The sequence below is a fragment of the Centropristis striata genome, chromosome 13, assembly GCF_030273125.1.
Source record: "Centropristis striata isolate RG_2023a ecotype Rhode Island chromosome 13, C.striata_1.0, whole genome shotgun sequence".
NCBI lineage: Eukaryota > Metazoa > Chordata > Actinopteri > Perciformes > Serranidae > Centropristis > Centropristis striata.
In genome coordinates this window covers 946499-1009438 of record NC_081529.1, presented here as the reverse complement: position 1 = coordinate 1009438, position 62940 = coordinate 946499, and the positions used below count along the sequence as shown (strand labels likewise).

At 37.3% G+C, this 62940-nt stretch overlaps 1 protein-coding gene across 1 annotated transcript; it reads right to left on the bottom strand.

Moving 5' to 3' along the window:
- Positions 1-2559: 2559 nt before the first annotated feature.
- On the bottom strand, positions 2560-61192 carry LOC131983733 (vesicle-fusing ATPase). The gene is made up of 20 exons (XM_059348520.1): positions 61087-61192; positions 31595-31680; positions 26226-26325; positions 25480-25519; positions 25113-25279; positions 24850-24957; positions 23414-23489; positions 19638-19793; positions 18536-18735; positions 17549-17714; positions 16325-16399; positions 16002-16189; positions 14680-14775; positions 13797-13953; positions 11921-12054; positions 10028-10174; positions 8756-8890; positions 7653-7766; positions 6261-6316; positions 2560-3201 (listed from the first exon to the last, which is right to left on the bottom strand). Exons 1-20 carry the CDS (start codon positions 61096-61098, stop codon positions 3180-3182), a joined length of 2235 nt encoding a protein of 744 aa, XP_059204503.1. The 5' UTR covers positions 61099-61192; the 3' UTR covers positions 2560-3179.
- Between the last annotated feature and the right edge of the window lie 1748 nt (positions 61193-62940).

Sequence of the window (62940 nt, the reverse complement as noted above, 5' to 3'; positions counted from 1 at the left end):
CAGTTTTCTGTTTATCTCGGCAAGATAAGACAATTTTTTACTTTTTTTTGGCCTTACAACATGCATAACCTTTAACCAGATAGATTGGGAAACTAATTTATATGCAGGAGATGTAAAAAACGGAATCTTATTGAATCCCTAAAGTAATTTATTGGTTTTCCGTCAGTAGTTTTTCTGCTGTGTCACTTTTGTGCCTTATTTCGGTGCGAGAAGCGCGTTTGGCACAGTGTGGCCTCAAAACATGCAGAACTTTTAACCAGATAGAGTGGGAAACTAATGCAGTATGCAGTTGTATGCAGGAAATTCTTATTGAGTTAAGAATTATTTAACCCTTTGATGCACAACATGGTCTAAAGTGACCCGATATGTATGAGTGTTTATGTTTCATTTCTTTGCAATAAATTATTTACATCATTCAGTATTCCAGGTTTTCCTCAATTAGTTTGTTTTTGATCATCATACATCCTAATTTTTATGTTTTCCTTTATTCATTTTTTTAATAAAATTCCTTTTTGTGTCACTACTCTTCTAATGCACAACATGGTTGAAAAATGACCATAAATGACCCATATCCATTTTTTTAGCTATGTAGCTTGCTAAGCTAACTACTTAGATAACTTCTTGGCTAAGTAGCTAGCTTAGCAAGCTACTTAGCCAAGTAGTTAGCTTTGTAATAATACAACAACTTTTTTTCTTCATAAAGTATGAGAGGCAAAATGGAAGTAATGAATTGTTGTAGGAATACTTGGAATATTTAATCATAAAATAAGTTGATATCAAAAGATAGAGCACAGAAACACACAGCAAGCATTAAATAACATGGGAAAGGCTAGAAAACAGCTCTTAAATTAAACTCTTATCAGCTGTTTTTGTTGTTATCATTATATTTGTCCAAACAAATGAACCTTTAGTTGTACCAGGCATTAAATGAACAAGAAGAAATTGAAGAAAAGGGTTGTGTAATACATTTTCCATGACTGTATATTCAACAATCCAACAATAAATAAAGGTGACCAGGCAAGCAGCTGCAAGTTTTTTCCTGTGCATCTGTGCTTTTTATTGCAATAATACATCTGCATGTTGATATATATTTACATATACACACACACACACACTCACACATACACACACACACACACACATTGTCAATGGTTGGAACAAAACAAGAACAATAAGCACTGAACACGTGACATGAGAAAAACCCACAAGTTAACCACCGACTGTCTAAACCTGGATTCACATTCACACAAACACACAAAAACACACGCATGCTCACATTCAAAAGCACGTTCTGCAACCACACACACACACACACATACACACACACACTCTGACACATGCAGCGTTTAGTTCCTCACACATGCACACGAGCCGATACAAACTCGAGTTTCCACGAAGAACCGCTGAGAGAAGTACCTAAAGGTTTTTAGAGTCAATGTTAAAGGTTGAGAATATTTTTAACTTTAACACTGATGATGCTGTACACTGTAAATTGTAATAAGTTCACTTTACTTAAAAAAAGTTAGGAAACCGATTGCCTCAAAATCTCCAAGTAAAGTAGCTAATTCATTTCAAGGTGTCATAGCTAAAAATAACTGTGTTTAGACAACTCAGATAATGGCAGTAAACTTGAGTATAGTTAACTCAAAATCATTAGTTAGGTTACTTACTTACGCTCTGAATTTAGAGTATCCTCAACAATGTATGTAACCACAATATTTTAAGTTTTGTTTTTGAGTTTGCTCAACTCTGAATTTCTCTGGCACGATTGTAAAGCCGCTATGAAATGTCAGCTAATGTTGCGACCACAATTTTGAGTTAGCTTTGATACGCTAATGGCTACTCTTGTAGCTGTAACAAGCAGCGCCGCTAGCATCAGTTAGCCGCTAGCATCAGTTAGCCACTAGCATTGGCTTTTTTGCAGTGTGTATTTAAGGTAAACTTCAATAGTTTTCAGCCTGGACCCCATTTTCCATGTATTTATGTTCAGAACAAAAAAATTTAATTATTAAACTTCGTTTTCCATTCAAACTGTTGTCTTTTCTCTATTAGTTTCAATAACTTATCACTTTTGGTTCAGCTTACTTGAACATATCAAGGCAATCGGTTTCCTGATATTTTGCTAGTAATGTGCACACTTAAACTTGTAAGGATAACTTATTTTTATGAGTACTGAGTTAACTATACTCAAGTTTACTGCCATTATCTGAGTTGTCTAAACACAGTTATTTTTAGCTATGACACCTTGAAATGAATTAGCTACTTTACTTGGAGATTTTGAGGCAATCGGTTTCCTAACTTTTTTTCAGTAAAGTGAACTTATTACAATTTCCAGTGTAGCTACAATAGCTAACTGAACTGTACTGTACACAACACAGACAGACAGGCCATAAAATCCAACATTTACTTTCACTATTACACTAACCTGGTAAAGTCAACATCTCTGGATCAATAGGGAAGAATCATACTGATATAGTACGAAATAGACTTGAGACTGATTATTTAAATATTCTCATACTGCATTTTGTCTATATATACTATTTACAGAACATGAACAAATTACATACTGTATGTTTAAAGGGTTTACATTTACACAAGGAACAGCTTTTTTTTTATTTCTTTTTTTTTTACAGCCACTACATAGTCACTAAAAGCCTCTCATTCATAGATTCATGTCTTAAATATTCAGATCGGGATGTATTCTGTATTCTGTATATTCTGCTTGTATTTGTGAGAATACATATAATACTAACAATAACTATTTTTAGCAGGACGAAGGATATGCAACAAATACAACAAATACTATAGCTGAAAACATACATGTCTTTTTTTTTTTGGTCATTTTTTACGCACGATGCACAAAACCGCACTTTTTACAATCACCTATTGCAATTTCTTTACAGATAACAGATTTTTTTTGAACAGTACGACTTCCCGTAGTTTGCTGTGATATGTCAGTTAGTAAACTTGGTGGTGATGAGGAGGAAACAGTGATTTTGCCTGTGGAAACATGCTGAGATGGAGGACTAGTGTCCCCTCTCTTTGACCAGGTGTTTATTTAAATAGACGGATGGATCAGCAGGTGGTCGGACAAGAGGAAGATCTTCGTTTCTTCTCCTCCTCTTCCTCATTTCGTCCCATGTGTGGTTTGTTGCTGGTTGCGTTGCTCTCTAGTTGCTCTACTCGTAGAAGCTGCGATCACTAGAAAGAGGAAAAAACAGAGTTGTGTCACTTTCCTGTCGGTTGTGTTGTGTTAACCAAGGTTATTATAGTTAACGAAAACTAACGAAATAACCAAAACTAGAATCGAAAAAACATTTTCGTTAACTGAAATAAAAATAAAAACGAGAGTTTTTAAAAAAACGATAACTAACTGACAAAACTAACTAAAATTATAGTGAAAATGTCCTTAGTTTTCGTTTTTGTCAACTTTTTTTATACATAATTCAGTGTTTCTGGGGCTAAGATGGATAAACCAAAGGAAATGAAAGCACATACCCATTACAAAAAAACTAAAACTAACACTAAAACTAATAAAAACTAAACTAAAACTAAGCATTTTCAAAAACTAAAAACTAAACTAAAACTAGCAAACTCACTCTAAAAACTAACTAACTAAAATTATAGTGAAAATGTCCTTAGTTTTCGTTTTTTCATTCATAATTCAGTGTATTTATTAGAACATGCAACACATGGTGAATATGTTTACTGAGACTGGGATGTTTACACTAGAACCAAAATACAAAACACCCAGAACTGTAAGAGTTAATAACCTTATTGGGGCTAAGATGGATAAAACCAAAGGAAATAAAGGAAACATTTATTATGAACTCTTTGATTCTCGCACCCAACACATAGCCCATTACAAAAAAACTAAAACTAACACTAAAACTAATAAAAACTAAACTAAAACTAAGCATTTTCAAAAACTGAAAACTAAACTAAAACTAGAAAACTCACTCTAAAAACTAACTAAAACTAACTGAATTTGAAAACAAAAATTCACAACGAAATTAAAACTAAAACTAATGAAAAATACAAAACTATTATAACCTTGGTGTTTACAGACCCTTTTTTTTAGACGGGCCCTCTTTAGTGACCCTCAACAAACTGTGTGTACTCACACAACACCAGCACAACGCTGAGCGGTGTCTTGAGAAAAATAAAAGAGGATGAGCAGGATTTAACCGGCTACAAAACAAGAAGAGAGCCACAATATAACACCATTACTCAGTTAACTTTTGATATACTGCACTCTTCATTCTTTGTCTTAAAGATTGTCATAATACCATACTTTACCATGTCACATTCAGGTAATATTTTGAGAAAAAAGTTGCAAATTTACTGGATTAAAGTGGCAAAAAAAGTCTCAGATTTACGAGAAAAAAGTGGGAAAAAAGCAACTTTTTTCTTGCCGATTCACCACTTTAAATCTCATAAATCTGCACATTTTTTTCTCGTAGATTTGCCACTTTAATCTCCTAAACTTTTTTCGCAAAATATTATTTTCATATGGTTTTTTTTTTACACATTCTGGCTGTATGTAATATCTTCCAATATTCTCTTGGGTTGAAATTTGGAATCTGCAAGTATTTCAATGAGTGTCCTATTAAGGGTTAAAGTGGTGAATCTGGGAGAAAAAAGAAGCTTTTTTTAACACTATATACCACTATAATTACACAGCAGAATCATTCATATTTTAAAGTGCATACAACTGAGCTATGAGTCATACATTTGCTTGCAGCATTAAAACAAAAATGAAGGGTAAAAAATGCAATGCTTGCATGACATTTAGAATGTCATCTTATGTAAATACAATAAATGACAATGTTTAACAAATAAAAGTGATGATGTCAGCTCTATGGGGCGGGGTTTATCATGTAAGATAAGGACACATTTTACATGTCCATGTCAAAAAATCAGCACATACATTCACTTAGCAACCTCCGTTTGTTTACAGCAAACACTGGACTCTCAGTGCACAGTTAGCGATGCCGGTTTGTTTACGATCAGCGGGGACACCATGTGATTACGTCAGAGTTTGTTGTGTTAGCAACAAATGTGGAGCCACGGCATGAACGCACACGCTGTATGTTTTTGCTCTTTTTTATTTTTCACTAAAGATCGTCTGATCATGAAAGGAAAGGTCTCGCTTCATTATTTTTAGTCAAGAAGTATTTTCTTCTACATACAGTAAGTGTCCCGGTTTGCAGAGCCAGCCCATTAAGGCATAAGCAAACTAAGCAACTGCTTAGGGCCCCGTGGCCACTAGGGGGCCCCCAAGAGCAATTCAAAACAATATTTTTTATTTTATTTAAAAATGCCAAGATAAAGGTATGTTGTCTTGGTAATGGATTGTTTATCAAAGAGATTTGTGTAGCTCTTAATAGCAAATTAGCTAGTTGTTTTTGCATCCAGCTACTATATATAGTTTGCTGCACATTGCAGTTGCAGTTTTTTTTAAGCCAAAAATAATAAACCAGATGAAACTTTTACTAAATTATATATAACATAGGTTTTTTTTTATATAATATTTTACCATTTGGATGTGTAAATCAACCCTAGCTCGCTCTTCTCGTTGAATGTGCTACATTTTGAGATTAAAAACCATATTTTGTGACACCCTGGACATCATTTATTCATTGGTATTATTTGTATTATTGCATTGGGCCACCCCCATTAATGTGTAAAGACATATCAGGCAGACAATAGGATCATGTAAACAACACTGACAGAGCCACAATGAGTTTATAGGTGTGTGAATGATCAACTATGAAAGGGGCGACTGAAACCAAATCCGAGAGCAGTAAGAACAAAAATCTCTAAATGCTAACCTAATAGCTAACTGCTACGCTACAGGTTCTGTGCTCTTCTACTCCACTAGTCTCATTCTTTGCTGTTGACCTTACCAGATACAGCAAAGCGACCGACAGCTTAAATTCTGATTTGATCGCCTTCGTTCACCCTGGTGATGGCAAAATAAAGCTGTTAAAGTCAACAGTTAGTGAGGGATTGTTTGTGTGGAAATACAAAATTGGAGTCTTCAAGATCAATATGTTTTCTTGTGTGACATTATTGAGCTGTGATGATGATGATGATGCTTAAGGACAAAACATACAATATACACATCATAAGAAGATGAGCAGACAGGGTAATAGAGGGAGGTAAAGGATGAGCATCAGGATAAAAGGAGGGTGTGACTTGATGAAAGCTGTTCAAGCAATAAAAAGTTTTTCATCTTTGCAGAGCGTTGTACTCACGCCCCCTCGTCTTTCAGCAGAGACAGGAACTTGGACACTCTGTATTCTTGTTCCATCTAGTAAAAAAAGGGAGAGGGAGAGAGAGATTGAATATTCTGTTGACGGTAAAAGCATTTAATAGTTAAATTATCATCAGTCAGTATGGCTGATATCAGAAATCTCCTGAATCTGTCTAAACAGAAGCTTTACTCACCTTAAAGGAATAGTTCAACATTTCAGGAAATATACTTTTACTTCTGAATACTTCTTGCACCTCTGGTGGCTGTAATGCATCTCTAAGATGGTTGGCCAACCACCAATAAACACTAAAGAAGAAGAAGCAAAGCGCTACGCTAACCTCTTTCCAAAATACTAAATGTTGCCATAATGGTGCATTTTTCATTCTTTTTCTATTAAACCCGTCTTGTTAAAATACAAAATAACTTCCTAGGAAACAAACACAGCCAACCTGCACCATGCACATATGTCAACACTTTGATGACAATACTGACATCACCTTTACACTTATCTGGTAAATACATTTACCATCGGTAGGTAGTTAGCTTAGCTTAGCATTTAGAGTAAAACAGAGGAAAACAGCCAGCCAGGCTCCATCTTATGAAAGAAAATCCACTTATCACCACCTCTTATACTCAATAAATAACCTGTTAATTGTCAATGAAGTGAGGAAGTCACCCTCTTGTCCACTTCAAGCTAGCGATGGGCGTTTGGAAGAAATCTGCCAACATGCGTATCTATAACGTTAACGATCAATTCATCGATTCATCGCTGCATGCATACATGAGCAAAATTAAAGACATATATACAGCACTATGCAAAAGCCTGTTTTGATAACAGACGGTTTTATTTTGAAAGGACGAAAAGACACTTGATCCTGTCAATCAATCAGTCAGTTTTTGATTGAATTAAACTTAGTAATTCATGCTAGCAAGGTTTGATACAGTAAGATAGTTTTGCTCCAACAATCCTCTTGTATTTCGGTGTTTTTTATAATTGTTATTGCAACTTTCAGTTTGCAAACTGTAGCTTTATCCAACTTAATTCTCAGCTCATTGGTTTATTGATGTACGGCTGCAGAACTGAACTACGATTAAAAATTCCACGTGATCGACCAAGTTCTTAACAACCATTAATCAATCATCGATTAATTATTCCCATCCCTACTTAAAGCTGCAAAAAACCAATATGGTGACGGCCAAAATGCCAAAAGTAAAAAGTTCTACACTCTGTGGTAATGACATTAAGTTTGTCTCAGCAATCCAAAAACGAATGTTTTCCAATGAACCATGTTATTTCCTGTTTTCTTCTCCTCTTCTCTGTGTGTCTGTTGTGTAAAATCAAACAAATCCCATCACAGTTTATGTTCAACGAGCTGCTGCTCTGCTTTGGTACCTGCAGCGACATCTCGATGAGCACCAGCAGCTTCTTGATGCCGATCCAGACTCTCTTCCCTTTGAGCTGCTGAGCGATGCCGGCCCGCTCTTTATCTGTGAAGCTCCCCAGCAGCTGCAAAGAGAAAGAAGGAAGGAGATATTTAATGCCAAATTCAAAACCTCCCACCAAAAAGCAAGAAGAAGAACCTCCTGTGAAGCTTTCTCTTAATTATATTTAAGCTGTTTACATGTGTTCCGTACCTGTTAATGTAGTTTTTTCCCTCACAAACACAAAGACACAGAGGCTTCAAGGCTGTGTGGTGCATGAATGTGTGCTTTGGATTGGGGGATGGTTATAAACACTGCACCATTCATCTGTGTGTCTTTGTAAGAGCTGAGAATTGTGAGCAGCTTTCCCTTTAACCCTTTGATACACAACATATTAACACCCCTTAATAGACAACATGGGTCATTCATTCCCTTCATGTTATTTAATGCTGCTGTGTGTTTCTGTGCTCTATCTTTTGATATCAACTTATTTTATGATTGAATACTCCAAGTAGTCTTTAAATATCTTGTTTTTGATAACAACTGATCATTATTTCCATTTTGCCTCTCATACTTTATGAAGAAAAAAGTTTTTTGTATTATTATGTAGCTAACTACTTGGCTAAGTAGCTTGCTAAGCTAACTACTTAGCCAAGAAGTTAGCTAAATAGTTAGTGTAACAAGATACTTGGCTAACTACTTAGCCAAGAAGTTAGCTAAGTAGGTAGCTTAGCAAGCTACTTAGCTAAAAAAAAATGGATACGGGTAATTTTCGACCCATGTTCTGCATTAGAAGGCGAGTGACACAAAAAGGGATTTTATTCAAAAATTAATAATGGAAGACATCAAAATTAGGATGTATGATGACCAAAAACAAACTAATTGAGGAAAACCTGGAATACTGAATGATGAAAATAATTAATTGCAAAGATAAAGAACATAAAAACTGTCGGGTCACTTTAGACCATGTTGTGCATCAAAGGGTTAAGTAACCAGGTGTTTACTACATTACTGCAGTGAATACCTGTGTGTGTGTGTGTGTGTGTTTGTGTGTGTGTGTGTGTGTGTTCATACCTCTAAAGCGTCCACCAGCTGCTCCCCGGTGGAGATGTTGGGGATGTGGATGGTGGTGCTGAAGGCGTCCAACATCTCCATCTCCTGCAGGACGTCCTTCCTGCTGGTGGTGCCGATGATCAGCAGCTTCCGGCCCTGCAGGAGGAAAAAATGCAAGCAAAAACAACTCAAACAAAGCGAGTCTCATGCTGAGTAAAAAAAAACAAAACAGTAAATAAAAGTGGGTTTTAAAATTAATCTCAATTTTAAAATTAATCTTAATTTTAAAAAACCACAAAGCACAAATAAAAACAAAAAATAAAACAGAGCAAAGGCTCATGTTGAGTTAAAAGCCAGTGAATAAAAACGGGTTTTAAGATTTCTTTTAAAAGCGGACAGTGAGGAGGCCTGATGTGCAAAGGTAAATTGTTCCAAAGGCTGGGAGCAGCGACAGAGAGATCAAGATGTTTTGGCTTCAGTCTTGGTGGCCTTCCATCTCTATATACAGTCTTTGAATTATATATTAATCGTAGGGAAAAAAAACGATATACAGCATAGTATTGCGATGTATTTGCGTGGCAATATTATATCGATTCATGGCCACCAAGTATCGATATTTAGCATATTTTAGCCGTTTTTTTTTCTTTTTTCGGAGGCCGTAGCAGGCTCACTTTTCACAGAATAAACTGGAGATACTGGTATCATATAAAACCTGAAGATCTCAGGACTCTAGGCATCTCATATGTCAGGATATCGTGTCTGGAAGTATCGAAATAAAACAGCAAAGTTAGGCTTTTTTATGTTGAATTGAAAAAAATTCAGAGCAGTGAAGCTTAAAGTTGAGGACAGTTTGAGAAAATGCCGCAGTTGTCATCCATACATGTTTGATATCAGTTCAGTTTAATAAATAAGACTGAAGTGAGATGAAGAGACTGAGAATTTTCTCTTATTTGACAAAAAAGTTCTTGATTGAATTTAGTTTTGTGGACACAGTATGCAGTTAAACAGTTAAATCGCAATATATTATATCTCAATACTCAAGTATGGGGATAAAATCATATTGTGGGGCCTCTGGGGATTCACACCTCTGTCTGTCCTGGGATTCAAACAGTCAACCCTCCAGTTACAAGCCCGGTTCCTGACCTCCAGGCCAAGGACCGCCCACTGTCTGAACCTGCAGTTATGTTGTGATGTATCAGATCAGTCCGATCAGCTGCAGCGTCCAATCAATAACCTAAACTAAGCAGCAGGAGATGGATCCAGTATGTGTATAAGGTGCAGAGGAAGCCTGACCTTGGGGGGAGCTTTCTTCAGCAGCACCAGGAGAGCCTGAAGCACCAGGTTGGAGAAACGAGGCCCGATGGGGACGTAGTCCAGCAGACGCTCGATGTCATCCACCACCACACAGCTGAGCTGAGACTTATAGGCATCATCAAAGACCTGAAGAAGAGGAGGGACACACCATTAACCTTCATCTGGACAAGAACTAGATCTGGTAACTTCAGTACACTGCAAAAAAAAACAACTTGTATCTTTTGGCCTAAAACAGTGATTTAAGTTGATAAAATTTGGAAATATAAATGATTGACATTTAGGGCAATAATGTAAGTTAGCACAACAAAGGAAGCCAGTTGTCTGCTCAAAAACAAGTTGGTGAGTTGTTGTTACTTATATCTTTAAGTTGGGGTTCACAACAAGGGACAATAGTTCTGATAATAGTTAATATAATAATAATAGTTAATAATAATAGATAATAATAATAGTTCTTATTTCTTTGTTGGGAAATTCGGGAAAGTGGTGAAATTCGGTCATTCGGAAGGCTAGCGGCTAACTGATGCTAGTGGCTAACTGATGCTAGCGGCTAACTGATGCTAGTGGCTAACTGATGCTAGCGGCTAACTGAAGCTAGAGGCTAACTGATGCTAGCGGCTAACTGATGCTAGCTACTAACTGATGCTAGCGGCTAACTGATGCTAGCGGCTAACTGATGCTAGCGGCTAACTGAAGCTAGCGACTAACTGATGCTAGTGGCTAACTTATGCTAGCGACTAACTGATGCTAGCGGCTAACTGACACTAGCGGCTAACTGAAGCTAGCGGCTAACTGATGCTAACGGCGCTGCTTGTTACAGCTACAAGAGTAGCCATTAGCGTATCAATGCTAACTCAAAATTGTGGTCACAACATTAGCTGACATTTCATAGCGGCGTTACAATCGTGCCAGAGAAATTCAGAGTTGAGCAAACTCAAAAACAGAACTTAAAATATTTAGTTTAATTGTCCAACTTTTAAATTTTATCGAAGTTTGTTGCCTTGAAATTTTGAGTTCACCCAACTTTTCTTTTTTTGCAGTGTGGATATCTAAACTGGGTCCCCATGTCTCTCTGTTTGGTCGTAGAACCACATGGATTTCTTCCAGATAATCAGCAAAGATCAGACTACCAATCAGTAGGATAATGATATAATAATATTAACTTTATTGACCTGGACCTCCAATGTAAAAATGAAAAATTTAGAAAAAAATCAGAAAGAAACAGTCGTGCAAACACAGTTACTCTTCAATGACTTTGCAAATTTACGAGATTAAAGTGGCAAGTCGACAAGAAACAAATGTGCAGATTTAAGAGATTTAAAGTGGCAAATCTGTGCAAAAAAAGTTGCAGATTTACGAGAAAAAAATGGGGGAAAAAAACGTTTTTCTCGCAGATTCACCACTTTAAATCTCATAAATCAGCGACTTTTTTTCTCATAGATTTGACACTTTTTTTTACATACATGACAGCAGAGGCAATTAAATACTTCACACAGACTGAATAATATATAGAAATAGAGGCAAAAATAAACTAAAATAAATAAAATAAAATAAAAAACAAATAAAATAAAGATACAGGTAGAAGTAAAACAAACACAAGAATAGATTTGCCACTTTAATCTCGTAAACTTCTTTCTAAAAATCCGTATGTTTTTTTTTTACACATTGTGGCTGTATGTAATATCCTCCAATATTCTCTAGGGTTGAAATTTGGAATCTGCAAGTATTTCAATGAGTGTCCTATTAAGGGTTAAAGAAATGGACAAAGGAAAGACAGACAGACAGAAAAAATGGATGCATCAGCCTTTGTTTAAATGCAAATGTAGCTGATTGTTTGCTGGTGTGTTTCAGGGTTAAACACGCTGCAGCACGTACCTTTTTGATTGCCTGGCACTTGGAGATCTCTGAGTGTCCAATCATCTTGTCTGGAGAGCAGATCTTAATGAAGGGGAACTGCGAGTCCTCTGCAATCTGAGCTGCCAGGGCTGTCTTCCCACAGTGGGGAGGACCTGGGGGGGTGAGTCAAGACCAGTTTACTGTCTGCACATGTTTAATGTGTGCAGTTATTCAGTGGGATGAATGAAAGCTGACTCATTTATTGCAAATTAGCTTTTCTATTTATTTGAATGCTTTTCACTTGACCTGGTATTTATGGAAGATTCCAGTTTTCTTTGAAACTGGGATATTTCAGATGAATGGTTATTATGTTTCTATGACCTCTAGACCAGTAGTTCTCAACCTTTTTGAGTCGCGACCCCCAATTTAACATGCATGTTGTCCATGACCCCCGCTCACTGAACACAATCTCACACGCACAGTTCAGATCACCCAAAAAAGAAACAAAATGACCAAAAAAGACACAAATTGACCAAAAGAATTGATGAAATTAAGCAAAAAAGGACTCAAATTGACCAAAAAAGACACAAAATTACCACAAAAAGATACAAAATGACCAAAAAGACACAAAATGACCAAAAAAAGACACAAAATGACCAAAAAAAGACACAAAATGACCAAAAAAAGACACAAAATGTCCAAAAAAAAGACACAAAATGACCAAAAAAGACACAAAATTACCACAAAAAGATACAAAATGACCAAAAAGACACAAAATGACCAAAAAAAGACACAAAATGACCAAAAAAAGACACAAAATGTCCAAAAAAGACACAAAATGACCAAAAAAAGACACAAAATGTCCAAAAAAGACACAAAATGACCAAAAAAGAAGAAACAAAATGATCAAAAAAGACACATAATGACCAAAACAGAAACAAATGACCAAAAAAAGGAAACAAAATGACCAAAAAAGACACAAAATGACCAAAAAAAGACACAAAATGACCCAAAAAAGAAACAAAATTACCAAAAAGACAAAACGACAAAAAACAACAACACAAAAAGACCAAAAAAAGAAACAAAGTTACCAAAAAAGACACAAATTGACCCCAAAATGACAAAAAAAAAAGACATTAAGTGACCAAAAAGACTAAAACACATGAACACATGAACACTTTAACACAGTGGAGACAGAGCTGACTTCCAAAATGATTTGGCGACCCCCAGAAATCATCTCGCGACCCCAATTGGGGTCCCGACCCCAAGGTTGAGAATAGCTGCTCTAGAGGCCCAATAGCCAGTTCTCACAGGTCTGGAATATCACACAAACTCCAGATATTGGATTCAATCTTGTAGAAAGTCAGAAAATATCAGCAATTTTGTAAAAAAAAACACTGAAAACACCAAAATATATTTAACCCTCCTGTTTGTTTCTCAGGATCAGTAATAATGTTCGTCATGTCATGTTTCAGTAGTAGCAGTAGTAGTAAGTGTCAGAAACTAAAAAATCCCAGTAAACATTGTTTATATTTCATTATTAACTCTATTACTAACCATCTCAACCAATATTTAGTGAATGGTGTTCTTTACCTCTAACAGATCATGGTCCAATGAAGATAATTCAATCGTTTTTTATAAAAAAAATCCACATTAAAACTTTTTTCATGCACATTGGAAAGACCTTCATATAAAATACAATGGTTTTACTTGACATTGATTTGCTTTAAATTTTATTTTACATTTTTATTTTTTTTATTTTCATGAAAAAATACTTTTATTTCTTATTTTTAAACTTTGAAACGGTCAATTTGCCCTGCAACATAACAGGAGGGTTAAGAACCTTTTTCATGTTGCTAAATGGTGAATGTAATGTATGTAATGTTATTTATGCATCATGTTTCTGGTGTCTCACCCTCCAGTAACACGGCCACCAGCGGTGTGCGGTCGCTGTTCTTGGTCTGCTGCACCAGCAGCTCTCCATCATCCAGGACGTGAGTGACCGGGTCGCCCCATTTAATGATGCCGTTCATGATGTAGCTGGAATAATCCTCCTGGTTTGTTCCAAACGCCTGCAGAAAAACATCAGGAATGTGTTACTTTAGGTCAGGGCTGTCAAACTCAAATACACAGTGGGCCAAAATGTAAAACTTGGACAAAGTCGCGTGCCAACATTGATATTTATTGAAAAAATTGACCTAAACAAGTTCAAACGAAATGGAACAAGCAAAGCTTGATATAACTTAATATTGCAAACATGCAAAATCGAATATCAAATAAAACAAACAAACACATCAACGGCATTAATTTCTTTAATAAAATTTAAATAAAAATCGTATGTCCCTTTTATTTTATATGCGGCCTTCTTTAAATTTAAATTTAACAGTAATCTTTTTCCACAGGCTAAAAATAAATGTAAGAATAAAATAACAATAATAAACCAAATGACTAATAATAATATCCTTCAATGAATGTGCAGCCATTCAAGCCTTGGACTAGCAAGAAAAAGTGCATAAAGACACTTTAATTGTTGCTCAGTTTGCTCCACACTGATCTACTGTGTTCAAGCCAGAACACCAGCAGAGCATTCTGGGATTTGTAGTATTATTTGCGCTGTATAATACCGGCGGGCCAGCTCTGGTTGTCATTTGGTATTTCCTTGCGGGCCAAATATAATTATACTGCGGGCCAAATTTGGCCCACGGGCCAGAGTTTGACACCTCTGGGCTAAACGAAAGGCACTTCCAATAAAATCCTGGTGTAAACGGGGCCTGAGTGTAAAAGCAGCTGCTACTTACAGGTTTGATGTCGTTGTTGAGGGATCCCATGAAGTCAGCTCTGGTCACCTGCAGCTTCTCTGCTCTCTCCATGTCCACCTCCACTGTAGAGGTGGCCTGCAGCACAACACACAGCTTCAGGTTTATGGCTCCAATGAAGCCTTAAAGACTTAAGACTTCAAGTATCTCATGCAGAATGTAAGCAGTGGTTTACATTTTGAACAGATAGCATTCATGTTAATACCATAATGAGGTTTCATTTAAAGAAAAACTGTCTTATCACTTTAGGACTAAAGACCAAGGTTATTATAGTTAACGAAAACTAACAAAATAACGAAAACTAGAATTGGAAAAACATTTTCGTTAACTGAAATAAAAATAGAGTTTTTTCAAAAACGATAACTAACTGAAACTGTATTGTGTGGTTACAAAACTAACTAAAATTATAGTGAAAATGTCCTTAGTTTTCCTCTTTGTCAACTTTTTTCATTCATAATTCAGTGTTTCTATTTGAACATGCAACACATGGTGAATATGTTTACTGAGACTGGGATGTTTACACTAGAACCAAAATACAAAACACCCAGAACTGTAAGAGTTAATAACCTTATTGGTGCTGAGATGATAAACCAAAGGAAATGAAGGCACATACCCATTACAAAAAAACTAAAACTAACACTAAAACTAAAACTAATAAAAACTGAACTAAAACTAAGCATTTTCAAAAAATAAAAACTAAACTAAAACTAGCAAACACTCTAAAAACTAACTAAAACTAACTGAATTTGAAAACAAAAATTCACAACGAAATTAAAACTAAAACTAATGAAAAATCCAAAACTATTATAACCTTGCTAAAGACACTCTAGTTTACTGCAGCGTATCTTAACTTTAACACTTATCTGCTCTACTCTACTGCCCTTACTTTATAACTACACAATGTTTGACTTGTGCTTTTTATTATTTTATCTCTTTTCTTATCCTGCTGTATCTTATTTTATCTTATTTATATTTTTATTTATATTTCTCTGTTTTAATTGACTGTTTTTACTGTTTTCAATTGTGTCTTGCTGTTTTAATGTGTATGTAAAGCACTTTGAATTACCTTGTGTTGAATTGTGCTATACAGATAAACTTGCCTTGCCTTTAAATGTATATTTTATGTTAAATCTAGGTAAATGTGGTAGCTTGAAAGTATTTTTCAGATAGAAAAGGGAGGCCCAGTAGAACCAGTGTCCTGACCCAGTAGAACCAGTGTCCTGCCCCAGTAGAACCAGTGTCCTGGCCCAGTAGAACCAGTGTCCTAACAAAGCCCTAATGCGAGCGTAGAGTGTTTTAGTGACCTTGATGTGCCGGTTCATGGCGGTGGACTGGGCGGCCCTGACCAGACCCTCCAGCTCTGCTCCGCTGTAGTTCTTGGTCTCAGCTGCTAGTTCCTTGATGTCCACGTCACCATGCAGCAGGTTGAAGCTTCGCATCTTGTTGGTGTGGATCTGCAGGATCTGGACACGCCCCTTTTCATCAGGCAGACCTGCAGGCAGCAAGAGGAAAGGAAAGAAGGACAGAGGAGACGAGGAGAGGAGGTGATATTTAAAAGATCAGTAACAAGGCTTTAGTGTGGATGAGTCTGTTCCTGCAGTCAGACAGAGAGAGAAGGGTCACTCACTGATTTCCATCTTGACCTCAAACCTTCCGGGCCTCATCAGGGCGTCATCGATCAGGTCAGGCCTGTTGGTCATACCTGCAGAGAGAGAGGAGCAGCAGCGTTAGACAGGGTTCATTACTAATCTGAACAATTCAACACAATGTCATTAGTAGTTGGTGGAGATGAGCAGCAGGTGGCGCCAGTATCTCAGTAGGAAAACCAACATTTTGTAACCAATTTAATCTCAAACAAACAAGGCAGAAAATGTAATAGAAATATGACATTTGTTCATGTTTTAATGTGAGGAAACCTTTTTAACCTCAGCTGAGCGTGATAATACATTTTTTAATCACTAAATCTAACCACCAACCTTTGGGTTAGTGGACGAACGCTCTACCAACCGACAGTGGCTGGACATCTCAGTCCAAACAAAAACAAACTGGATAAAATGTTCATGCTGTGTTTTAAAGTAACTGGTGTTTGCTTAAAAATCTTCAGCAGATTTATGAAGAAAGGCTCATCTCTAAGGCTCGGACCGTTGTTTTTGACTATCTTCAGCCTTTGCATGCTGAGTTCCAGCTGCTTCCTTCAGGGCCGAGGTTTAGTCTCCCTAAATGCACCAATAGGTTCAGATTCTCTTTTGTCCCATCTGCTATTGCCATTCTTAACAAGCAATGACGTCAGGACGTTATGCTTCTTATAATCCTACTACATTTAAAAGCAATACTTGATTTCTATTGGTTTGATTGGTTGTTGTTTGTTTGTACATTTTGTATTATTACATATTTTGCTTTACATTTCTTATTTTAGCCAGAGAACTGGCTTCCTTTGTTGTGCTAACTTACATTATTGCCCTAAGTTTTACCAACTCAAATCACTGTTTTAGGCCAAAAAATACAAGTTGGCTTTTTTGCAGTGTAATTGGGAACTGTGTTGTGTGCACCATTGCACTTGTGTGTATGTGGTACTTGTATTTTTTCTTATCCTCCTGTGTGTAAATCAAATTGCCCCTGGGGGACATTCAAGTTTTACCTTACCTTAGATTAGATTACCTTAGATTACCTCAGAATGGTACTTTAAATCTGACAAAGGGACTCATGCAAGAATCCAGTAAAAACAGATTTGTTCTCAGCATCAATCACCAGATTTCTCACTCTTAACTTCTTTCACAGAGTGGTGCTGATCTAAAGTAAAGTTATTTATTTGTTTGGTGAGTTTAATGAGATGAAGCTGTGTTGAACTGACCGATGACCAGGATGTTGTTGAGTTGCTCCACGCCGTCGATCTTGGACAGCAGCTGGTTGACCACGGTGTCGTGCACGCCCGTGCTGCTGGCGCCCGTTCCTCTCTGCTTGCAGATGGCGTCCAACTCATCAAAGATGATGATGTGGAGGCCGCTGTTGGCTCCCAGCTGGAGACAGATTAACGTTTTTAATTTGTTGTTGCATTTAAAAAACACAAAATCATAAAGAAAGAACAAAAGAAGAAACAGTTCAAATGTACAGGAAAGATCAAAAAGTGAGCCTCCCTCTTAAACCTATAAATAACCATAGTTAAGTTACATAGCTAGATGAAAATAAAAAATACAAACAAAACACTATGATACAAAGGTGATTTGAACATCTGTAGGGAGTTTTTGAGCTTGCTCTAAAAAGTATTGAAAGAGGAAAATGATTCTGTTAGATTTTTTATGTCATTCCACAGCACCACGCCTTGATAGACAAATGAGAATGATAATTAAACTCAAATTAACCTTGAAAAAAATGAGGTAAATTACTTTATACAGTCATGGAAAAAAATATTAGACCATTGTAAAAGACACAAATTGACAAAAAGACACAAAATGACCAAAAAAAGACACAAAATGATCAAAAAAGATACAAAATGACCAAAAAAAGACACAAAAGGACCCAAAAAACCCCCAAAATGACCAAAAAAAAAGACACAAAATGACTAAAAAGACTAAAACACATGAACACTTTAACACAGTGGAGACAGAGCTGACTTCCAAAATGATTTGGCGACCCCCAGAAATCATCTCACGACCCCAGTTGGGGTCCCGACCCCAAGGTTGAGAACAGCTGATCTATATGACTCAATACTTGGTTGGGACTGTTTGACTGGAACTACTGGAAATGGACTTTTCTGTCATATTCTAATGTATTGAGATGCAGCTGTGCAGTGAGAGTAAAGTGATGAGTATATATATATTTATTAAACATCGTGTCTCACCCTCTTCTGCTCCTCCTCGGCGTCAGCGAACAGTTTGCGGATGTTGGCCTCCGACTCTCCCACGTACTTGTTGAGGATCTCGGGGCCGTTGACCACTTTGGGCTCGCGGGCGTTCAGCATCTTGCCGATCTGCCTCGCCATCAGGGTTTTACCACAACCAGGAGGCCCGAACAGCATGATGCCCTTCACGTGTTTACACCCTGGACAGAGGAGGAGGAGGAGACGGGTGAGGAACGCCAAAAGGGAAGAGAAAGAGGCTCCGTTTACATGGTGACGGTCTGAACAGAAGACCTAAAGTGGCGTCTCGTCTTCACTTTTTATTCCTCGTTTAGACGAGCGTTTTCAGGAGGAAATCTGCTGCATACGGTGACGCAAAAGTGTGTGGAATGTGATTGTATGCAGCCAGGCGGCATCACTTAAAGCCATAAGAGCATCTTTGGGCATGCAGAAGTTTTCACGCCACACATTTTCATCAGCTACTCCTTCCACAAAGTTCTCCTCCATCACTAGATCTCCCAGGTCTCGTTCACAGCCCTCTGGCTCCTCCCACCAATCGCTGCATCCAGAATGTGATGGAGGTAATTCCAGATCCTTCTCTGTTCACTAATACTATCTGTACATATCCTGGACATTTGGTGGAAAGACTCCTGTAAGTTTATTAGAGCTGCCAGAGCAGCTTGAAGGTCCCACCATGGAAATAATCCCACGTTTCTTTATTTCCTGTCCTGGAGCATGTATGTGACGTAAACACATACGTGACGTGAGCAGATCAGATCAGAGTTTTTAAGCCCCAAAAGCGCCGCCACCGTCTAAACGAAAGGCTCTTCCGATAAAATATTTTGTCGTTTTTACCCGCGAGCGTCCTGGTGTAAACGGGGCCTATGACAAGTATGTCACTGAGCGTCTTGCGACCTATAAAGCTCTTGTGTCCTAATGGACTCGAACTGAACCCACAGCTCTTACTCTTGCTATGCCACACCCATAGCGGCTCACTAGAGGGGAAAGTACCTAATCAAAACGGGCCTATAAAGTCTCAGCACAAACAATAGCCAAAAAACTGAGGCATCTGGCAAAAAAGAGTGAGGCTGGAGAGATTTCTCACCCATCTGCTCCACGATGTCTGGAGGGAAAACTCGGGAAGCGAAGGCTCTGCGGAAAATGTCAGAGAACTCCCGATCCAGACCTCCGATCCCCATCTTCTCAAAGTTCCACTCTGGGTTGATGATCGTCTGTCGCTGCTCCTTGGTCTTAGCTTTGCCTGGTGAAAGACACAAGGAAACCTGTTTACCAGCAACTCACAGATACATTTTAACATTTTAACTTCCTGTTATATTCGTTTCTCAGGAACAGTAATAATGTTCGTGGGTTAATTTGACCTGGAGCATGTTTAATTATCCAAAAGTGTCAGAAACTAAAAAATCCTAATAAACATTGTTTATAATTCATGATTAACTCCATTACTAACCATCTCAATCAATATTTAGTGCAGTGGTGTTCTTTACCTCCCACAGGTCATGGTTCAATGAGGATAATTCACTCGTTTTTCATTAAAAAAATGCATGTTTGCAAATGCATGCACATTGGATAAACCTACATATAAAATACAATGGTTTGACATGACATTGAGTTTAAAAAAATGTTATTTTACATTTTCTTAATGTTTTTTTTTATGGAGTGAGTTGATTATCTAACTTTTATTATTCACCTCTTCTGTTCAGGGTCAGATTGACCATTGAAACCCACTTTTTTTTGTTTGTTTATTATTACTTCTGTCATTTCTTTTCTTTGACCATTTCTTTTTGGATTCTTTATAGTTTGACTTTGATGCTTTGTCAAATGTATTAAAATATAATTTTGTAAACTGTTAAAACTCAATAAATACACGTCTATTAAAAAAAAGATTGACCATTGATGCCAATATGTGAAATGAACCATTTTCATTTTATATGTTGATTACATTTATTAAGACAAGCAGAAGAAGTTTAATCCCCAAAAAATACTTTTTTTGATTTTTTAAACTTTAAAATGGATCAATTTGACCCGCAACACAACAGGATATCGGTTAAAATGTTCAGAAGATAAACCACACAGTGAAAAATGTTAGTAAAAATTACAGTAAAACACTGTCAAATTGTATCAGAAATAGAGCGTAAAATTAAAAATTGAATATCACCGTAGTAGACGCTTTTATTTACTGTAGATCAAGGAATAGCACAAAACTTTGAAACTGTAGAAAACATTTTTTTCATGTAAAATTAAAGTAGAAATACCATAATGTCACAAGGACACAATTACCCTAAAACAATAAACTCAATCTAAATTACATTTTTTTTTTATATTAACATTTAGATTTACAACCAATGCTGCCGGTATTTTACTGTAAATTAAACAGATTTTGCATCTTTCAGGATGAAAACCATTAAAATAAAGCCGAGTTTGGTGTTGAAGTCTTTCATGGCTTCATTCTGAGCAGGAAGAAGAAGATGAGACTGAAGACTGTAACGTGTTCTTACTGCCATCATGTGGAGGACTGCTGCATTACAGCATTAAATTACATCAACTTCAGGTTGCACTTAAAAAATCAATCTAAGAAAAAAAACCCTTTCAGACTGGATTTTCTGCCTTGAATTGGTGACCCATTTCCTTCTCTTAGACCTTAAATCCAGATTCACAAAGCATTCTTAAGAAGAAAATCCTTCTTGAGTGCCACTTTTTTTCTTAACCCATAAGAACCTATGGTGACACCCATGTAACAAACACTTTAAATCTTCTGTAATCTCCCATATTCAGCTTTATGCTTCACATTAACTCATTAAATCCCTAAGAGACGTTTACTCAACAGCCTGCTCTGTAAAAAATATTCTGTTTAATTTACGGTAAAATACCGGCAGCTGTGGTTGCCAGAACTTTACCGTAAAAAATACAGTGAGTGGGTTTTCTACTGTAAATTTAAATGTAAATATCAGCTAAATCTGTCATTTAGACTGAAAAATCACTTGCCATTTTATCCCTATTGTGTCTCTTTTTGGTAATTTTGTGTCTCATTTGATAATTTTACGTATTTTTTTGGTCATTTTGTGTCTTTTTTTTGATAATTTCATGTCTCTTTTGGTCGTTTTCTGTCTTTTTTTTTGTCATTTTGTGTCTTTTTTGATGGTTTTGTGTCTCTTTTGGTCGTTTTCTGTCTCTTTTTTTGGTCGTTTTGTGACTCTTTTGGTCATTTTAGCTCCTTTGTTAGGTCCTTTGGTCTGCTATTATTTTTAGGGTAGTTATGTCCTTGTGACGTTATGGTATTTCTCCATTCATTTTAAATGAAAAATCTAATATTTTTTACAGCAAAACTGTGTTTTCTAAAGTTTATGACAGAAAAAAGTAAAAGTTTTGTGCTATTCTTTTATTTACGGTAATTAAAAGTGTCTACTACGGTGATATTACATTTTTAATTTCACGCCCTATTTCTGATATTATTTGATAGTGTGGTGTGGTGGTCATGTGACTGTGACAGGAAGTGACTTCTCCAAAATGTGGCTGTGACTGGAAACAGAAATGTGAAAAAGTAGCTAATTTTAAAAAGCTTATTTTTTGTTATGAGGCTAAGTTTAAACCCATTTAACAACTCTAATCTGTTTGTCCTGTATTGCATTTAACTTGTTCTGACCATATTTCCTGAACAAATTAAAGTCACAATTTTGATATATGTTATGGAGATGCAAAATAAAAAGGGAAATTTTTGTCTCTGTACGCAGAAAATGTGTCTAGTTTTTTTCTATTTTAGAAATATCACAAACAAAATTCCATAAACGCTCAATGTATCGTATATGTCACATCTCAGATCTTTGACATTTAGGGGTAGTATTTTTTTTTTTTTTTTTTAACATCAGAAATGTGGTCCACTTATAGAACAAATCCTTTAAGGATAACTGGGTCTGGGTGCTTATGGGTTAACTCTGCTCTTAAGACAACATTCAATAAGATTTGGTATTCATGAAGGAATTCTTATCTTTTCTTTAGTTTTTTTCTTAACTTTCTTCTTAAGTTTTTTCCTCAGATAGAACTTGAGAACAAATCAGATTCTTGAAAACAAAGTTATTAGATTTCTTCTCATGTTTCTTCACAACTTTAAGAGAAAATGACCTCAGCAGTCTGAAAACAGCTACAGTGAAAAGAAAAGCCTTGAAATGTGTTTACTTGAACACATTTGCATGACGTTTATTTTAATTCTTTAATATTTAGTTCCCTTAGACATTGTGTAAACAAGTTTTGTTGATTGAAGTTGGTCAGAGTCGTTTTTTTGTGAATGTATCACATAAAGCTAATTTTATCAGTTGACATATAATATAAATGTCCTTCCAGTCTGTGTGACATGTGACTATTCCTAGATTACACTATAATGTTCTCTTAGTAAATCACAGAGGCAGTTGTTGTATTTGATTCTACTTAATTAATAACTATAAACATATTATTTAAGTAGGCCAAGTTACTGAAACCACGCGAGTGATCTGAAATTAAAAAGCTAAGAACGTCCTTTGTGAGAAAATCGTTGTGAAATAAAAAAAGTTCCTAAGACTACTAAGTCCTAAGTCTACAGTTTCCTTTCCTTTATTCTTCCTTATATCTATTTTTACTGTAAAATAGTCAACTTTTCATGTCACATTTTGTGGCGTCTTCTCTTCTTTTCTTTTTTTTTTCCAACACAAACCACTGCGCACACAAACATTACATGGTAGGTAAAAATAGTAAAGGAAATCTAGTTGTAGTCTTGTAAATAATGACCCTGCAGGATTGACAGTCTCTGTAGAATCTCAGTCTGAGACTAGACTGGGACTAAAAACTCTAAACACTTGTTAGAGAAGGAGAACGCTGTGGTGAGGAACGTACCAACTAGTGTGAGGGAGGAACTCTCTGCCTTCTCGAAGACCACCTGGCTGTTTCCCACCATCAGCCCGTTGTCAATCTGTCACACACAACACAGTTACAATATTAATATTAATATTAATATTACATATTAACATGTAGACTTTATTAAACTCTCTACATCTGTGGTGTCTCCCTCTGAGTCCGCCACTGCCCAGAGATCACTTCGTACATACATAGCCATCTTATCTCAGATTTTATGATGATTATGAAATTGTTCCTTCCATCTCCTGATTGAAACATGAGCTGAGAGGTTCTCATTCACCATCAGCATATTAAATCACTGAGAATAAAGGATGTTAAAGAGCTGAAGCACCGCCAGTTAACAAATGATGGAAAATACAAAACAAAACTAAATTCAACACCAAATTCAACATGAATATGATTTGTTGTTTGCAGAATTTCTGGTTTTGAAACACATAACTTTTAATGTTTTTGCTTGAACTTGTGTATGTTGAAAAATGAATTGAAAATGGCGTACTTCCTGTTTGACTTAGTGTCTGGCCCTGAGGACGCTTTCACAAGCCAAGTCTGTTTGGATAGTCTGAATCCGAGTTAAATTCATACATTTGTTTTATATTTAGTCTGGTTTGCCTTCACAGTGCAGAAATGTAAGCAGACTAAATAAAATAAAAAGGTTTGAAAAGGGGCGTGTACGAAGGTGGAGGGCTGGAAATCTATATGTCTCTAAAGTAATTAAACTTTTTATGAGCCATGTCTTTACAAAATTAAAACTCTGCTTATATAAAAGCTTCAATACAAATAATGTAATAACATATTTAGAATATATAAAACAATCTGAGTGGGTTCATTCTGCATAACGAGTACTTTTACTTTTGACACTTTAACTCCATTTTTATGCTGATACTTTTGTGCTTAAGTAATATTTGAATGCAGGACTTTTACTTGTAGTGGAGTAATTTCAGTATTAGTACTTTTACTTACGTAAGAGATCTGAATACTTTTTCCACCTCTGTATTTTTGTGGCGGATTTGATGCATTCCTGAATGTGGAGAATATGCTTGTATTCTTAACTTTGTTTGTGTTTTATTATCTGTTGCATATTAAGATCGTGAGTGATTTTTTTCTAAATGTTTTGCACTTTGTCCTTTAGGGCCACCACCATATTAATGTGCATGAATAAAGTCATAGCAGCATTATTGAAGAGTTGTGATTGGTGAATCTCTAATAAATGGGGTAGGATGCTCCCTGGTTATGTGGTGGCTGTTTATAGGACACAGGATGATGCTTCAAATTAATTATTCACCAGAACTCATTAAACAGTGGCAGTGTATGGTAACCCATAAAACTATAAAAATGTATTAAATTGAATGTGATAAAGTCGTGTGATTTAATTTAACTTTAATGTGGTGATCAGTCTCAAACCCATCATCAGGTACCTTCTGTTTCTTTCCAGACGCTGGTTCTCCTCTCAGGATGCTGGCGTCCATCGCCTCGATGTCTTTCACCATCAAGCCAAACAGCTTATCACAGAAACTAAACACAAGCTGAGAAGAGAAAAACACATGAAGAGGATCAGAGAACAACAACAACAACAACAACAACAACAACAACAACAACAACAACAAAGAAAAATGTCTGTGTGCCTCCACACTGTGTATGTGTGTGTGTGTGAGATATTTAGAGGTGTGTGAATATGAACCTGCTGGGTAACAGAGAAGGCCTGGTTGTTGAACTGCTGGATGAACTCAGCGGCCATCTTGTCTGAGTCGTAGGGGGAGGAGTCAGTACTCTTCTTCTGCAGGAAGTCGATCTCGATTGTCATGGCGCCGATGCACTGCTTGGTCTTGTCAAAGTTATAGTTGGCCACTGAGGGACAGACAGACACATGGAACATGATAAATAATGAAACATCTGAGTAGGGCTATATATATATATATATGATATATATATATATATATATATATATATATATATATCATATATATATATATATATATATATGATATATATATATATATATATATATAGATAGATATATATATCATATAGAGAACTAAGAGTTTTACCTTCCACTTCCTGGCCAATGGAGAGACCGGCCCATTTTCTCTACAAAAGAGATACAGAAAGAGAAATTAGATATTAAGGAAAGATAATCAAACAAATAGTAATGATCAATGTGTATGTATGTGTGTGTGTGTGTGTGTGTGTGTGTTCTTGTACTTCCTACATAGGGAGGACCGGAACACGTTTTTAACCAACAGAGTGAGGACATTTTTGCAAAGTGAGGACATTTCGGCCGGTCCTCACTTCTTTAAAGGCTTTTTTTTTTTTTTTTAGATTTCAGACTTTGTTTTAAGGGTTAAAGGTTACATGATAATGATAACTAACTGAAACTATATTTTGTAGTTACAAAACTAACTAAAATTATAGTGAAAATGTCCTTCGTTTTCGTCTTTATCAACTTTTTTCATACATAATGAAGATGGATCAGACAAAGGAAATAAAGGCAAAATTTACTGTGACCTCTTTTAATCTCCCACCCAACAAATACCCCATTACAAAAAACTACAACTAATAAAAACTAAACTAAAACTAAAGCATTTCAAAAAATAAATACTAAACTAAAACTAGCAAACTCATTAAAACTAACTGAATTTGAAAACAAAAAATCACAACGAAATTAAAACTAAAACTGATGAAAAATCCAAAACTATTATAACCCTTCAAGGGAATTCACTGTTCCAATGAGGGCCCTCACAAAGATAGAAGTACAAGAATGTGTGTGTGTGTGTGTGTGTGTGTGTGTGTGTACCTGCGGCAGGCTGAAGGCGATGCTTCCAGGTGCCACAGTGTGGTGGGTCTTCACTGTAAACACAAACTTGTGGTTGGGTGTGGTCTTCACAGTCACATGTCTGTAGACAGGAGACAGTGGGATCCTGGTTATTATGTATTATAGCTGACTGATGTGATGAGTAATACCAATTGATCTTCTTTGACCTTTCACTGGCTGATGTTCTCTTCTTTCTGGGCATTTAACAGATTTTTTCTACCAGGCGCTCTTCTAAAACGACCCTGTTTCCATTCTACCTTTCTGTCACTTGTTAAAAGATGGTTTGGATTCATTAGTATGAGATACACTGGAGAAACACAACATTTAATTATTATACCGCGCTGTATATCTACCAGAAAGCACAAGTTGGCTGTTAGCAAGCTAATGTTAGCTACGTGTTAGCAAGCTAATGTTAGCTATTATACACTTTTGTCCTCTTAAAAGTTCAGTTTTTTGACCATTTTTATGTTTTTTTTGCAAGGAGGCTCCTTCAATGAATACAAATTCAATGGTGAGTGATAGTTTGTTTGACATGTGGTACTCTGTCTCTATATATATTCTATTTTATTGAATAGAAAAAAATCTTGCTTTTTTATTTTATTTATTTGTTATGATTTATGTCATTTTAACTGTGCTAATCTCTAGGTGTTAAAATGACCCGTGAATGCACAATTCTTTAATAAATACAAAGATTTAATAAACATAGATTTCTTGTCATTAAGGATGAATTTGTGTTCATTTTCACACCCCCCCCCCCCCCCCCCCCCAGTCTTGTAATGAAACATTAAGACTTAGACTAAGATAGTACTGGTGTACAATGGTGTATTTTTTACATCAAATTCTTTCAACTTGGAAATATAAATTATTGACATTTAGGGCAATAATGCTGTGAGTTTGGTATCGGTCAAAATTGGAATCGGCAGGTCAGGCTTTTTAAAAATCGGTGATCGGTGATTGGCCAGAAAATTGCAATCGGTGCACGCCTAGTATCAACCTTGAGAACAAAGGGGATATCTTACACTTAAACTGATGCTGGTTGTTTTAGGTGGCTAAAATGTGTTTTGCTGCTCCCATTGTCCAAAGTAGTACATTGCTTAACTTCCTAGTCCGTACATCTGCCTGCTTTTCCTGCTTTTCGTGGCATATAATACACTGTCTGTGGATATCAATGACTCATAAAACCCAACTTCAAAAACTTCAAGAACTATCCCTTTAATGGTAGACCTAAATATCATCTGTTTTAACACCCGACTGGTGACCTGCTTCCAAATTATAAACCCAATACTGAATCTCCTTTCTGCTGTGGGTTGCTCTCCAGGGAAGGATGTGTCTCTTCTGCTGCTATAGTTCTTGCTATGTTCAGCAGCTAATTGCTAACTTTGTCTGTCTGCAGTTTAATGCTGAGCAGGGAGCTGTCTGCTGGAAAAACCAAGCCAATCATCCAAAAAAAGAGTAAAAGGCCCCGTGGAGACAGAATCACAGTACTGGGACGACAGTTTCCTGCAAATTGTCCTTTAATTCATTCATTCAAACCCACCACTGATTTTTTTTTACAGTGGTCCAGGTTCCATCTCAGGAGATGAAGAAAAAACACCAATAAATCAGTGTGGGTGGAAACCATGCAGCACTTTTAAATTGGCCAATTTCTTACCAGCATTATTGAAGAGCTGTCACTGGTTACATGCCAACGGTTGCTAGGATACGAGAACTTTCTTCTAACACAAGCCACTGTTACAAAAGGCTCACAGTTAAGTGAGTTTGTTACAAAACAGAGTTTTAGTAAAACCACCTTGATGTATGTTGATGCGTTGAATGCATCACATCAGCTGTTCTCAACCTTGGGGTCGGGACCCCAATTGGGGTCACGAGATGATTTCTGGGGGTCGCCAAATCATTTTGGAAGTCAGCTCTGTCTCCACTGTGTCATGTGTTTTAGTCTTTTTGGTCATTTTGTGTCTTTTTTTAGTCATTTTGTGTCTTTTTTGGTCATTTTGTGTCTTTTTTTGGTCATTTTGTGTCTTTTTTGGTCATTTTGTGTCTTTTTTTAGTCAGTTTGTGTCTTTTTTTGGCCATTTGTGTCTTTTTTTGGTCATTTTGTGTCTTTTTTGGTCATTTGTGTCTTTTTTGGTCATTTTGTGTCTTTTTTGGTCATTTTGTGTCTTTTTTTAGTCTGTTTGTGTCTTTTTTGGCCATTTGTGTCTTTTTTTTGGTCATTTTGTGTCTTTTTTGGTCATTTTGTGTCTTTTTTCAGTCAGTTTGTGTCTTTTTTGGCCATTTGTGTCTTTTCTTTGGTCATTTTGTGTCTTTTTTGGTCATTTTGTGTCTTTTTATAGTCATTTTGTGTCTTTTTTGGTCATTTGTGTCTTTTTATGGTCATTTTGTGTCTTTTTTGGTAATTTTGTGTCTTTTTTTTAGTCATTTTGTGTCTTTTTTGGTCATTTGTGTCTTTTTATGGTCATTTTGTGTCTTTTTTGGTAATTTTGTGTCTTTTTTTAGTCATATTGTGTCTTCTTTGGTCATTTTGTGTCTTTTTTTAGTCATTTTGTGTCTTTTTTAGTCATTTTGTGTCTTTTTTTAGTCATTTTGTGTCTTTTTATGGTCATTTTGTGTCTTTTTTGGTCATTTTGTGTCTTTTTTTAGTCATTTTGTGTCTTTTTTGGCCATTTGTGTCTTTTTTGGTCATTTTGTGTTTTTTTTTAGTCATATTGTGTCTTCTTTGGTCATTTTGTGTCTTTTTTGGTCATTTTGTGTCTTTTTTGGTCATTTTGTGTCTTTTTTTAGTCATTTTGTGTCTTTTTTGGTCATTTGTGTCTTTTTTGGTCATTTTGTGGTTTTTTTTAGTCATTTTGTGTCTTTTTTGGTCATTTGTGTCTTTTTTTAGTCATTTTGTGTCTTTTTTTGGTCATTTTGTTCCTTTTTTGGGTGATCTGAACTGTGAGATTGTGTTCAGTGAGCGGGGGTCGCGGACAACATGCATGTTAAATTGGGGGTCTCAACTCAAAAAGGTTGAGAACTACTGCATTACATAACCTTATTGTATGAGTAGTTAATACTTGGAAGATTCATGCTACCTTGTTGCTAGGCTACTGGTAAAAACTTCTTTATGTCATGACTTTACAATATCTTGTCAGAAGACTATAACTATCTGCATATACTCTTTTAAAAATGAGCTATTGCTTATTAAAAATGCACAGTGTTCTGTTGGTGGCACTGAATGATAACGACAGGCTGCAGTTGCCATGGCAGTAAAAATGTAGGACAAACTCAGATCACACATTTATTTTAAGAGTCCCCCTCACTTTAAAACATGTGTGAGTGCTTTAACTCTTCTGGATGATCAATAGTTTACCTGATTTTTGGTTTTGGCAGGAAATTCACATGTGAATATTTGACCCAATAGTATCTTGCAGCATGTAATGTAACACAACTTATGTACATACTTGTACATTTGCTTCTGCAGTGAGCATGTGTCATCCCTCATAAATATCATCTCTTTTTTGTTTCCATCATTTATTTTTCTTCGTGACATTTTTCGCTCCAACAACAAAGAGATAAAGGTAGTAACGTTGACATCTGAAGTGTCTAAATGCTTGTCATCAAAATCACCTTTCTACATGTCTCATTTAAAATCTTGTAGTAGTAGAGAGGAAACAAGAGTAATTAAATTGGTAACACTTTTAAGCACTTAAAAATACATTGTTGGGACCTGTGTGGAGACAGAAACCAAACCTTCTCTCTCCATTGACTTTGTATTGAAAGACAGTACAGTCTGCTAGCAAAAAAACAGAGAAATGTCTAAAAGCTGTTGTGTGGTAGAATGTACTACCAACAAGTTAAAGTTCAGATATCAGCAGTTATAATGGGGAAAACTGTGCGATACTGAAACTCCAACCATGGGCTGAAACGCTACCAAAATGTCTGTTCCTAGCTAATACTATTAGATTTAAACATATAATTTTGTTATTATACCACTTAAAAGTTAAGTTTTCTACTACTAGAAACTATTACTACGAGAAAACTATTAGAAACTATTAGATTTAAACACAAAATGTAATTATTATACCGCGCTATATATCTACCAGAAAGGACAAGTTGGCTGTTAGCAAGCTAATGTTAGCTACATGTTAGCAAGCTAATGTTAGCTATTATCCACTTTTGTCCTCTCAGAAGTTCAGTTTTTCAGTTTGTCAGATAAAAAAAAAAGTGTTCTGGGTTCTTTAACTTGTTGGTGGTGCATTTTACCACACAGCAACTTTTGACCATTTTTATGTTTTTTTTGCAAGGAGGCTCCTTCAATGAATACAAATTCTAGTTTGTTTGACATGTGGTACTCTGTCTCTATATAGATTCCATTTTATTGAATAAAAAAAATCCAATTAAACTTGCTTTTTTATTTTATTTATTTGTTATGATTTATGTCATTTTAATGTGTTAATCTCTAGGGGTTAAAATGACCTGTGCATGCACAATTCTTTAATAAATACAAATATTTAATAAACATAGATTTCTTTTCATTAAGGATCAATTTGTGTTCATTTTCACAATTTTTCCTCCCCTAGTCTTGTAATGAAATATTAAGACTTAGACTAAGATAGTACTGGTGTACAATGGTGTATTTTTTAACATCAAATTCTTTCAACTTGGAAATATAAATTATTGATATTTAGGGCAATAATGTAAGTTAGCACAACAAAGGAAGCCAGTTGTCTGCTCAAAAACAAGTTGGTGAGTTGTTGTTACTTATATCTTTAAGTTGGGGTTCACAACAAGGGACAATAGTTCTGATAACTCTTATTTCTTTGTTAGGAAATGTGGGAAAGCGTTGGAATTCTGTCATTAGCGAAAGCTAGCGGCTAACTGAAGCTAGCGGCTAACTGATGCTAGCAGCGCTGCTTGTTACAGCTACAAGAGTAGCCATTAGCGTATCAATGCTAACTCAAAATTGTGGTCGCAACATTAGCTGACATTTCATAGCGGCGTTACAATCGTGCCAATTCAGCACATTGCAGAAGTTAGCAGAAGTAAGGATTAAAAGTTATTACAGTGTTAAATTATAAGTTCAAAAATCTGAATTCAGAGTTGAGAGCAAACTCTTTCAGCTTCAATAAACATTATTACAATATTATAGGACAAAAGTAAATATAAAAAAATAATAAATTACTCATTTGAAAAACAACCTGCTCAGGCCCTAATAATCATGATAATCAGGCGCTGACTGTGGATGACTGATGGTGATACTGTGGGTGGATGGCTTGGTGTTTGGATGGACTGACTGACTGGAGAGAGGCCTCGGGGCGTGGGCCTGTATTGACGAACGCATCGGTGAAAAAGCTGTTGATAATGATACTCACTGTCCTGACTGCAGATCCTTCTCGCTCACCACGGCACAATTAGTCAGCGACAGCTCATCTGTTGGGCATCGCGCTGCTTGCATGGTCTGTGGAGAAACGAGAGAAAGAAGAAAATGTTTTAAAGACATTATCAAAAGCCTTCTTTTACCACTTTTAGTAGACGAGTATAAAGATCAGTAGTTCTGATATGAACACTTGAAATGGAAACTGGGGTGAGAGCTGTTCCTGCCTGGTGAGAAAAATAATCATTAAATCAGAAGCAAGATCTATTAACACAGCGGTGTCAAACTCAAATACACAATGGGCCAAAATGTAAAACTTGAATAAAATCGCGGGCCAACATTGAACAAATAAACCTTTTAATATATACCAAACATGTTTTGCTTTAACATTAAATATGGAACCAGCAACGCTTATAAACATACAATATATAACTAAATAGTGCAGACATGCAAAATCAAATTTCAAATAAAAAACACATCAGTGTCATTAATTTATTAAATAAAAATGAAATAAAAATCGTATGCCTCTTTTCTATTTGCATCCTTCTGATTTAAATATCAAAATATAGTTTTTCAACAGGTTAATACATTTAAAAATAAAATAACAATAATAAATCTAGTATTAGCTGTAAATGTGCCGTATAATACCGGCGGGTCAGCTTTTATAGTACAATAATAATAAAATAATTTGGTATTGCCTCGCGGGCCAAATAAAATTACACTGCGGGCCAAATTTGGCCCGCGGGCCAGAGTTTGACACCCCTGTATTAACACAACACACTATAAATATCATTGACTTTCACTGAATTGCATTGAAATCCACCCATTATATATTTTCTACATAATAGCACTTTTTAAGATGGACATCTAATTAGCCAGCGAGCTAAGCTATCTTCAGTCTAGCTAGCTAGTAGATATTTGTGTCCAAACATTAGACTACAAATGTCTTCCATTGTTGAGTTGTTTCTATGGTCCGTCCTGTTTCCTGGAGAAGGTTTCCATTGCATAAGAGCCTTATAGGAGGGTCATGCAGGAGTTGTTCCAGGCATTAGTGTTGCCAGGGAAACAGAAATGTGAATTGTGAAAAAGTTTTGAATGCAAAACACATGAAAATAAATAAATGAATAGTCTTTCTTTGTCAAGTGACCCTGATATCTGCGGAGGCAATAATAAACAGCTGGTCTGGGATTAACCCTTACATCTATCAGAGACTTACAGCAGGTTCCAACCATGAATAACGAGGACTCTCTGGAGAGGTTCTGCTCTCTGCTTATTTGACAATGATGTTCCTTTATAGAAACTATGAGTTGAGTGAACTCTCAGCAGCACAGACATTCAACTCATCACACAAAGTCAGTACCAACAAGTTCTCCAACCTAAATGACAGACAGTAACACACATTAACACATGTACGTATTGCGGCCCACGTTTCGCGGATAGCGGTACAGTGGTGCGATGCAAACATAGCACACATGCTATTATACATACACACTGCAAAAAAAGCCAACTTGTATTTTTTGGCCTAAAACAGTGATTTAAGTTGGTAAAACTTGGAAATATAAATTATTGACATTTAGGGCAATAATGTAAGTTAGCACAACAAAGGAAGCCAGTTGTCTGCTCAAAAACAAGTTGGTGAGTTGTTGTTACTTATATCTTTAAGTTGGGGTTCACAACAAGGGACAATAGTTCTGATAACTCTTATTTCTTTGTTGGGAAATTCTGTCATTAGCGAAAGCTAGCGGCTAACTGATGCTAACTGGGAACCGGGGCCGACACCCCAAAGAATCTCTTTTCATCAGCATTGAAGACAACACAAACAGGTAGTAAGACGCTTCAGATAGTCAGCAGGATATTATTTAGTATCTTCTGACATCCAAAAAAAAAAGGAAGAAGAAAAGACCAAACTTCTCAGCTTTATTTCACATGTAGAAGCCACTTGTGCATCGAAGGCCATGCTTTTTCATCATCTTTTCACTGTGATTTGCTTTTACCCTGACTTCCAATAGAAGTCTTTATCTTTCTTTTTTTTTTGTAATTTACTTTTTATTGGTTTTTGAAATGAACAAACAAACAATCAACATGAAGACCTATAGACAAATACAGAAAATATCAAAGAAAAAAGTAAAAGTGTACAAAAGGGGATTGGAAAACACCCAAAAATAAATGAATAAATAAAATAAAATAAAAAGGGGAAAGGTACAAAGAAATGAAAGTATTCTGATCGTCCAGTCTGAGATTACCTGAAATCTGATTTTATGGTAGAGACATATGTAATCCATTTTTGCCAATTTTCAATAAATACCTCTTTTTGTGTTCTTATATTGAAAGTAATTCTTTCCATTACAAAGATACTGAACACAATATCAATCATTCATCTGCACTAGGAGCCTCCCTCTGCAGACATTTATTCCTTATTGATTTCTTACAGGCCACCAGTAATATTCTCACTAAATATTTATCTTTATTCCTCCACTCCAGTTCCTCTAGATCAGGGGTCTCAAACTCAAATTACCTGGGGGCCGCTGGAGGCAGTATCAAAACGACCAAAAAAAGACACAAAATGACAGAAAAAAACTAAATTACTTAAAAAAAGACACAAAATGACAGAAAAAAAACTAAATTACTTAAAAAAAGACACAAAATGACCAAAAAAAGACACTAAATTACTAAGAAAAAGACACAAAATGACAGAAAAAAACTAAATTACTTAAAAAAGACACAAAATGACCAAAAAAAGACACTAAATTACTAAGAAAAAGACACTAAATTATGAAGAAAAAGACACAAAATGACAGAAAAAAACTAAATTACTTACAAAAGATACAAAATGACCAAAAGAATACACAAAATTACTTAAAAAGACACAAAATGACAGAAAAAAACTAAATTACTTTAAAAAGACATAAAATGACCAAATTACAAAAAAAATACTAAAAAAAAAGACACAAAATGACCAAAAAATACACAGAATTACCAAAAAAGACACAAAATTATTTTAAAAAAGACACAAAATGACCAAAAAAAGACTCAAAATGATCAAAAAAAGACACAAAATTACCAAAAAACAGTAATTAAAGGGACCTTCCATACACAACATGGTAAAGTGCCATTCATATAAAACTCACATTAAACTTTCATATCAAGGTGGGGGCCACAAAATATCATCAGGAGGGCCACAATTGGCCCGCGGGCCGCGAGTTCAAGACCCATGCTCTAGATCCACTAAATATAACAAATTGAAACAAAAAGTTATTTTTGTTGAAAACACAGCCTCTAGAATTTGATGTAAGAAGTCTTTATCTTTCAAGAGTTTTACAGAACAAGTAAGACCAGTTTAAATCTACAGTCACACTCCCATGTTCTCATGAAAAGCAGTTTTTGCAGAACAACCGTCTCTGCAGCACAGCAGGAAGGTGCAAACACGAGCCGTGAGGTTCAGCAGATAGAGAAATTCCGACGCACATCACTGCAGCCTGAGCACATGAAGTGGTAACCATGGTAACTGCATCACAGCCTCTGGCGATAAATCAGGTTTTACTACTGGTTGGTTTATCACCAGCGTGAATAGCACAGCAAAGGTTACACTGTGACAAATTGTTTTAAGTAATTTGTTCCAGTGAGGCTTAACAGCAGATACATCAGAGCTGCAATACACAGATACTGGCAGCTTTCTCCTCACTGCTTCCTGTTTATCTGTGTGGTTTCAGCTGTTGTTTGCTGATGACACACTAACACAGCGGTTCCCAAACATTTTTAACCGTGCACTCCCTTCTATGTCCCAACTGGGTTGACGCACCCCCAATCCCCCACACCTTAATTAAAAAAAATGCAATAAGCTTTTTTATCGCCATATTAAAGGCGGCACGTTTAATCATGCTCAAATGAGAACACACATATAATAAAAGAATCACCATCACTACAATGAGCTCTCGCATTTGAATTCATCTGTTTCAATATAATGCAACAAAGTAATGAACAAGCTTCCACTTTTAATATCAAAGAGGATGATGAAGGCTCAGGATCAGAGGCAGAAAGCTCATAAGTTGGAAAATGTTATAATATTTTGAGCTGCGTTGAACAAAAATTGCAAATTGCAGCCAGTTTAAATGAGCGTGGAGCTAAACAACCCGTCATCATAACAGGCTGGAAACATGAAGAAGAGAACTTCTTCTACGCTTCATTTTAAGATGAAGTGCATGTTGAAATTGACTAAAAATACATGTAAAAATGACCGAAAAAGACACAAAACAACCAAAAATAGATGCAAAAATGAACAAAAAATTACACAAAATTGAATAGCCTGCATTTATTAATTAATTAATATTACAGGTTTTGATTTTACAATATTTGCCCCTAAATTGTAGTGAAATAGAAGTATAAAGTTACATAAAATGGACATACTCAAGTAAAGTACAAGTACTTTAGAATTGTACTTAAATACAGTAATTAATTAAATGTACTTAGTTGCCTTCCACCACTGCTTTTGTGCTTATATTGCTATGCATTTTACCTCTGTTAGTATATGAAGCACACATTGAATATAACATTTAAAATGATTCATTTGTTTGCAAAAGTATGTAAGCTAGCTGTGAGGGTGTCAGCTTCTCTAACTTACTGTGTACACTCTGTGTTAATCAATTAAGCTTGCTTGTAAAAAAAAGACCACCACTGAGCATTCTGTAGCTTGCAAAGTTGCAGGCTCTGCAACAAAATAGCCAAGAAATGTGTTTTACCAGCCATATTGTCACGCCTTAATAAGAAGAGCAGCCAGGAATAGAAAACTGTTTGACGGGCTGATTTCCAGATCCAGATCACAGGCAGAATCTAGTAACCAACCAATCTAATCCCCACTCCACAATTCAGCCAAATCCATTCATAATCTCTGAGGATTCTTTGCCAAACTGAAAAATAATCACCTTCCTGTTGACAACAACACTGGTAACAAGGTATTCAGTATCTATTTTATAGCCTCCTGGATGTATTTTATTTACACTACCGGTCAAAAGTTTTAGAACACCCCAATTTTTCCAGTTTTTTATTGAAATTCAAGCAGTTCAAGTCAAATGAACAGCTTGAAAGGGTCCAAAGGTAAGTGGTGAACTGCCAGAGGTAAATAAAAAAAGGTAAGCTTAACCAAAACCGGAAAATAATGTACATTTCAGAATTATACAAGTAGGCCTTTTTCAGGGAACAAGAAATGGGTTAACAACTTAACTCTATGGAGTCTTGGGCTATTTTGTCCATTTTTGAATTCTTTTCATGTCTTTGTAAGTCATTTTGTGTCTTTTTTTAGTCATTTTGTGTCTTTTTGTGTCTTTTTTTGGTCATTTTGTGTCTTTTTTTTAGTCCTTTAGTCCAACATAAAATGTGATTTTGAGTCTTTTTTTTACTTTCAAAACACTATCATGCTCAATAAAGAATTTTAAATGTTGCAAATGTGCATTAATTTCAGAGTACACTGAGACATTAAACTGCATCATTTTCAATTAAATACTAGAAAAGTTGGTGTGTTCTAAAACTTTTGACCAGTAGTGTATATTGCTGATTGACATCAATGTAAAAAGAGAAATCTAACCTATCACCTAACCTATAATAAAAAGGCAGCAGGTTCAGAGATGAACTGAGAGATCAGAGACAGACTAACAGAAAGACTGCAGTGCTGGCATGGAGCCCACATCACCTGCTGCCTGCAGTCGGTCCAGACAGAGGTGAGACGGAGCAGGACCGCTGTGTCACCAGGCTTAAAGGGACCTCGCACTCAGAATAAATGTCAGATCTTTCCCTTTCTTCTGTTTAGTCATTTATCTTCTTATATAGTAAAGCAGGGCTGGGATACAGCAAAGACTGTGCACTGCAAAAAAGCCAACTTGTATTTTTTGGCCTAAAACAGTGATTTAAGTTGGTAAAACTTGGAAATATAAATTATTGACATTTAGGGCAATAATGTAAGTTAGCACAACAAAGGAAGCCAGTTGTCTGCTCAAAAACAAGTTGGTGAGTTGTTGTTACTTATATCTTTAAGTTGGGGTTCACAACAAGGGACAATAGTTCTGATAACTCTTATTTCTTTGTTGGGGAATGCGGTCATTAGCGAAAGCTAGCGGCTAACTGATGCTAGCGGCTAACTGATGCTAGCAGCTAACTGATGCTAGCAGCGCTGCTTGTTACAGCTACAAGAGTAGCCATTAGCGTATCAATGCTAACTCAAAATTGTGGTCACAACATTAGCTTGATAATAATAATAATAATAACGGTAAACAGCAGAAGACAGCAACATTTGATAGCCTTGTTTAGTATTCTGTTTAAAGAATTTCACGGTTGCACGGTTTATTTTGTATGATGTTATAATGATAAATGATATAGTCTAAACATGTTTTGTCACCATTAAAAAACTAAACACCACAGAGTTTTATCAGCTCCAGGCATCGATACTATAGTCTAAGATCAGTTCTCAGACTCAGACGTGTCGACTTCACGCTGACTCAGATTTGCGTAGACGAGCTGAGAGCAGACAAATCAAATTATCAAATTGATAAATGCAGAGGCTTGCGTAGAAATTATGTAGAAATGCGCTCACTATCTGTTGTATGCCCGTTTGATAAATGAGGGCCTTAAGACCTGATGATGTTCGCTCCTTTCAGCTCTGTTTTGTTCTCCTCCACCTCCTGAAGGGAATATCTGTCTCTGGAGCTTCTCAATGCTCTACTTGGTTCACCAGCTAGTTACTTTTTTCTTGGTGCTTTTTTTGTGGTATTGGAGGAATATGGAAATGTTGCTTTTAAAAGGGACAGATAAGAAAAAAATCAATATGGATGACAGAGTGGGGCAGAATAGAGCAAAAGTATCATACTTGGAACATAAATACACGTTTCCATGGTTATATGCAAATTGAATCCTATCTAGGCTACCCTGGAAAGCATCTGGGTAACCTAGAAACAGTGATTACCTAGTGACATAACACAGGTTATTTAAAGCCCGAAGACATCACATTTGATGTCAGATGACCTAATTAGAATCATAAATACATACATGTTTGTTGAGAAAAGTCTTTTAAATGTTCCCCGTCCAAATAAATCAAATGTAAAAGATTATTGTTTTATTTCAGTCTCATTATACCAGCATTGCAAACGTACAGTATGTAATTCTCACTGAGAGATAAGGGCAAATTATAGAGCGTTTTTTTTACTATGGTTTTAAAGCAATTTATGGACATTTAGTTGCGACAGGCATCAGGGATGATGACATCATCTCAAAGTGAAACTAACATTGAATTTAAAATAGCTACATCATGTCTGTTTGTTCAGATTTTACTCCTGCTTACTGCAGACACCATGTTAATGGGGACATGTCCTGATAGAATCTTATCGTGGTGTGATTAATTTGGTAAAACTTGGAAATATAAATTATTGACATTTAGGGCAATAATGTAAGTTAGCACAACAAAGGAAGCCAGTTGTCTGCTCAAAAACAAGTTGGTGAGTTGTTGTTACTTATATCTTTAAGTTGGGGTTCACAACAAGGGACAATAGTTCTGATAACTCTTATTTCTTTGTTGGGAAATTCGGTCATTAGCGAAAGCTAGCGGCTAACTGATGCTAGCGGCTAACTGATGCTAGCGGCTAACTGAATTATATCTTGCTAATTGGCATGTATTAGTATTTTGCATAGGATTTTTATTCAGGCATCATCACATACAACTGTAAACAGTAGCTTACAGTCTATATACAGTCATACTAGTGCACTTTATGTTTTACATTTTTATTGAAAATAATGCTGCACTGACACTAAAAAAAAACATTGTACTGACACTTTATTTTTACATTTTTGATTGAAAATAGTGCTGCTCAGTTGGCAGAGCACCTGCCCCATGTTTTGAGGCTGTAGTTATAGTTATAGTTATAGTTATATTAATAGTTCTCACTGCCATTCTCTGTCTCTTTCAACTCTCCTGTTCAATAAAAGGCTAAAAGGCCTTTTTTTTTCTCTATTTGATGAGTTTGTTGATTTTTAAAAAAACTTTATTGAAGGTTTGGACAAATAAACTCAACTTCTCATGAAAGAAGCACGGGTATAAGCTCTCAAATACTTTTTGAATTTCATTTCTATCTGCTACAGAGGCTGAAAAATCTTCTGTTGAATTTCCAGAAAAAACTTTTTTAGGTTTTAGGGGGTTCTTTCAGAATCGCCCAGAGGTTTTACAGGCTTTTTTTCCAGGCGTTTTAGGCCTAAATGGGTTAAAAGAACAATATATAGTATTGAATATCGCCACTCGGTCTAAAAATACCGGGATAAGAGTGACAAAGTGTTGCGAGTGAGACTGGTCAACCACTTTGTTTGTTCCATGGCATTATTACCAAATGTTTTGAATATAAATTATATATATTTCACGTTAAAGATCATTTATCATAGCAAAACATGACTAATATGCTATAATACAGAGTTTATTTTTCCAGACTACCTGCCCCCTGAATCAAAATGGAACAAATCCATTTTGTTCTGGGCTTCAGAGACTATAAGCCTGATGTGCGACTTGTGGTTCAACAGGGGAGTTGATTAATGGATGCTAATGACTTAGCCTTTCCATTCCGTCAGCACACCAGGTTGACATTGCAGCTCACTGGGTTGCAATATTGCCAGCAGACATTCTAGGGTTGTTGCTACGTGTACGGTTGCCTCGTCTCTGGAGGCGCTAACCGTAGCAACGGGGGGCTAAAAGCAGTGACGTACAACCATCTCCAGTCATAGAACAGCTAAGAGATGACGCAAATATATTCCACATGACGGGGAAGATGGCAGCTAGTTTTGGAGAATTTAACAGGTGTGTATCCATACATACCTTGAAAAATATTACGACCTTGTGGGCGCCAGCGTAGGCAAGCATAGAGGAAGGACAGAAGACAGTATTTGAGACGTAGAGGGACTGAGAGCGGCGGGCTGGGGGGGCTGAGATGCCGAGCTGGAGACTTTCATGAAGAGTTTCATTCACATGTAGTCAGGCAGCGGAGCTAAATAAAGGGGACACGCCGGACAAAAGCACCACATTTTTTCCACATACTCTCTATCACCATAGGTTTCAATTTTTGGTAGGAGCCACTTCATCAAGATTGCGGATGGGAGATGGCAGCCATATAAAGTCTATGAGAACCAGTACATCTTCTAAGCCAATTAGAAGGTCAATCTTGGTGTCAAAATCTACATTTTCTGGATCAAGGAATCATTTAGAGCTATTGAGAATATCACTAGATGATTATTAGACTGGTAGGCAACTCGCTTCAAGTGCTGCAGCAGGGAATCCTGAGCTGAAAATGTTTGGAATCTGTATTCATGGGAGAGTGAGGATTAGCTGCCATGTACACTGCTAAATAAAATCAAGGGAAAGCTTTAATCTCATGTCAGATCTTGATCAACAAATTATTTACAGTGAGAATCTTTACTGATATCCATTGTATAACTTGTTGAGATCAAAATGACATAAATAAAAACCTATATCAATATATGTCCGACCACTTAGGAACCTTGGAATTACGTAAAAACATGTGGAAAATGAACATTTCTATTTGATCAAATAATCATCTAGTGATATTCTCAGTAGCTTTAAATGATTCCTTGACCCAGAAAATGTAGATTTTGACAACAAGATTGACCTTCTAAGTGGCTTGGATGTTATATTGGTTCTCATAGACTTTATATGGCTGCCATCTCCGATCCACAATCTTGATGAAGTGGCTCCTACCAAAAATTGAAACCTATGGTGATGGAGAGCATGTGGAAAAAAATTGGTGCTTTTGTCCGGCGTGTCCCCTTTATTCTCAAATCTGGTCCTAAGCCGCCGGACTACATGTATGGATCAGGACTCATGCAGGCCACACACACACTCAATGAGATGGTGTCAAGTACGTGCACACAGAGTTGGGGGGCTTTGTTTAGACTGGATTTTTCAAACTGGAAAATCACATTTTTTCTGTCTTTTTTTTCTCTTCAAAATGCAAAATCAACATTTTGTCCAGTTACACACTGCACCCCAAATCTGGTCGTGGTCAGATGATGTGAGACGTACAGTACAGGCCAAAAGTTTGGACACACCTTCTCATTCAATGCGTTTTTCTTTATTTTCATGACTATTTACATTGTAGAGTCTCACTGAAGGCATCAAAACTATGAATGAACACACGTGGAATTATGTACTTAACAAAAAAAGTGTGAAATAACTGAAAACATGTCTTGTATTTTAGATTCCTCAAAGTAACCACCCTTTGCTTACTAGAATATAAGACATGTTTTCAGTTATTTCACACTTTTTTGTTAAGTACATAATTCCATATGTGTTCATTCATAGTTTTGATGAATCTACAATGTCAATAGTAGTCGTAGGCTTAGGACCAGATTTGGGAAGAAAGGGGACACGTCGTTTTTTCCACATGCTCTCAATCACTATAGGTTTCAATTTTTGGTAGGAGCCACTTCATCAAGATTGCAGATCGGAAATGGCAGCCATATAAAATCTATGAGAACCAGTATATCTTCTAAGCCACTTAGAAGGTCAATCTTAGTGTCAAAATCTACATTTTCTGGGTCAAAGAATAATTTAAAGCTACTGAGAATATCACTAGATGATCAAATAGATATGTTCATTTTAGCCATGTATTTACATAAATATTAGATTCCAAACATTTTCAGCTCAGGATTCTCTGCTGCAGCACTTGAAGCGAGTTGCCTACCAGTCTGGGTGAAAATGAACATTTCTATTTGATCAAATAATCATCTAGTGATATTCTCAACAGCTTTAAATGATTCCAGAAAGACCCAGAAAATGTAGATTTTGACACCAAGATTGGCCTTCTGAATGGCTTGGACGATGTATTGGTTCTCATAGACTTTATATGGGCGCCATCTCGGACCGGCCATCTTGATGAAGTGGCTCCTACCAAAAATTGAAACCTATGGTGACAGAGAGCACGTGGAAAAAATTTGGTGCTTTTGTCCAGCGTGTCCCCTTTATTTAGCTAAGCTGCCTGACTACAGTCATGAAAATAAAGGAAACGCATTGAATGAGAAGGTGTGTGTCCAAACTTTTGGCCTGTACTGTATGTAGATCGCCATGCCAAACATACCGTGTTATGTTTATTATAAAGTTGTGTCTCTTGCTCACATTAGAGACAAACTGTCTTATTGTGATAAGAGACATGGATACAAGAGAAAAGAATCAGCTGATTATCTTCTCTGATGGGTGAATGTTAATGGATGAGAGGGAAATGTAACCATACTGGGAATGGGAACCTTTAATATGCCCTTATAAGGTAATTTACTTCCACATTTCATTCAATCAATAAATCAGTCAATCATGTATGAATATATTTGAAAATCCATGGATTGTGGTGTGGGAAGGGCAGTGATTCACTCCAGTACGAGTCCTGTTACAGCTGTGTGTCCAGGCTACCGTTGTATTGTTAGCATTGGATAGGTTAGCATTAGCATTAGCCGGCATGCTCAAACAGACAAGACATCACAGGTAGTGGAACAGTGTCAGAAGAAAATACATTTGAACATTTCTTTAACAAGTCGTCATGTTAACATCACTCGTCCTGCATGAATTCTCCGTCTGACTTCCTGTCTCTGATTTTGCCTGAAGGAAGTTCTGAGCTCCCTCTGACATCTTTAAGCTCTTTAAACTCAGGAGACACAATTTCAAGGAAAGTATTCTCGTACTAGCAGCCTGCAAGGCTCGAAATGAAACCACAGTTATTGGAAATCATAAAATAGGACATGAATGCATGACTCATATGTTAAAGGAGATTCCCATTTTACCCATATTGTATTTTCATTATATAATATACAACCTGGTCTCACAGGAATCCGTGAAATAGTCACGGAATCACTAAAATTTCCGTGAAACTGACACGGATTTGGCTACAATGCAAGTTAATGCCAGTCATATCCCGTGGCTATTCCAACATACAAAGTGATTATGTACATTCACTGAGTGAATATTTAGAAAATAAAACATATATTTCTCGCTAGAAATGTGATCAAAATCCATTTTTATGCAGAAACTAAGTCAAAATATTGTTTTTTTCCACTAAAAATGAGAGAACTGTCCGCCATGTTTTTTGTTCTGACCGCCGGGACCTTGAAAGTCACGTGACTTGGAACAAACCAATAGGAACAAATATCCATGGAATAGCCACGGGATATGACTGTCATTAACTTGCATTGTAGCCAAATCCGTGTCAGTTTCACGGAAATTTGAGTGATTCCGTGGCTATTCCACGGATTTAGAGTTAGACCAGGTTGACTCTCATTATGTTCCACTCTGCAGTCGCTGCAGAGTGAAGTGAGACACCTAGTGGTTAGATTTGGTATAACCCTATACGTGTTGGAGGTGGTGGCCTGTTCATTTCCATGAAAGTTGTTGCCAGAAAAGTTTGTCGATCCATTATGGATCTTCCACTCTGTTTCCAACTTACTAGGTGGGGTAAAAATATTTCAATTGTGTGGCTCTTCTCGACTTGCAAATGTTATCGGACTGAATGGATCAAATTCTAAAACTGAAACGAAGGATTAAGCAAAATTTTTAAATCATTCCCATAAAAACAGGTGGATATTGCTACATCAGACAGAGCCAGGCTAGCTGTTTGCCCTAGTTTACAGTCTTTATGCTAAGCTAAGCTAACTGACAGCTGGCTCCAGGTACATATTAACCATACAGGCATTAGTGTGGTATCAATCTTCTCATCAAACATTCTTCAAAAAGTGAATTTCCAAAATGTCGAACAGCCAGCAGAACAGTTTGACATTAAATCTGTCCTACTTTCTTTGCATTCATGCACCTTCTTTCCCTTCCATCTTCCTTCAATGCTTTCTTCCTTCCAGTATTTTAATAGTGTGCTCTGACTTCAGCTTGTCTGTAGAGATAAACAATGATCCAACTGTCTCTTTGTCTCATTTACTGAGAGAAAACACTGTTGTCCAAGGACTTCCTTTGAGTTGCTGCTGCCTCGGCTTTTTCTTTTCTTTTTCTCACCGTTTCTCCTGTGCAGCAGTGTCTTTATATTTACTGGAATTTAAAGTACTGTGTACTAAGAAAAGCTATCTTTCTGCAATCTTTGTCATGTCTCCAGTATCGTGCTCCCTAAACCTCATCTCTGCCGTCTCTTCTAGTTTCATCTGTTGGGTTCGATCGCTCCATGTGCTCTCCTCCTGCCAGTGGATAAATAATCTGTACCATGGCTTTCTGCAAAATGATTCTGGTTCAATAAATTACCCTCATCTAATCAGTTACTGTGTCCATTTCGTCTTCTGCAGCAGCAAAAATCCATCATATTAAAACCCTGAATTTAATTTCTCATTCACCTTTTTATTGGCAAGAGAGAAATTAAAGAGCGTGTTAATATTCAGACACTCTTTTAAATTACTTTACTTTATTACTAATCATTCTGTCTCAGTCCAATCAGTACCTAACAAATCTGCTGTAGGATCTCCTCTCCTTTATAAATGTATTATTAAAGAAGTCTTCCTCTCTTTTTGCAGCGTGTTGCGTGTGAACAGGGCGTGGCCGGATCACTAAACATTCTCTCCCTGTATCTCCCCTCGCTGGCTCTAAATATTCCTCTTTTTCCAAGCTTGCCTTTAAATTATTCATCCTGCAGAGCCTCAGAGGAGGGATCCAGTCAGATTCCTGCACCGGCGATCGATGGGAAGGTAGCGACACACAGACTGAATGCTATCAGGTGCTCCCTGTTGAGCCGGACCACAAAATTAATCCTAAATATGTCCTCAGTGAAGTTATTTTCTGCTTTTCTCAACAAGTCCATGTAACTGGTGCTCTGAAAGATGTGTATTTTATTATATATTAGATAGATAGATAGATAGATAGATAGATAGATAGATAGATAGATAGATAGATAGATAGATAGATAGATCAGTAGTTCTCAACCTTTTTGAGTCGTGACCCCCAATTTAACATGCATGTTGTCCGCGACCCCCACTCACTGAACACAATCTCACACACACAGTTCAGATCACCCAAAAAAGAAACAAAATGACCCAAAAAAGACACAAATTGACCAAAAAAGACACAAATTGACCACAAAGTGATCAAAAAAGACACAAAATGACCAGAAAAAGACACAAATTGACCAGAAAAAGACACAAAATTACCAAAAAAGAAACAAAATGACCAAAAGAGACACAAAATGACTAAAAAAAAGACACAAAATGACTAAAAAAGGAAACAAAATCACCAAAAAATACACTAAATGACCAAAAAAAAGACACACAATTACCAAAAAAAGACACAAAATGAAATACTGAGGCAGCATAAATAAAAACAACAATAGAAAAAAACACAGAATAGAACAAGGACACTTAAGAAGTTAAAAAAAGAAGATCAGTTGGTAGGTTGCCAAGATGATGGTAATTATAATTATACTGATGATATGATGCAACAATGCTATAGTGACTAGACGGTATATAATAATAATAATAATAATAGTACAGTATATAATATATAATATAATATGTAATAACTATAAAATTTCCTCTGGGGAAATTCTGAAAGGGCCACGGGGGCTACTGCCGGTGTGTGTACACTATGATGAGATTCTTCAGAGATTTCAAACTATTAATACTAGTAATGTTATGATACTATATAATATACAAGGAGCACACCTACAACAAGCATTCCTTTACAAGTATTTATGACCTTTAACCTCAAAATGTGTGTGTGTGTGAAACATGTGTACGCGCGCATTTGTGTGTGTGTGTGTGTGTGTAACGAAAACCGCATAAAGTTACCTGTGTGTGTGTGTGTATCTGTAACTGTAATCACATCAAAGATCAAAGGCAATCAGATCAAAGCAATCAACAGAATTAACTGGCACCAACTGCCAATGTTCCGACAGACTGGAATTTCTGGCCTCGAACAGAAAGCCTTTTTGGCAAAACCATAATACCTATCATTGATCCGACTTCACTTTGAGCGTTTTTAAGAAAAATTAAAATATAGCTTTGTTAGAGCGATCTAAAAAAACTGTTACATTTCCCTTTTTTAGAAATCTTCCTGCGTTTTTAATATGGGAGCCAATGAGGCTGTTGGTGGTGTTGGTGGCGCATCTGTGCGTCCTACGCCCAAACTATAACTCTGACAGCTTTACCAGAGGCACATTCACATTTATATCAATCTATTAATGGACCTTTGCTACACAATCTGTTCAGTATGTTATTACATAAGATGAAAACATCGGCATGGCAAAAATGGAAAAGAAACTAATTCAACAAACAAACAAAAAGTCTAATGATGATTGAGAATCGTTCCATCACTTAAACTAAAACCTCTTAACTTCTGGGCTTCTTAACTTGTGATGTTTGTGCCACAGAATATCAGAAAAATCAATGTCAGACAAATTTGTTCCATGAACTCGACCTTAATTAAATTTGAAACCATTATAGTCTGCCTTTTCCGTCCAAGTGAAGGAAATAAGAGCCAAGCCAAGCTGTTAATTGCACTGTGTGCTTTCTCAACTTTGAGTTGTGCTTTGAATTTTATTTAATAACACTACATATTAGGCACAAACAGGACCAGAAAGCCTTCAGCTCATGATGTGATTTTCACCAGTGCATGTTTGATCTGGAGCTTAAAGAGCCAGATTAAAGTAAATGATACACAAAATCACCTCTGAGGCACTTGGTTGGTTCCTGCTTGGCATAGACACACATCCAATACATGCACATTATGAAATGAATGAGCTGCCTATAAGAGCTAACTCACTTCCCATTTAAATAAATCACACTAAGTAATTCCTTGGCAGTCTCCTGTTGGACTCTATTAAATCAAGAGGTTTCATGCTGCTGTCATTTTTCAGATGCAGTGACGGAGCTTCCCTGCCAGATTTAATTTGTTAGAACTGAGCGTCTGTTACTCAGCGGCTCTTCATCAAAGTTAATCAAAAGACTTGATACAAATATGAGCCATTTTTATGCTTATTATAAGAATGAAAAAGACACACGGCTGAGCTTGTAAAGCAAAATAGTTATGAAGCAAAAAATGCAACGTAGCAGAAAAGTGGCCAGTGTTATTTGTATTATATGGACCATGAATTATACATTACGTTTAATCTGCTGAAGCTGAAACTCAATTTTGGGGCTATATTAGGTGGGTAAACAATTATTCATCTCCACTGCTGCAAATTGTCAATTTTTGTAATGAACATTAGCACAGCAGCAAGAGAAGAGAGCAGCCCACAGAGCCTGGAGGCCCACAGGCTCAGTGTTTTATGTGTTTTCACACCATTTAAAAACCAACATACAAAACAGAATCTGCAGTCATCAACAGTGAGGTAAGCAACAGCGACTGGCTAAAAACGATCTTTGTAACAGAATCTAGCAATCAGAATCTAGCAATCAGACTAATGAAAATTAGCATATTGACAAACCGACCACAAAGTAGAGGTGAGAATCATCAGAGGCCCCACGATACGACTTTATCCCGATACTGGAGTCACGATTATTATTGCAATTTTAAGCACTTTGCGATATGGTGAGTATTGTGATAATTTCTCTGGCACGATTGCAACGCCGCTATGAAATGTCAGCTAATGTTGTGACCACAATTTTGAGTTAGCATTGATACGCTAATGGCTACTCTTGTAGCATCTCTAGCATCCGTTAGCCGCTAGCATCAGTCAGCCGCTAGCATCAGTTAGCCGCTAGCTTTCACTAATGACCGAATTTCACCGTTTTCCCGCATTTCCCAACAAAGAAATAAGAGTTATCAGAACTATTGTCCCTTGTTGTGAACCCCAACTTAAAGATATAAGTAACAACAACTCACCAACTTGTTTTTGAGCAGACAACTGGCTTCCTTTGTTGTGCTAACTTACATTATTGCCCTAAATGTCAATCATTTATATTTCCAAGTTTTACCAACTTAAATCACTGTTTTAGGCCAAAAAATACAAGTTGGCTTTTTTGCAGTGTAACATTAATGTTAGCCTAACTGTTACTTGCCTTGCTGGTGTGAGGGGGTTAGGGTTAGGCTACGAGAGGACTTGATGGGTAGAAGGCGGCTGAGCTGGATGGTAAAATGGAAGGAGTTTCCTCCTCCTGCTCCTCGGAGCGTTTCTTTGTGAATTTAAATGAAAACAAGCTCCTTTGCGTTGCCATATTGAAGTTTTATTTTTGCGAGCTACCGTCTGTGTCTGTCTTGAGCTTGCTTGAAAAGCTTGAGCGCAAACTTAATTTATTTCATTGGACCACTGATGATGATGCAGCCTGTGGGCGGGGCTTAAGAGTCCACACGTGGGGTAGAAGCTGCTGATTGGCTGAGAAGCTTTCACTCACTTTCCTCAGGCTGGATGAACAGCTAGAATAAAAATCACTCACTACTCATATAGGCCTGGTCAATAGAGCTCTATTTGAACTCTGAAACAGGAGCATTCATCTAGAGCTGTGTGATGAGGCTCTAGCCATGCATGTTGTTGAAAAGGTGAAAAACAGGGGAAAACCCAGTTTGTATGATACAAATTACATAACTTGAATGTGTGAAGTAGTTATTGCTGTAGGCTATTTTATATTTTTCTATTCTTGAAATGTTTTTCTTTATTGTTTTACTATTTATTCTGTTTGTTTTGAGACATGTCTATGGTGAAACCAAAGAGGAATTTCCACTCAGTGGATAATAAAGTTTTCGTATTCGTATATAATATGTTAATAATTGAGCTGGTAGAATAGCAGTATAAACCTGAGTGACAGAGCACACAAGCCCACACCCACTGGTGTTGCTCCTGTGTTCAGTGAACACACACACACACACACACACACACACACACTGGCTCACAGTGTGCACAGTGTGTGTGCATCTGTGTGTTTGCTGGTGTGTTGTGTTGGCTGCCCCACAGCAGAGTGTCTCTCTAAATATAGCTGCAGCTCAGAGCTCAGAGGAAGGCCCAGCATCCAGACAGCCAGGGATTAACCATTACTATCCCTCCCACACACACACACACACACACACACACATACATTCCTATGCACACCCATTCTCATACTGCATGTGCAGGTAAATGATATACAAAAACATACAGCATGTATGTGGAGAAGATATATGAGAATGGATCATGCTACGTACTCTAAAGCAGCTATTCTCAACCTTGCGGTCGGGACCCCAATTGGGGTCGCAAGATGATTTCTGGGGGTCGCCAAATCATTTTGGAAGTCAGCATGTGTTAATGTGTTTTAGTCTTTTAGTCTTTTTGGTCACTTAATGTCTTTTTTTGGTCATTTTGTGTCTTTTTTGGCCATTTTGTGTCTTTTTTGGTCAATTTGTGTCTTTTTAGGTCATTTTGTGTCTTTTTTTTATCATTTTGTAGTCAATTTGTGTCTTTTTTGGTAATTTTGCTTCTTTTTTTGGTCATTTTGTGTCTTTTTTGGGTCATTTTGTGTCTTTTGTGGTCATTTTGTGTCTTTTTATTTCCTTTTTTTGGTCATTTTGTTTCTTTTTTGGGTGATCTGAACTGTGCGTGTGAGATTGTGTTCAGTGAGTGGGGGTCGCGGACAACATGCATGTTAAATTGGGGGTCGCGACTCAAAAAGGTTGAGAACTACTGCTGTATACAACTGTGTGCAGCCAGGTGTGGTGGTGTGAAAGGGAAAAAAGGAAACAAAAAGAGAAAACCACAAAGGGAGAGGATGACTGACACATAGACTGAAAGGAAGAGAAAATGTTGCTGCTGGATTGTAAAAAGACTGAAGGAAAGCCTGTTTGCTGTTTTATTTTTGCCAATCCAAATGTAACGGAGGCAGTTTACAGCCTCCGACCTCAACGATACAGTCTGATAGCTCCAAAATTGGGTGTGGGTGCTGAAACAGAGGAACAAATAACAGCCTCCTGATGAAAAGCAGCTGATCTACAGGGAGATTTAGAGAATAAATAATCTGCTCACTTTATTACAGAGGACACACGTCGGCAGAGCGGCCATCTTTTATAGCCCCCTCACTTGTTCCATCACACCAGTAGGCGTCTGTTTCTTTTTTTCTTCTCTGATTGTGGAATCAAAAGCAGCCCAGCTCTAGTCAGTCTATTGATTCTGACACCATCACATGGAGCGGGTCGTCCTTGAAGCTGAACAAGCTCCTACTCAACAATGTTGGGAGACTCAATAAGTGTTGACAGCAATGTAAAGACTTTCGATTTATACCTGAAACCATCTGTCAGAGGTTAAAGTGAGTCTGATGCTTCAAGTTATGGCTGAAAATATAATCTACATTCTGACTTCTGAATCATCCTGCAGGTTCACATCCACCACACCAAGCACAGAGTCAGTCGTGGGAGAAGTATTCAGATCTCTTACTTAAGTAAAAGTACTAATACACACTGTGAAATTACTCCACTACAAGTAAAAGTCCTGCATTCAAAACTTACTGAAGTAAAAGTACAAAATGATCAGCATCAAAATGTACTTAAAGTAGCAAAAGTAAAAGTACACGTTATGCAGAATGGACCCACTCAGAGTGTTTTATATATATCAAGTATATTATTGGATTAATATTATGATGTATTTATGTAAGCAGCACAAGTAATCAAATGTAATTTGATCAAGTTAGGGATCGTTTTAACTATTTAATATACTGTTACAAGGTTTAATTAAAAAACAACAAGTCAAATATCTTTAAATGTATTTTTTTGTAGTGGAGTAAAAAGTACAATATTTGCCTCTAAAATGTAGTGGAGTAGAAGTATAAAGTTACATAAAATGGAAATACTCAAGTAAAGTACAAGTAAGTCAAAATTGTACTTAAGTAGAGTACATGAGTAAATGTACTTTGTTACTTTCCACCACTGCACAGAGTCAATGCAAAAGCCAGTTAGCATCAACACTCCACTTGGTGTCTAATTCTGTCTAAGCTGTTTACCTTTGACTGTCCTGGCATGGCTGCTGGATGTGAAGCAGAGAACTGAAGATTTGTATCCAAAAAGTGGAATCGTCTGTCAGTAAAAATAAGTTGAAAATGCTTCAGAGTGTGTTTTCTTAACCGGTTTCTACACCGGTTTCCCCCGCTAACAGCATAAATTGGTTGGCTGCAATACAACAACATTTTTTAGAAACACTGTCTATTCTTTTCAACCTGTTTTCTTATATAACCAAATTGTCAGATGTGATCAGGTTCATTCTTATGAGACAAGGTCAGCTATTGGTGGTCAGATGATGTCACCATGTCCAAAATCAAATGCCTTAAAGAGAACAGTTATTTATCGTGCTATCAGTTATTGGAATAATTGCCCACTGAATATACGTGAACTGAATAGTAAAGTATCTTTTAATTATTACTTGAGAATGCACTATTTAAATTTGTGAGTAGTGAATTAACATATTTACTGTATGAAAGTGAGAATTAATGTAATAGATATGAATGTAATAACTTATTCGGAATGATTTCTGATGACGTATATAATAATGTCTACAATGTTTAATTGTTGACAAAATGACCAAAAAAGGCACAAATTGACCACACAATTATAAAAAAAAGACACAAAATGACCAAAAAAAGACACAAAATGACCAAAAAAGACACAAAATGACCAAAAAAAGACACAAATTGACCAAAAAAGGCACAAATTGACCACAAAATGATAATAAAGACACAAAATGACCAAAAAAAAGACAAAAAATGACCAAAAAAGACACAAAATGACCAGAAAAGGCACAAATTGACCAAAAAAGGCAGGTCCACTGAATATACGTGAACTGAATAGTAAAGTATCTTTTAATTATTACTTGAGAATGCACTATTTAAATTTGTGAGTAGTGAATTAACATATTTACTGTATGAAAGTGAGAATTAATGTAATAGATATGAATGTAATAACTCATTCGGAATGATTTCTGATTATATAATAATGTCTACAATGTTTAATTGTTAAGTGATTTTTGTTTTGCCCCTAGGAAGATTAGCTCCTCCCACTTTTGGTGACAGCTAATGGGGATCTTTTTAACAATAAACAATAAACAACTGGGCATGATGGTAACCTTTGAGTAGCTTCAGCATGGTATTCTTGGACATTTATAATACTGACCTGCTTTAGTCTTGAGTTGTTGCTCTCTAATTCAGTGGCTTTCTGAAGGCCAGATGGCTGGTAAGACAGAAGGTTAACAGTTCAATCTCCACTATGGCCAGAGTCTGTCCAAGTGTCTTACTGCCTCCCTGACCTCACACTCACTCTCTGTTTGTGTTTACTAGAGAGCACAAGGCAAAGACAGAAAATCAATGTTAATGCTAGAGCTCAATTTACTATTTAAAATAGCAGATCAATAATCCATTAACGTGTCAAAGCCTGCATAAGCTCCTGTTTAATATTAGGCGTGTTTCCACTGAGTACTTTTTGGAAAGCAGCTGAGTGTTTTGGCTCCGCCCACTAGTTAGTTCCCCTCGGCCTCTGTTCCCATACACACTGTAAAACCAACTTGTTGTTTCAACTAAAATATTTGATTGTCCATGCTGCGAAATAATTTTATGTCAAGACAACGAAGACAATGGAGTTAACTCAAATTAATCTTGCTATTTGACTCAATATTTTAAGTTAAAATGACTTTTTGCACAAATATTTGTTGTATTGAAAAGTAAAAATGAGTAATGATAACAAACAAGCAACATTTGGTTTTACAGTGCAGGTACTATTGTAGCAGCTAACCAATGGAGTTCGATGTGACAACAGACCGACGCGGCAAGCAGTGTTGCCGACTTAGCGACTTTATGGCTATTTTGGAGCTGAAGTCAAAGACAAACTCGACTCCCTGCAGTTTGCATACAAACAACACATCGGAGTGAACGCTGCTGTTCTCTACATGCTTCAACTGGTGGAAACTGGTGCTTATGTTAGAATCATATTCTTTTTTCAAGCGCATTCAACACCATCCAACCCAACATACTCAAAAACAAGCTGACAGAGATGGAGTGGATCTTTCTTCATCTCCTGGATCACAGATTAGCTGACAGGAAGACCACAGTATGTCAGGTTGGGGAACTGTGTTTCTGGGACATTAATGAGCAGCACAGGGGCTCCACAAGGCACTGTTCTGGCTCCACTCCTGTTCACACTGTACACAGGGGCTCCACAGGGTACTGTTCTGGCTCCACTCCTGTTCACACTGTACACAGGGGCTCCACAAGGCACTGTTCTGGCCCCACTCCTGTTCACACTGTACACAGGGGCTCCACAAGGCACTGTTCTGGCTCCACTCCTGTTCACACTGTACACAGGGGCTCCACAAGGCACTGTTCTGGCTCCACTCCTGTTCACACTGTACAGAGGGGCTCCACAAGGCACTGTTCTGGCTCCACTCCTGTTCACACTGTACACAGGGGCTCCACAAGGCACTGTTCTGGCTCCACTCCTGTTCACACTGTACACAGGGGCTCCACAAGGCACTGTTCTGGCTCCACTCCTGTTCACACTGTACACAGGGGCTCCACAAGGCACTGTTCTGGCTCCACTCCTGTTCACACTGTACACAGCGGACTTCAAATACAACTCTGAGTCCTGCCACATCCAGAAGGACTTGGACGACACTGCTATTGTGGTGTGTATCAGGAATGGACGGGAATCTGAATATAGGGATCTGATAAAAGCCTTCAGAAGAACTATCTCCTACTGAACACCTCAAAGACTAAGGAAATGATCGGAGATTTCCTCAGGTTCAAGCCCCCCTTCAGCCAGTGAATACCTGTGGGGTGGACATGGAGGTGGTGCCAAGTTCTAAGTATCTAGGTGTTTACCTGGATAATAAGTTGGACTGGTCCCTAAACACAGACGCTCTCTACAAAAAGGGGCGGAGCCTCCTCTTTTTCTTCTCTCAGCTCAGATCTCTGGACATGTGTAGTGAGATGCTGCAGATGTTTTATCAGTCTGTGGTGGTAGTGTGTTGTTTTATGCTGCAGCATCACACACAGAGATGATCAGACTGGTCTACAGAGCTGGTTCTGGTCTAAAGAGCTGGTTCTGGTCTAAAGAGCTGGTTCTGGTCTACAGAGCTGGTTCTGTGGGCTCAGAAACAGGAAGTCAGCACCAGAGGCTTGTCAACATGCTACATGCATCATCTTCTTTCCTCACTGGAAGATTTCCTGGCAGTAAAATGATGAAAGCCATGAAAAATGCATGAATACATGAGAAACAGGCGCAGTGCTGAAAGGCCATCACCTGCTTTGGAAGTGAGACTTTAGAGATTTAATTCATGAAACTGATTTTCTCTCAACAAAATTGGTCAAACTGATGATATATACTGTGAGGTGATAAAGATTCATCAACCAACATCATATTAACCATTAAATCCCTTTTCAGTCCATCATGGTGTCAAGTATGTGGAACTGTTTGTTTTATCCTGACTCCCTCTGACAGGCTGCAGGACGCCTAGCAACAGGACATGGTCTGCTGGGCAGGAGAGGGTGAAGGGTATATTCATGTGTGTGTGTGTGTGTGTGTGTGTGTGTGTGTAAGTGTGTGTGTGTGTGTGTGTGTGTGTGTGTGTGTGTGTGTGTGTGTCAGCAGCTGAACAACACGCCAGTGGACACTTTTGACTCATGGTGGATGACCAAGAGGAGGAATGTACCATCACATTTCATCTTTACACACACACACACACACATTCTTGTACTTCTATCTTTGTGAGGACCTCACTACCAAGGTTATAATAGTTTTGGATTTTTCATTAGTTTTAGTTTTAATTTTGTTGTGATTTTTTTTTTGTTAGTTGTAGTTTTTTGTAATCATCAGTATCATCACAGTAAATTTTGCCTTTATTTCCTTTGCCTGATCCATCTTCATTTTGTATGAAAAAAGTTGACAAAGATGAAAATGAAGGATAATTATCATCATCATGTATAGGGATGGGTACCTTTCACATTTGAATCGATACGGTACCGATACCCGGTACCTGGGAATCGGTACCGGTACTCAACGGTACCAATTTTCGGTACTTTTGCGTAACATATTTATTTCTCAAAATATAAACTTTAAAAAATATATCAAAACAATTTAAAATCCAGGATGAGCAGTGCTTTATTGTTGAGTGAACGTGCATTTTGTAACATGAAGGTTGCAGTGTTATCAAAGAATGCAAAGGAGCTCTCAGGTGGCAAAGCACGGAGGAGAAAAAAAAAAAGTTGCAAGTGCACGTGTGATTTGTTGTGATGACGTCGTAGCTGTGGGCGGAGCACCGGTCAGACAGTATTGTGGGCGTGGCATGGTTGGAATAAACAAAGTTGAGTCGGGCTGCTCTGTGCATATATCGAGGATGACGCAGGAGTCCGAGGGATTTAATTTCAGCGAGGCAGTTTGGAGTAAAGTGGCAGGTAATATTCCTGAGTTGAAGAGCGGAGTATTAGCGGAGGACCAGAGATGCAGCAGCTAGCTGCTAGCTGTTAATGACTGGTCTACAGAAGAATGGAGAGAGCAAACGGAGTAAGGAAGGTCCAATCTGGAGGCAGACGAAGGCCAAGCCCGGGTAAAGACATTGGAGAGATAGCAGCTGGCAGCTAGAAGACCTAGAGCCGGCTGTTGGTCTCTGCTCCGCGGTGGAAGAGGGCAGCTAGTGGCTAGTGGCCGCGGTGAGCAGACAGGACCAGACGAGGAGGTAAATAAATTTTAAAAAATAGTGCGATCGTCAGCACGCTTGTTAATCAAAGACGTCAAATGAAAACGGGTTGAAATCAATGATTAGTTTAAAGTTAACGCCGTTTAGGTACCGAAACATGGTACCGTTTGATTTTACATGAATCGGTACTCGGTAGTACCGACGGAATTCGGTCGGTACCTATAAAAGTACCGAATTCGGTACCCATCCCTAATCATGTAACCTTTAACCCTTAAAACAAAGTCTGAAATCTCAAAAAAGCCTTTAAAGAAGTGAGGACCGGCCGAAATGTCCTCACTTTGCAAAAAATGTCCTCACTCTGTTGGTTAAAAATGTGTTCCGGTCCACACTATGTAGGAACTACAACAACACACACACACACACACACACACACACACACACACACACACACACACACACACACAAAACGCATTATTATAATCTTCTCAATGCCGTGATACAAAATCCAGTCTGAGCTAAACATGGCGGGCAGATCTTTGGTCCTATGCATACAACAGCATCCAATGCACCTATTCTACATTTATATGTAGGACAATTTCATTGCATCATTTCTTAACATAACATTGATTACATCTGGATGTGCCTCAGCATGCATGACCAAGGAGAGCACAGCAGGATTTATTTTTGCAGAAAATGTTGACAGTGCAATAATAATAATAATAATAATGCACATTCTCCTGAAATCAATCCTGCAGCTGCCAATCTAATTTAAACTGTGGAAAATACCGGAAATGTACAACAAATACAGCATTCAACACTCATGAGTGCATGTGTAATTTCTAGTTTACAGTATATTGTTTGTAATATTTAGGTTTGAAATGTTTTATTGGTGCTATCAAAGTTAATGCAATAATACTAAACTAATTGTTTGACATATAACTGCATGAAAAAAAGGTATTTTGAAATGTAAGTTCAGCTATAAAGCTTCAAAGATGAATTGGTTCAACAACGGCAGTTATTTACAGTTACTGCATGTCAACTGAATCACCACCAGGAACACCTAGCATTAAATAAACTCAGCTCAGCAGGAAATAATTAAAATAGCATCTAGCGATACAATTATGAAATTCCTTTGAGTGCCATCATTATATCAGGGACACACTGGACATCACTCAGGTACACAGTCACCTGGGGTCCATGCAGGAAGTATAACTCATGTCCAGTTGTTCATATTGAATAATGAAAAATGTCCATTCTGTTCAAATGTTTGTCTTCATTAAACCAGTCAACAGAAAAGTGGCAGCTCATTATTTAGTCCAGCAGTAGGAAACAGTCGGTACTGGACATTAAATCGTCTTTTTTTGCGATAACGATACTCTTGACGATATTACAAGAAAAATAAATTTATAATTAAAATAAAATTGTACAACAAAATAAAGATCAATCATAAATCTAAATGTAGTGTAAATTGCTAATCTCAACATTTGCCAAATACAGCAGCCGGGGCCCGGGAGAAAATTTCTCCCTGGAACCAGTTTTCCTGGCTGAGGGCCGTTTCTTTGGCTGTCGAAGTGCAAAAAACTGCTTCAAGATCAGGCACCAGTCAGTTCAGAGCCAGCCCTCAGACTGCCTTGGTTGAAAAGAGGTATGTGTACAGCCTATAATTCACCATGGCGGTGCATTTCTGCAAAAAAAGAATTTGTCAAAGCATTAACAGCTAGTAGGCATTGCCAACTGATTAAAACAATCCTGGATTGACAATTCAATCAACCGTCGGCCTAACTTTGTATGTTTCCAGATTTTCTATCCAGGTGTCTCTGGGCTGTCAGAAAACATTATTTAAGTTCATAGTTTTCTGTGGCACACATAATCATATTCACTGTCTTCTCTTGTACAGCTTGTTTTCCTCGCTTGTACATGATCTGTGACAACCCTGCAGCCATACTGGAGGATTTTATTTTTTGTTGCCAATTACCTGAAGAATTCACTCCCCAGTTAAAAATAGACAAATGAAAGCATGGGGCCATTTAAATCAGTATTGACGGAGCTCCCTGGGGTGCTGTGTCTCATCCACAATCAGCCAGTGGTCAGACTGTTCAACTAAATGCTGACGATGGAGCCGACAGAGCTTCCCTGCAGCTGCATGCATCTTTTTGCTTTTTCCCCCATTAGTGCATTACAACTATTAGTACAGATATTCAGTGACATACTAACTGCAGTCATATTTCCACTGAGACTGAAAAAACACAGAAAAAAAAATGCACAATTGGATAAAAGCAGACACCTAATGACACGTTTAACCCCGAAGTGTCACTTCTTCATATCTAGCTTACAAGCACAAACAGTGAAGCTAATGAACGATAAAGCTAATGATATTTATTGAGATATGAAAAGCTGCTCTGAGACGTTATGAGCCAAGCACCGAGGTACGCCCTAGTGCATAAATGTACATTATTTATGTTTCCTCTCCTCATACTATAACATGAGCTCAATGTGAATCAGTCTTGCTGTGTAATGCTACAGCTACTAGCACCTTGCACCATGACTCTGCATTCTGTCATCCAGCTCCTGGCTTGCTGCTGTTGCTTCTGTTTTGTTTTTTACCTCAGACTCACTGCTCAAAAAATACACACAGACAGAATGATAGATGAGTCATGATTTAAAGACTGATTGACTTAAACCTGATTGGTTTACTGGTTATACAGAAAGGTTTTACTGCTTCATTTTAAAGGAATGTTGCCTTGAGAGTTACATCAGAAGTCTGTATGGTAACTATGAAGTCACAGCCAGCAGCTTGTTAGCTTAGCACAAACATTGGACACTTGTCAAAGTGACAACTTGGTGTTATATAATACTACGATATTTCTTGTCTTTAAACAGTAACCAGGCAACCATTGAAGACTGCAGGGATCAATGCTTCCTGTCCAAACATTGGTGCATGAAAAGAGAAGCCAGTTCAGGATTTTGAACCTTAAACCTGCATTCTATCTTATGGCCAACAGGGGGCGACTCTACTGGTTGCAAAAAGAAGTCAAATTTAATGTATTTATATATGTATATATACACATATAGCCTTTGCTCCTTCAGCACCATGGAGAGCACCTCCAACACACACATACAGTAAATCTTCTTTCAGACGATTATTCCACTATTTCTAACTAAGTTGCAAAATTTTAAGTCCATAGGAGAATGACCCTACCTCTTACTTGATTTATTACTTCAGTAAACATTTTCCTAATGAGTTTATGGTTTCAATCACAAGTTGTAAGTCTTCTTCAGTACAGCATGATGTTCATTTTGTAAAATCATGCCCCGACTTCATCAAACTGGTTGCTTAAAAATGTCTCATTCAGTGTCCAGTTGGACTTAAGCCACTTTAAGAAAATGGCTTTTCATTTTGAATAACGGAGGCCCCTTGCTGACCAAGCTAGCTAGCTTGTACAGCACTATGTGACCTTTGAACCTAGCGTCCTTCTGGCTCCTGATCCGTACTGCACATGTGCTGGTTGCAAAAAAACAACATTATGGTCACTAAAAACCAACATGGCAACAACCAAAATGTCACAAACCAATGTGTGACCTCATGGTGACTATGTCTATTACACAAAATAAATCTATGTAAACCAGAGCCTGTTTTTCATACAGATGATATAAAGGCTGGCAGCAGATATTAGCCAAGCTAACTCCTTTCCCCTTGTTTCCAGTTTCTGTGCTAAGCTAAGCTAAGCTAAGTAAATGCTAGCAGTAGCGTCATGCTCCACAGTCCACTCTCTTCAACTCAACAGTGTATTTTACGTCATAAGGCAAAAAAATGTAGGCACCAAAAGAGAATGAAATTATTGTGACAATGTGATTGATTCTTGGCAGATAAAGTGTATATATTCTCAAAACTTTATTGATCAATCTCCTCTAAACATATCACAGTGAACATGAAACCACAATTAACAGATTATTGTGTCTAAAAACAGAATTATTCCAACTTTATGGGCGACCGTGTATATAGGATGGTAAACATGATGGGGTCACTACTTTATAAGAGCATATATTGCCATATATGATTTCTGTGATCAATGTAATAAAACATACTGCAAACCTGCTTCCACCAGGAAAAATAAATGTCATGATGCAGCGAAATGCAATTATTGTCTTGCCCTGCCCTGAGTCATTACATTCTGGTGCTGAATATTAAACATGAATGAATGCTGAATGCTATATTACCGCCTCTGCCTCCCTCTACAGTGGGGCCTGTGGTGAATGACAGACATCAGGCAGGTTTACTGACTGGTTACCGACGGGTTCTGCACAACCACTGACATAAACATAGACAGAGTCCAGCAGCCAGCTGCGCAGCGCTCTGCGCCAAGCCGCTAACCAGCGCAAACCCTCTGCAGCCTGCAGGCTCCTCGTTGTTTTTAACCAATATCATGTAATACACGCTGACTTGCTGCTTGTATACGACGTGCCAGGCTGTTATGAGCACTCACACAACACGTCCACTCTTCATTTTACATGCAAAGCTCGTAAATGCTTTTAAGTGGCCGTTTTTTTTACGCAGCCGCGTCGGCTCAAGGGCACGCAGAGCCGGGGAGAGAGCAGCGGTGGTCCCGGTTAGCAGCATGAGGGGCTCTGATACCGGAGCTGATATGCAATCCAGGCGAGATGATTCCTCCTGACACATGTCAGGGTCGTGGTGCTGCAGCATCCAGTGATATTAACAGCAGGTTGTGCTGTGGCGGTGACATTCAGCCGCTAAAGGTACCAAGACTGCTGACAATCTGAAGGGAGACAGCGCTCGCACGACATTTTACGCCCTCTTTGCACGTTTATCCCGGACAGAAACAGGAGGGTGCTATTTCTATATATGTATATATTTAGAATAAATAAAGCATATGCATGTATATCTTACCCGGGCCGCCATCTTCACGGTTGCTTCACGGTAGATGAGGGATGCAGCTCTGGGTCAATGATTCGCAGGACAGCGGGACGGTGAGCGGAAGGCTCGGCAGCAGATGGCTTTATAAGCTGCAGCGCACCTCGCTCTGATTGGCTGCTGCAAGGCGGAAGCGCTCCGATTAGCTCGCGTGCGGCTGAGGAGGATCACTCATCTTGGTTTTTTTTTTTTCTGTGATCCTCTGCCATGCAAACACCCCTCACGTGGCACATTGAGAAAAGTGGGCAAAAAAACAGGAGACTCACTGTGACGGTGCTAATCATTTATGTGAGTATGTTAATACATATCTGATATCACTTGGATTTTATAGATGAATAAAATATTCAGTCGTAATATTTCGACTAGCTGAGCTTACCTGTGCCCTATCATGTATAAAGCATCTTTTATTTTGGTAAAGGTCAGGTGGTTCTGTGTTTCAGCACCATGGACAGCGCCCCCGCTGCTCAGACTGTCTCATCCAGCCCTGCAGAGGCTCTGTCGCACATCTCTAATAAATAAAATCATGCTGACACCAGAAAAGACACAAAATGACCAAAAAAAGACTCAAAATGACCAAAAAAAGACACAAAATTACCCCAGAAAGAAACAAAATTACCAAAAAGACACAAAACGACAAAAAAAACACAAAAAGACCAAAAAAAGGAAACAAAATTACCAAAAAAGACACAAATTGACCACAAAATTATAAAAAAAAAAGACACAAAATGACCAAAAAAGACACAAATTGACCACAAAATGATAAAAAAAAGACACAAAATGACCAAATAACACACAAAATGACTACTAGCTGAGCTTACCTGAGCCCTATCATGTATAAAGCATCTTTTATTGTGGTAAAGGTCAGATGGTTCTGTGTTTCAGCACCATGGACAGCGCCCCCGCTGCTCAAACTGTCTCATCCAGCCCTGCAGAGGCTCTGTCGCACATCTCTGATAAATAAAATCATGCTGACACGAGGAAACAGAGTATAAGTACCCAAAATGGAATATAAAGTAGGCAATGGGACAGGAGCAGCACCAATTTAACATGCATGTTGTCTGTGACCCCCGCTCACTGAACAGAATCTCACACGCACAGTTCAGATCACCCAAAAAAGAAACAAAATTACCAAAAAAAGGAAACAAAATGACCAAAAAAGACACAAATTGACCACAAAATGATCAAAAAAGACACAAAATGACCAGAAAAAGACACAAAATTACCCCAAAAAGAAACAAAATGACCAAAAAGACACAAAACGACAAAAAAAAAACACAAAAAGACCAAAAAAAGGAAACAAAATGACCAAAAAAGACACAAATTGACCACAAAATGATCAAAAAAGACACAAAATGACCAGAAAAAGACACAAAATTACCCCAAAAAGAAACTAAATTACCAAAAAGACACAAAACAACAAAAAAAACACAAAAAAAGACCAAAAAAAGGAAACAAAATGACCAAAAAAGACACAAATTGACCACAAAATTATTAAAAAAAGACACAAAATGACCAAAAAAGACACAAATTGTCCACAAAATGATAAAAAAAAAGAAAGACACAAAATGACCAAATAACACACAAAATGACAAAACACACACAAAATGACCAAAAAAAAAAGACATTAAGTGACCAAAAAGACTAAAACACATTAACACATGAACACTTTAACACAGTGGAGACAGAGCTGACTTCCAAAATGATTTGGCGACCCCCAGAAATCATCTCGCGACCCCAATTGGGGTCCCGACCCCAAGGTTGAGAATAGCTGGTGTAGGGGTTAGTACTGTTGAGAAAAGCGGGCAAAAAAACAGGAGACTCACTGTGACG

Coding starts and splice junctions, on each gene's coding strand:
- LOC131983733 (XM_059348520.1), bottom strand. Junction 12,055..13,796: donor GGTGGCCGTGTTACTGGAGG/GTGAGACACCAG, acceptor TCACCCCCCCAG/GTCCTCCCCACTGTGGGAAG. Junction 3,202..6,260: donor CTGCTGAAAGACGAGGGGGC/GTGAGTACAACG, acceptor TCCTCTTTCTAG/TGATCGCAGCTTCTACGAGT.